The sequence below is a fragment of the Capra hircus genome, chromosome 7 (genome assembly GCF_001704415.2).
Source record: "Capra hircus breed San Clemente chromosome 7, ASM170441v1, whole genome shotgun sequence".
Taxonomy (NCBI): Eukaryota; Metazoa; Chordata; class Mammalia; order Artiodactyla; family Bovidae; genus Capra; species Capra hircus.
Genome location: NC_030814.1, coordinates 47,922,013 through 47,990,137, shown reverse-complemented (window position 1 = coordinate 47,990,137; position 68,125 = coordinate 47,922,013). Strand labels below are relative to the sequence as shown.

The window sequence follows — 68,125 nt, the reverse complement described above, 5'->3', positions numbered from 1 at the left end:
TGACAGAATAACCTCTGTTCGTTTTCAAGGCAAACCATTCAATATCACAGCAATCCAAGTCTCTGCCCTGACCAGTAACACTGAAGAAGCTGAAGCTGAATGGTTCTATGAAGACCTACAAGACCTTTTCAAACTAACATCCCCAAAAGATGTCCTTTTCATTATAGGGGACTGGAATGCAAAAGTAGGAAGTCAAGAAACACCTGGAGTAACAGGCAAATTTGGCCTTGGAGTACAGAATGAAGCAGGGCAAAGGCTAATAGAGTTTTGCCAAGAAAATGCACTGGTCATAGCAAACACCCTCTTCCAACAACACAAGAGAAGGCTCTACACATGGACATCACCAGATGGTCAACACCAAAATCAGATTGATTATATTCTTTGCAGCCAAAGATGGAGAAGCTCTATACAGTCAGCAAAAACAAAACTGGCAGCTGACTGCGGCTCAGATCATGAACTCCTTACTGCCAAATTCAGACTAAGAAAGTAGGGGAAATGACTATACCATTCAGGTATGACCTAAATCAAATCCCTTACAGTTATACAGTGGAAGTGAGAAATAGATTTAAGGGACTAGATCTGATAGACAGAGTGCCTGAAGAACTATGGATGGAGGTTCATGACATTGTACAGGAGACAGGTATCAAGACTATCCCTAAGAAAAAGAAATGCGAAAAAGCAAAATGGCTGTCTGAGGAGGACTTCCAAATATCTGTGAAAAGAAGAGAAGCAAAAAGCAAAGGATAAAAGGAAAGATATGAATGCAGAGTTTGAAAGAATAGCAAAGAGAGATAAGAAAGCCTTCCACAGTGATCAGTGCAAAGAAATAAAGCAAAACAATAGAATGGGAAAGACTAGAGAACTCTTCAAAAAAATAGAGATACTGAGGGAACGTTTCATGCAAAGATGGGCTCAATAAAGGACAGAAATGGTATGGACCTAAATGAAGCAGAAGATATTAAGAAAAGGTGGCAAGAATACACAGAAGAACTACAAAAAAGATCTTCACGATCTAGATAATCACGATAGTGTGATCACTCACCTAGAGCCAGACATCCTGGAATGTGAAGTCAAGTGGGCCTTAGGAAGCATCACTACGAACAAAGCTAGGGGAGAGGATGGCATTCCAGTTGCGCTATTTCAAATCTTGAAAGATGATGCTGTGAAAGTGCTGCACTCAATATGCCAACAAATTTGGAAAACTCAGCAGTGGCCACAGGACTGGAAAAGGTCAGTTTTCATTCCAATCCCAAAGAAAGGCAATGCCAAAGAATGCTCAAACTACCACACAATTGTACTCATCTCACACACTAGTAAAGTAATGCTCAAAATTCTCCAAGCCAGGCTTCAGCAATACATGAACAGTGAACTTCCAGATGTTCAAGCTGGTTTTAGAAAAGGCAGAGGAACCAGAGATCAAATTGCCAACATCTGCTGGATCATGGAAAAAGCAAGAGAGTTCCAGAAAAACATCTATTTCTGCCTTATTGACTATGCCAAAGCCTTTGACTGTGTGGATCACAATAAACTGTGGAAAATTCTGAAAGAGATGGGAATACCAGACCACCTGACCTGCCTCTTGAGAAATGTATATGCAGTTCAGGAAGCAACAGTCAGAACTGGACATGGAACAACAGACTGGTTCCAAATAGGAAAAGGAGTACATCAAAGCTGTATATTGTCATGAGAAGTGCTGGGCTGGATGAAGCACAAGCTGGAGTCAAGATTTCTGGGAGAAATATCAATAACCTCAGATATGCAGATGACACCATGCTTATGGTAGAAAGTGAAGAAGAACTAAAGAGCCTCTTGATGAAAGGTGTAAGAGGAGAGTGGAAAAGTTGGCTTAAAGCTCAGCATTCAGAAAACTAAGGTCATGGCATCTGGTCCCATAGCTTCATGGCAAATAGATGGGGAAACAGTGGCAGACTTTTTGGTCTCCAAAATCATGGCAGATGGTGATTTCAGCCATGAAATTAAAAGATGCTTACTCCTTGGAAGGAAAGTTATGACCAACTTAGACAGCATTATTAAAAAGCAGAGACATTACCTTGCCAACAAAGGTCCATCTAGTCAAGGCTATGGTTTTTTCCGGTAGTCACCTATGAATGTGAGAGTTTAACTATAAAGAAAGCTGAGCCCCGAACTGATGCTTTTGAACTGTGGTGTTGGAGAAGACTTTTGAGAGTCCCTGGGACTGCAAGGAGACCCAATCAGTCTATCCTAAAAGAAATCAGTCCTGAATATTCATTGGAAGGACTGAGGCTGAAGCTGAAACTCCAATACTTTGGCCACCTGATACGAAGAACTGACTCATTTGAAAAGACCCTGATGCTGGGAAAGATTGAAGGAGGAAGGAGAAGGGGGTGACAGAGGATGAGATGGTTGGATGGCATCACCGACTCAATGGGCGTGAGTTTGAGTAAACTCTGGGAGTTGGTGATGGAGAGCGAGGCCTGGCATGCTGCAGTTCATGGGGTTGCAAAAAGTTGGACACGACTGAGTGAGTGAACTGAACTGAGCTATGTGCCACACACAGACTTTTCTTTGCAAAAAAAGTGTAACATATTGAAAATATTATTATTTTTTAATAAGTTGATTTTTATTTTTTTCACAAATAAATTGTTTTTAAAAGTCATATTTATTTATTTATTTATTTTTGACTGTGTCATGAAGCCTGTGGGGTCCTATTTCACTGACCAGGGATTGAACCCGAACACTCTGCAAAGTCTTAATTGGTGGACCACCAGGGAAGTCTCTCAAATATTACTTTATCCTCCATAAATCTTTATTTAAACATTTTTTCATGTGATTGAATATTGTTATTCAAAACATTTAAGTAGCTGAATCAAATTCCTTTCCATGATAATAGTATAATTTACTTATATTTGCCTAATGTTGAATGTTTAGGTTGATTCGGTTTTTTTCAGCACACTTTTGAGATTATTTTCTAAAACTTGAATTCCAAATAAAAAGAGTAGTGAATATTTTTTGAGGCTTCTGATAAATATTACCAAGTTAGCCTCCATTTAGAGGTAATCAGTGTACATTGTCAAAGAGAAACCTCTGGACTGTAGAATCATTACCTGTATTTCATACATCAAGAAACACGTTGGCCTCCATTATCTCAGCACAGCTGAGGCAGACGGAGCTGGCGCTATAATCCCATCTAAAGGACATGGAACTTGAGACCCCAGGAAGCTCCGTGACTTAGTCACATAGCACAGCTAGTTGGTGCCCAAGCTGACTCGAACTCAGGTTCTCTCACGGTGTCTCTTGTCTCAGAAACAAACTCACTTCTTTCAGGTTTGACACCACATCTAGGTCTTCAGTTTCCATCCCATTTGCCATGAAGTGATGGGTCCGGATGCCATGATGTTCATTTTTTGAATGCTGTGTTTTCAGCCAGCTTTTTTAAAGCCAGCTTTTCAACCAAGTGCCTGAACAACAACAACAACTCTGTCTTCAGAAGGCTTCTTCGACTGGAGAGTGTACTGTGGACCCTCCAGACAGCTCATCACCCCACAGCAAAGCTGAACTAAGAGATTCCCTTAACCCCTAGGGAGAAAGCCACAGCAAAGCTGGGGTCATGGTGAAAGGGCAGGCTTGAAAGCCACCGTAATTAGAAAAGGAGGCATAGTACAGTGCTTTAGAGCAGTCTTTTTTTTTTTTTAAGTTGCCCTTAGGCATGTGAGACCTTAGTTCCCCAACCAGGGATCGAACCCTTGTCCCCTGCATTGGAAGGCAGATTTTTAACCACTGGATAACCAGGGAAGTCTCTAGAGCATAGTCTTTAAATTAAAAGGCAAATAACCATCAAAGCTGTAAGGGTCTGGTTCCACCACATCTAGCAGAGCAACTGTGAACCCTTTATTTTTCTGTTTTTTCAGTTACAATACATGGATAGTATAAAAGTATCTACCTTGAAAGTTTGCTGTTGGAATTTACTGATATAATGATATAAATCCCTTAGCAGCAATTAGCACTTAGTAGAGATCAATTTAAGCATCATTATAGCTCAGTCAGTAAAGAATCTGCCTGCAATGCAGGAGACCCGGGTTCGATTCCTGGGTAGGGAAGATCCCTTGGAGAAGGGAATGGCCATCCATTCCAGTGTTCTTGCCTGGAAAATCCCATGGATAGAGGAACCTGGCAGGCTATATTCCATGGGGTCACAAGAGTAGGACTTGACTTACCAACCAAGCCACCACCACCATTATTATTATTTATTAAATGGATATTGTCCTGGTCTGTAAATAGTAAGAGGCAAGAGCTACTCTGGCTGGATCATATGACCTTGCAGTGTAGTTTTTGTTTTGTTACTATCTGTACACTAGTAGAGAGGAGGGGATGGGAAAAAAATGATCTCTTAAGATTGCCTTTCTTCTTGTCTGTGAAGATTCTTCAGTTCAGTTCAGTTCAATCGCTCAGTCGTGTCCGACTCTTTGAGACCCCATGAATCACAGCACGCCAGGCCTCCCTGTCCATCACCATCTCCCAGAATTCACTCAGACTCACGTCCATCGAGTCCGTGATGCCATCCAGCCATCTCATCCTCTGTTGTCCCCTTCTCCTCCTGCACCCAATCCCTCCCAGCATCAGAGTCTTTTCCAGTGAGTCAACTCTTCTCATGAGGTGGCCAAATACTGGAGCCTCAGCTTCAGCATCATTCCTTCCAAAGAAATCCCAGGGCTGATCTCCTTCAGAATGGACTGGTTGGATCTCCTTGCAGTCCAAGGGACTCTCAAGAGTCTTCTCCAACACCACAGTTCAAAAGCATCAATTCTTCGGCGCTCAGCCTTCTTCACAGTCCAACTCTCACATCCATACATGACCACAGGAAAAACCATAGCCTTGACTAGACGGACCTTAGTCGGCAAAGTAATGTCTCTGCTTTTGAATATGCTCTCTAGGTTGGTCATAACTTTTCTTCCAAGGAGTAAGCATCTTTTAATTTCATGGCTGCAGTCACCATCTGCGGTGATTTTGGAGCCCCCCCAAATAAAGTCTGACACTGTTTCCACTGTTTCCCCATCTATTTGCCATGAAGTGATGGGGTCGGATGCCATGATCTTAGTTTTCTGAATGTTGAGCTTTAAGCCAACTTTTTCACTCTCCTCTTTCACTTTCATCAAGAGGCTTTTTAGTTCCTCTTCACTTTCTGCCATAAGGGTGGTGTCATCTGCATATCTGAGGTTATTGATCTTTCTCCCGGCAATCTTGATTCCAGCTTGTGTTTCTTCCAGTCCAGCATTTCTCATGATGTACTCTGCATAGAAGTTATATAAGCAGGGTGACAATATACAGCCTTGACGTACTCCTTTTCCTATTTGGAACCAGTCTGTTGTTCCATGTCCAGTTCTAACTGTTGCTTCCTGACCTGCATACAGATTTCTCAAGAGGCAGGTCAGGTGGTCTGGTATTCCCATCTCTTTCAGAATTTTCCACAGCAAAGGAGCAAAAGAAAGATATAAGCATCTAAATGCAGAGTTCCAAAGAATAGCAAGAAGAGATGAGAAAGCCTTCTTCAGGGATCAATGCAAAGAAATAGAGGAAAACAACAGAATGGGAAAGACTAGAGATCTCTTCAAGAAAATTAGAGATACCAAGGGAACATTTCATGCAAAGATGGGCTGGATAAAGGACAAAAATGGTATGGACCTAACTGAAGCAGAAGATATTAAGAAGAGGTGGCAAGAATACACAGAAGAACGGTACAAAAAAGATCTTCACGAACCAGATAATCATGATGATGTGATCACTAATCTAGAGCTAGACATCTTGGAAAGTGAAGTCAAGTGGGCCTTAGAAAGCATCGCTATGAACAAAGCTAGTGGGGGTGATGGAATTCCAGTTGAGCTGTTTCAAATCCTGAAAGATGATGCTGTGAAAGTGCTGCACTCAATATGCCAACAAATTTGGAAAACTCAGCAGTGGCCACAGGACTGGAAAAGGTCAGTTTTCATTCTAGTCCCAAAGAAAGGCAATGCCAAAGAATGCTCAAACTACCACACAATTGTACTCATCTCACACGCTAGTAAAGTAATGCTCAAAATTCTCCAAGCCAGGCTTCAGCAATACATGAACAGTGAACTTCCAGATGTTCAAGCTGGTTTTAGAAAAGGCAGAGGAACCAGAGATCAAATTGCCAACATCCGCTGGATCATGGAAAAAGCAAGAGAGTTCCAGAAAAATATCTATTTCTGCCTTATTGACTATGCCAAAGCCTTTGACTGTGTGGATCACAATAAACTGTGAAGATTTTTAGTCTGTAACATTCTAAGACTCCATTTGCTGTTGAGGAATCTGTGTGATCAAGATTCTGTGAGATTAAGGCTCTGTAACTTTAAGGTTATCTTTCTGGGATTCTGAAATCCCATGCCTCACTCAAAATTCTATTGAAAGAGTCTGTCTGCAGGGAATGAGAGCTTTCCTGCAAAGCTTGCCTGACTAGCTCCTACTCTTCTTGTGGGTTTCTTCTTAAACAGCACTTCTTCAGAAATTCCTTTCGGTCCTTCCTCCAGTGCACTTTATGCACCCTTCTCCATTGCCTCTCATGGAATCCTATCCTTTTTCATCACAACTTGGGGCCCAGTTGGTATTTATACATTTATTTGTGTGTTTGGTTAATGCCTGTCTTCATGTCTCCATGGATGGCAGATTTTCAATAAATATTTGATGAATGAAAAATAAATTGGTAACGCAGTGGTTAGGGGTCCACCTGCCAATGCAGGGGACCTGGATTCGATTTCTGGTCTGGGAAGACTCGACACGCCAAGCTGAAGCTAGGCCCCTGTGTCACGAGTTCTGAGCCTGCGTGCTGCAGGTACTGAAGCCTGCGCACCTACCTGCGCTCTTCAAAAAGAGAAGCCACCAAAATGAGAAGCCTGCACACCACGCCGGAAGAGCGGCTCCTGCTCGATGCAGCTAGAGAAAGTCCACACAAAGCAACAAATACTCAGTGCAGCCATAAATGAATAGATTCCACAATCTTAAGATTCCATGAGTGTTTAGTCCCACTCTTACCCCATCTGAGGGCTGACAGGAAGGCAGTGACCTTTCCAATTCCATGATGTTTCCTTGACCATTTATGTCCTGCCCCCCTCTATTCCCCACCTTTCTGTTACTTGCCTTTTTGGGAGCCCTCGGATTAGAGAAGAGGCTGGGCTATGTCTCTCTGTTGAAACCAGCCTGGAGCAGTTCATTCATTCATTCAGCAAATGTTTGTCTAGTGCCCACAAAGTGCCAGGCAGTGTGCAGGAGGCTGGAACGAAGCGGGAGCCAAGCAGACCTGGTCCCAGCTTCAGAGCTCACACCCTAGAGCACTGGAGGTGAACAATCACAAATGATCATAAAATTACAAACTGAGTTAGATGCTGTGGGACAAAGAGGGACGGGGGTCTCTAAGATTGTGTAATGACCTGTGGTCTAGACCCAGAACCTTGAGTGGCTCTCCCACGCTCATTATCTGGGATGCATGGCTGCTCTCCTGCTGAAATTGCTCCCCTAGGGAATGGTCAACAAAAGCTTGAGTATGAAGTGGTGACTTGCCCAGCATCCAGCACCTCCATTAAAAGCACTGTGCCCATGAAACTGGGAGTTAAACCGGGAGCTCTAGGTGTCTGTCGCCTTCTTGGAACTGATGGGGAAACTGAGGCCCAAAGGGAAGAAGAGGCTCCTCAAGGTCACACAGGAAATGGTAAAGTGAGAACCAGACCCCAAGCCCCTCAGGCCCCCCATGCTCTGCTGCCTCCTGCCACTACACACTACTTCCCTCCTTCTAAGAATGACTGTTAAATATATATACATGGGGAGTCTTGTCTCAACAAAGAGACAGGAGGCTTTCTACTAGCTCACAAACCACAGTTAGAATGTTGACCAAACTTTGCAGGAGAGCAAGGGCCCCACCAAGCTCTGTTTAGAAAGACTTGCATGGCTGTGTTCACGTAGGTCACAAACATGTGAATGAAAACCCATCCATGACATGCCTGTGTTGAATATATCATTTTCCTTTAACAAACATTTTCTTGGAGTAAATGTAGCTATGTGAGCCTTGAAATGCTAGTTCCTGCTCACTGTAGCATGGTTTCCTGTAGCAAAAAAATGGAAACAACTGCTACTGAAACAGCCTAATTAACATCCCTTGCTAAAGCAACAGATGGATGGTGGTGGAACCAAGGCATCGGACACTCTGTGGCACTTTAAAAATACAGCAGTAGGTCTATACAGGGGGCTACTGCTCATTGTTGAGTTAAAAAAAAAAAGAAAAAGCAAGTTTAAGAAAAATATCTACAGTGTAAAACCACATACAGAAAACAAAAGAACTCATGAAACAATCCTGTATCTTTCTGTGGATACACATGTGCTTATATAAATGCAGAAATAAAATCTGGAAAAACACACACCAAGTTAATAAATACCCTCAGAGGCAAGGGGAAGGGGCCATGTACTGGGGAAGAGGTTATGTATTGGGGGAGGGACTGGTCAAATGGAATCTCATCAGCGAAAGAGACACAGATGTATAGTCTTTTGGACTCTGTGGGAGAAGGTGAGGGAGGGATGATTTGGGAGAACGACATCGAACCATGTATATTATAATATGTGAAACGAATCACAAGTTTGATGCATGAGACAGGGTGCTCGGGGCTGGTGCACTGGATGACCCAGAGGGATGGGATGGGGAGGGATGTAGGAGGGGGGTTCAGGATGGGGAACACATGTACACCCGTGGCGGATTCATGTCAATGTATGGCAAAACCACTACAACATTGTAATTAGCCTCCAATTAAAATAAATAAATTTATTTTAAAAAATGAATAGACAAGAAAAAAAGAATAAATTTTATTTACTTAAACTATTTTAAATTATTTATCTATTTATCAATATTTATTTTTTGGCCATGATGTGTGGCATATGGGATCTTAGTTCCCCAACAAGGGATCAAAGCTATGTCCCCTGCAATGGAAATGCAGAGTCTTAACCACTGGACTACCAGGGAAGTCCCAAGTTACGCTAGTTTAGAGAAATACTATACTTTTTTTTTTATATTGGAATATAGTTGATTTACAATGTTGTATAGTTTCAGATGTACAGCAAAGTGATTCAGTTATACATATTCATATACTATTCTTTTACAGATTTTTTTCCCATATAGGTTATTACAAAATATTATATATTGAGTAGAATCCCCTGTGCTATGGGCTTCCCCGGGGATCAAATGGTAACAAATTTGCCTGCCAATGCAGGAGCTGCAGGAGGCACGGATTTGATCCCTGGATCGGGGAGTCCCCTGCAGGAGGCAATGGCAACCTACTCCAATATTCTTGCTGGGAAATCCCGTGGACAGAGAAGGAGCCTGGTGGGCTACAGTCCAGGAGTCAGAGAGTCACACATGACTGAGCAACTGAGCATATATGTACCCTGTGCTAAACAGTAGGTTCTTGATGGCTATCTATTTTATGGACAGTACACTGTGGTGTGTATATGCTAATCCCAAACTCCAATTTATCTCTGCCCCACCTTTGCCCTTTGGGAACCATAAATTTATTTTCTAAGTCTGTGAGTCTGTTTCTGCTTTGTCAATAAATTCATTTGTATTGTGGTTTTCTTTTTTTTTTAGATTTCACATATAAGTGATATCATACGATATTTGTCTTTCTCTGTCTGACTTCACTTAGGATGATAATCTCTAGCTCCATCCATGTTGCTGCAAATGGCATGAAAAATACCTTTAGAGCGAGGGCTGGCAAAGTTTTCCTGTCCATGAGGTGAAGTGAAGTCTCTCAGTCGTGTCTGACTCATTGCAACCCAGGGACTGTAGCCTGTCAGGCTCCCCTGTCCATGGAATTCTCCAGGTAAGAATACTGGAGTGGGTTCCCTTCTCCGGGGGATCTTCCCAACCCAGGGATCAAACCCAGGTCTCCCGCGTTGCAGGTGGATTCTCTTACTGTTGGAGCTACCAGAGAAGCCCAGAGGGAGCAGTAAATACTTTAAGCCCGGTGGGCTCTAGTCTGCTGCTGTAAGTGCAAGTGCAGCTCTGGACAGTACGTACAAGAATGAGTGTGGCCGTTTTAAAATATGACTTTACTTATGGACACTAAAATTTGAATTTCACATATTTTCATATGTCATCAAATATTTTCTCTAACCATTTAAAACTGTTAAGAGTATTCTCAGGTCACTGGCTCTCTCGAAGCAGGTAACAGGAGATCTGGCCCCACGGCAGTAGCCAGACGTTGCTCTCAGTCCAGGCAAACCCCTCCCTGCCAAACACATTTTTTTTTTTTTTTGTCCTCGAGTATTCCTGCCCTTCAGGCCCCCTCATGGCCCTCTAGTGACCTGCAGTGGCCCCTCCAGCTGCCTCCTAGGTTCGCTTGTCTGCGCTTGGGGACCCACCCTGCAGAGCCGCAGGGCTGTTTTTCACTGAGCTAGGCTCCGAATGGCTCCATTCACCTTAGCAGGGGGATCACAGAGAAAATAATTGTGTGTGGAGCCTACTGGAGGAACCAGAGCTTTGATTTGCCTTTGAAATTAGCCCTCTCCTCCCCTGCTGTTCCCAGGGATCCCTCCCACTTCCCTAATCACACCTTGCTGGTGCCATCTCTCCCCTGCAGGCCCACGGCTGCATCAGTTCCAGGCGGCTCCACCATGGCCCGCAGAGCCTCTTGCTTCCTGTCCTGGTGTCTGCTCATCGGAGTCATGGCAGGTATGGACGACTTCTTCCATCTCAGCAGATCGTTTTCCTCCCCAGTCCTCTTGAGGACTCCCTGCCTGCCCCAACCTTGCCTCTTCTTTCCCAGGAGTGTCTGTTGACAGCACTGGAGTGATGCTGGAACACAGCACTCAGCCCAGCTCCTCCCTCACTGTCTGTGGCCCACTCTCTGTGCTGGGTCCTGTCACCTCTTTGAGCTCAGCTTCCTTATTTCATAGTGACAGAGATGGACTGTGTGCATTATCTCCATGTCTCTTCCAGACCCAACAAGCCTATCTGATCCGAAAGTCAGAAACTATAAAGTCTAGGAATCTGGGGTTCACCCGTGGTTCAGTGTGTGGAACTCTGAAATCTGACAGAATAAAACCTGGCTCCTAGGATCACTGGTAAGATTTAACAAAACCAAGGCTCAGTTTATTTGTGAGTAGAGTGGGGATAACAGTTAATCATAAAATTAGAGAGTAGTTTCAATGATTAATTTATATAATGTATATAAGCATCTTTCTTTAGCGCTCAGCTTTCTTTATAGTCCAACTCTCACATCCATACATGACTTCTAGAAAAACCAAAGCTTTGACTGGACAGACCTTTGCTGGTAAAGAAATGTCTCTGCTTTTAAATATACTGTCTAGGTTGGTCATATAAAGGAAGCTGAGCACCGAAGAATTGATGGTTTTGAACTGTGGCATTGGAGAAGACTTGAGAGTCCCTTGGACAGCAAGGAGATCCAACTAGTCCCTCCTAAAGGAAATAAGTCCTGAATATTCATTGGAAGGACTGATGCTGAAGCTGAAACTCCAATACCTTGGCCATCTGATGTGAAGAACCGACTCATTGGAAAAGACCCTGATGCTGGGAGTGATTGAAGGCAGGAGGAGAAGGGGAGGACAGAGGATGAGATGGTTGGATGGCATCACTGACTCAATGGATATGAGCTTGAGTAAGCTCCGGGAGTTGGTGATGGACAGGGAAGCATCCATCTGTCCATCTGGCCTGGAGCCTAATACACAAACACTCAATAAGCGGTAGCACTATTAATTAATTAATTAATTTTTTAAAATATTTATTTATTTATTTATTTAACTTTATTTTATTTTACAATACTGTATTGGCTTTGCCATACATTGACATGAATCCACCACGGGTGTACATGCGCTCCCAAACATGAACCCCCCTCCCACCAACACTATTAATTTAAAGGAACCTGGTTATTCTTGATCACACCAAGATTATGTAATTCTAAGAGTCTAGAAGTGTTTATTTCTAGATAAACACGTGTTTATTTCTAGATTCTCTGACTCTGTTAGTTGCTCAGTCATGTCCAGCTCTTTGTGACCCCATGGACTATAGCCTGCCAGGCTCCTCTGTCCATGGGATTCTCCAGGCAAGAACACTGGAGTGGATAGCCATTCCCTTCTCCAGGGGATCTTCCAACCCAGAGGTTGAACCTGGGTCTCCTTCATTGCAGGCAGATTCTTTACCCTCTGAGCCACCAAGGAAGCCCCTCTCTAAGAATCTCTGATTTTTCTCACAAAGATCAACAGTTGTAGAGCTCCATCAGGGGTACAGCCCGAAGGATTTCTGACAGTCAGTAAATGCTCAGGGGAGACTGAGACCCCAGGGAGATGTTCTTCTATCTCTCTGCTTCCAACCATCCCAGGAAGAGGCTGGGGCCATAACAATCTCTGTGAGAGAATAGCTGTGGCTGAAATAGGATTTAGAGAGCTGGCATCACCCCAGATGTCCTCTCCCAGATCTGTCTGGTCATTGGCACTAGGTATTCCCATGTGGTGCTATCAGATGCTCTTTAGAGAGCCTCAGATGGAAGGGAAGGGCAGGACCCTGTTGATAATAAGGCAGCAGTTTAAGAAAGGGTTAATTGTTGAGCCTGGAGGGTTTATTTGAAGGAGAAGGAGTTGGAGGATGGGGATACTGCAGGTGATGTGGTCATGCATTTAGAGCATGGGCACTGAGAATGATCCTTGAGAGCTCATCCAGACCAGAAATTTATAAAAATGATGCCGGAAGGAATTCATTCTATTGCCTTACTGCCTACTTTGGGGTCAGGACAAGAGATGAGGAGAGTAGTGTTTGAAAAGCTGGTTGGGTAAGTCTACAGCCCCCTCAATTCTTCAACCAGAAGACTTCCCCCCCCCCTTTTTCCCTCAACATATCTAGAGAGGGTTCTGTTATCTAGAGTGTGTCTATTCATTGGTTTGTTTTTTAAACTTGAAAATCTTGGTTTTCCAACCTCTTCATTTTATAAGTACAAAAACGGAGGTCCAGAGACAGCAAGATGAGGAATAAACAGGTAGCATCTAAGAATCTCCATCCTGGGAGGTGGGGCCTCTGCTAGGGAAGTGTTTGCAGCTGCCCTGTAATCAGGGCTTGCTCTGGGTCCTGGCTGAATCCAGCCAGGACAAGCCCAGCACTAGGAGCTGCTCTATCCCAGTCAGTGGTCAGATTTCAACTCCAGACCAAATAGGGTTTCAGACCCAAGTTCCAGAGATACCCCCAGCTTGTTGCTCTGATACAATCTTCTCAATTCGGGCAATCAAAGAACCAGCTAGTATTCCTGGCCCCTCTTTTATCCTGCCCACTGATTGGTTGCTTCACTGAAGGCTCCTAACCATAGAGGTTTGGCTATTAAAACTTTAACTTTAGTTTTAAAAAATATACTATGGCTTCCCAAAGATGTCCACATCTTCATCCCTAGAACCTTATATAGCAGAGGCATTAAGCTCACAGATGGAGTTAAGGTTGCCGATCGACTGACTTAAAATAAGGATGGTATGCTAGGTTATTCATTCAGGTGGGCCCAGTGTAATAACAAGGATCCTTAAACATGGAAGAAATGAAACTTTGGGTTAAATCTGGTTCACTTACCTTCACTAATCCAGGTCATTTTAAAACTTGTATGTCCCCCAAGCATCATGGAGCCTAAAGGATAAGATGTTTGCTCAAGTTATTTTCTAGGACTTGGAATCAGCCATGTCTAGTTTGATCTGAGCTGGTGAAGATTGGGTGGACCACAGACCTTTTAACTGAGCAATCACTAGTGACCTTTGGACATCAGAGGGTGGAAAACGCCATGTTCAGAACATGTGGCCTAGTTACGCCTGCACAGAATAATACTTACTGAACCTTTTCTGAATCACCTTTCCCCATGCCTCAGACCAAGCTGCTTCTTTTTTTTTTCATCCTGTAGACACTCCGAGCCCCTTGCCTTTGGGATGTGGATTTGAGACTTGATCTTCCTGTTCTCAAACTCCAGTGGTGTCAGTGTTTTGACTGTCTATTCACTGAAAAAAACAAACCAGAGAGGTGGCACCATGATGAAGACTTGGTCCAATGAGGCTGGCTTTGAAGACAGAGAAAAGGCAAACGTAAGCCAAGGAATATGGGCAGCCTCTAGAAATTGGAGAAGACAAGGAAACATCTTCCACGAGGCCCTGCTGACACCTGAGTTTTAGCCCCATGAGAACCATTTCAGGCTTTTGACCTCCAGAACTATAAGATAATAAATTTATGTCATTCTAAGCCACTGAGTTTGTTATAGCACCAGTAGGAAATGAATAAATTATTCATGATAACTGTTTATTGAACTTCTATCATATTTCAGGCACTGTGTTAAGTGCTTCACATTTATTATTTTTATTTTTTTTATTATTTTTATTTTTTTTAAGCCAAAGGGAACATATTATTTAATAGGGAATATATAGGGTTTCAGAATCATTTAACATGGTGATAATAATAACTCACATTTATTACTTAATACATATAATAGGTCTATAAAGCAGGGGTTCTTGTTCCCATTTTCTAAATTTAGAAAATGAGGCTCAGGGAAATTTGGTGACTTGGCCAAGGTCACCCAGCTAGTGTGTAGCAGAGCAAAGATTCAAAGTCCAGCACCTCTAGCTCTAAAGGCCACGTACCATCAGCTTGTCCAGGCTCACCTCTGCTTATCTGGAGTGGCTTAGAGAATAACTCCGCAGGGAATCTGTTTTCAGATGCCAGACCTCGGTGTTCTAGGCCAGGGGTCCCCACCCTCCGGGCTGTGGACCAGTATTTCCTGTCAGATCAGTAACGGCCTTAGATGAAAGTGCACTATAAACGTAATGTGCTTGAATCACCCTGAAACCATCCCCCACCACTTCCCAGTCTGTGAAAAAATTGTCTTCCACGAAATCGCCAAAAGGCCAAAAAGGTTGGGGACCACTGTTCCAGGCCGCCTCTTCAGTATTTTGAGTCCAGCTGTTCTCTCAGAGGCTTAGTTTCTTGTGGAAAGAGGGTCATAATGCTCATTGGGTGCTCTTTTGGGCTATGGCGAGATTTAAACCAGAATGAGGGTGGTAAAATTCTCTGAACTGTTAAGTGTTCTCCATGTAAGTAATTCAGAATAAACCTCTTCAAACTACCAAGACTTCCCCAAACCTTGCAACATCCTTTCCCTGCAAGGCTAGGAGCAGCTTCCAGGATACTTAACCCCACCAGGGACACCAGAGAGACCTTTTATACTGTAGTGAAATAACAGAAAAAAATATACATTGGTCCTCAGTTCCTGACACCAGTTCCTAAAAACCCTTGGAATTTCCCAAGTGATAGGTGCACTAGAAGCATCTTAAAATCTTTGGTCTTTGACCCCAGTTCCCAACACAGAGTTCCTAGAGCTCTTTGGATTTCCCAGGTGACAGGAGTGTTTCTTGTTCTAATGAGGTGACTCTTGTGGGCTCCTGGATGAGGGCTGGTCACCAGAAAGAGCAAACCACGGTTAGAAGCTTGAAAATTTCAGCTCTATCTGTGTCCTCTGGGAAGGAGAGAGGGGCTGGAGACTGAGTTGAGGGAGGATGTCTACGTGAAGAAGGCTCCATAAAAATTTTTAAATTGAAGTAGAGTTGATTTACAATGCTGTGTTAGTTTCAGGTGTACAGCAAAGTGAATCTGTTATACAAATACACATAGCCACTCTTTTCCAGACTCTTTCCCCATACAGGCCATCCCAGAGTATTAAGTAGAGTTCCTCGTGCTGTAAGTAGGTCCTCAATAGTTATCTGTTTTTATCTAGTAGTGTGTATGTGTCAATCCCAATCTTCCAATCTATCCTCCCCAACCTCCAGTAACAAGAAGTTTATTTTCTGTATCTGTAACTTTATCTCGGTTTTACAGATAAGTTCTTTTGTAGCCTTCATTTTAGATTCCACATATAAGCAATATCATATGATACTCGTCTTTATCTGACTTACTTCACCTAGTGTGATAATCTCCAGATCCATCCATGTTGTACAAATGGCATTATTTCATTCCTTTTATTGACTGAGTAATATTCCACTGCCTCTCACACCTTCTTTATCCATTGCTCTGTCCATGGCCACTTAGGTGCTTCCACGTCTTGGCTATTGAAATATTGCTGCTAAGAATGTTGAGGGTCCATGTATCTTTTTGGATTAGAATTTTGCCTAAATGTATGCTCAACAGTGGGATTGCTGGATCATATGGTAGCTCTATTTTTAGTGTTTTTTTAAGGAACCTCCATACTGTTTTCCATAGTGACTGCACCAGTTTGCCGTCCCACCAACACTGTAGAAGGGTTCTCTTTTCTCCATACCCTCTCCAGCATTTGTTTGTAGATTTTTTGATGATGGCCATTCTGACTGGTGTGAGGTGATTTCTCATCATAGGTTTGATTTGCATTTCGCTAATAATTAGCGATGTTGAGCACCTTTTCCTGTGCTCTTTGGCCATTTATATGTCTTCTTTAGAGAAATGTCTGTGTACATCTTCTGCCCATTTTTTGATTTTTTAAAAAATATTTAATTGTAACATTACTGAGCTTCATGAGCTGTTTGTAAATTTTGGAGATTAATCCCTTGTTTGTCCCATCGTTTGCAAATATTTTCTCCCATCTGTGGGTTGTCTTTGCATTTTGTTTATGGTTGCCTTTGCTGTGCAAAAGCTTTTGAGTTTAATTAGGTCCCATTTGTTTGTTTTTGTTTTACTGTTACTCTAGGAGACAGATCAAAAAAGATCTTGCTGTGATTTATCTCCAAGAGTGCTCTGCTTATGTTTTCCTCTGAGTTTTTTTTATAGTTTTGGTCTTATATTTAGGTCTTTAATCCATTTGAGTTTATTTTTGTGTATGGTGTTAGAGAATGTCCTAATTTCATCCTTTTACACGTAGCTGTCCAGTGCAACCAGCAGCACTTACTGAAGTGACTATCTTTTCTTCATTGTATAATCCTTCCTCCTTTGCCATGGATTAACTGACCAGAGGTGCGTGGGCTTCTTTTGGGGCTTTATACCCTGCAAGGGCTCTTTCTAGTTCCAGAAAGCTGGGGCTACACTCTGGTTTCTGTGTGCACATGGTAATTCCACCAGCAGCCTATCTGCTGGAGGCAGCAAATACTGCCTGTAGGGAGAAATGTGGCAGTGGAAAGGCCAAGAAGAATGACCTGTCGGTGCTTGGATGTCAGGCTGGAGACCTCCTTCTGTCAAGGGCTCCATCACAGGGGAGACAGGAATAAAGGCAAAACTGGTCCCACAGCGTTGCCCCTTTGAGTCCAGGAGAAAACTGGGCAGAGGCTAGGATATAAAAACTGAGTTCAGATTTGTCCTCTCTCAATTGAGTCTCTTAAAATAAGATTTCCTGGGACTCTGCCTCTTTTGGCAGATGGAGGTATCCAGAGGGCATTTGCTGGCCTGAACAAAGGGACACGAGCAAGAAGCCAAGAAGGGCAAAAGGGTTTGTAAGATTCCGTTTGCAAAGTGTGGGCAAGGTCAGTGATGGTGGTGGGGAGGGGAGTGGTAGATGGACCAATTAGAAGCTGCACTTGAGGCCAGTGGGATAGGAGAGCTGGTCAGACTGTGGGTGGGGAGAATTCCCTGGCCGTCCAGTGGTTAGGACACCGTGCGTGTTGGGTTCAATCTCTGGCCAGGAAATTAAGATCTTGCAAGTCATGGTGGGTAGGCCAGAGACCCATACAAATCCTGACAGCTTGATTGGGGATGAGGGGAAGACTGGGTGGGTGGAGAAATAAAAGCTGGAGAAGGAGACTGTCAGCTGAACGAATGCTGCTCACTAGGCGTCTCAGCTCTTGCCCATCTCCTGCCCACCCGAGCTGGCACCCCAGAATGAAGCCAGCACAGTCAGTTCAGCTGAGAGACTCCGTGGGTGCAGACACAGGGAAATACAGCTGCTGGGCTCAGCATTGCCAGGACAGCATGAGTGCATTAGGAGAGGACCACCAGGGAAAGACCCGTATCTTCACAGATGCGATGGAGTCAGGGTCTCCAAGAACCTCAACTCAGAAAGTCCTTCACACCTGCCTTAAGTATCTCTTCTTAGACCCACCTGTAAAATGAGGGAATGCACTAGTGGTTCTCTAAGGTCCTTCTTGTGACATTCTGGGATTTTATGGCTAGTTCTACGCAGAATGGGGGAGTCAGAGTCCACCTTGGTCCAACAGAGGAAAGAGATGACTCTTCTAGACTCAGCGGTGTCTCTCCCTTACTCAGTTCCAACTGCAGCAGTAACGAAGATCCACTTTAGAAGGTCTTGGCCATGACTATCAGCATCACTTGGGAGGCTGTTAAAAACAGGTTCTTAGAGCCCCGTGCCAGTAAGTCTGGACAGATTCTAGAAGCCTAACAAGTCCTATAGGTGATTTCAATCTTCAGGAAGATTTGATAAGCAGTGTGTCTCAACTATAGCTGCACATTAGGGTCACTTGGGGAGTTTTTTAAAAAATATTTTTCATCGATTTATTTATTTTGCTGTGCCAGGTCCTAGTTGCGGCACACAGGACCTTCTATCTTCATTGCTGCATGTGAACTCTTAGTTGCAGCATGCGGGACCTAGTTCCCTGAACAGAGATTGAGCCGGGACTCCTGCATTGGGAGCATGGAGTCTTAGCCACTGGACCACTAGGGAAGTCCGCAGCTGGGGAAGTTTAAAACTACTGGCACTAAATCCTCACCTCAAGCCATGTTCCAATGGGTTTGGTCTGGGGGTGGGGCCCAGGAATTGGTTATCTTACAAGCACCTCAGTGACTCTACTGTGTAGCCAAAGTTAAGAAATCTATGCATTTGTCTACCTCCGAGCTGCTTCACCCAATACAGAAGGCTTTTAACAGATGTGGCTATTTAAATCTAAATTAACTAAAAGCTTAAAATTCTGTTCTCAGGTTGCACTAGCTACATTTGAAGAGCCCTATAGCTACATGTGACTAGTGGTTACATATTCAGCAACACAGATGCCAGTACAGAAAGTTCTATTGGTAGCTGCTGCTCCAGAAAACTGGTCCCCAGATATTCATAATTCCTACTCACTGCACCATGATGCCTGGAGAGTCCCACGGACAGGGGAGCCTGGTGGGCTGCCGCCTATGGGGTCGCAAGAAGTCTTACACGACTGAAGTGACTTAGCAGCAGCACCATGATGTACCGAAGAATCTGATTTGAGATTGTGTTGCTCAAAGTAACATGAAAGAGTTTGATGAATGTTTGCCTCCCACAGGCCTGGCATCTCATATCCAGTATCTCATTTGCTTCTTATCAGCTCTGCAAAATAGGCCAGAGTAGGATTATTGCTTCCACTTGATAAACAACCAAGGCTCACAGGAAGAAAGGGATTTAAGGTCCCACAGCTAGCGGGTGGCAAGGTTAGGAATCAAATCAGAAACCTGGACTTCTAGTTCAGTACTTCCAGTGATGTTTTTCACAAGGGCCCTTTAGAGACCAACTGGTGTGAACACCCTCATTGTACAAATGAAGACACTAAGATCAGAAAGGGAGGGAGACTGCAGGTGCACAGCAAACTGATGACAAACTGAAACTAGTAAACTGGTTTTTAGTCTTCAGTGCAGGACCCCGTATAAGCGAGCAAGGAGCATGGAAAATGGGGGTGGGGAGAAAATGTGGGATTTTAAGTCCCCACCAGGGACCTCCCGCTTGTAGGTAGTGGTAGAACATCAGGAAGCTAGAAGTCAGGCAAGCTCATTCTCTCCTTCCAGACCCAGAGGAGCTCTTCTTTGTCCTCAGGGAGGATTATATGAGATGGTACAGCTGTGCAGCTATCGGCCAGTTCTGGTTCCCTGTCAGGTGACCAACCCCCTGGCCTAGGGGACACTGCATTGGGAGCTCCCCACCGAAGAGGTTCCAGTGGATGGGATCAACCTCTCCCTCTTTTAAAGTTTCATTTTCATAATTATTTTTAATTGAAGTATAGTTAGTATACGATATGTTAAAAGTGTACAACATAGTGAATCAAAACTTTTCCGTATTATACTCCATTTATAGCCATTATAAAATACCATGTGGTGCTGTTAGAGCAGGTGCCACCAAAGGCCACTGCTGCCCCACCTGGACACACACACTGCAGGCCCCGGGTCACCTCTGCATCCCTAGACGCTCTGTTCCCAGGTCCTGCTGTCCTAGACCCAGTGCCAGGCGGTGGTGTGGACTGAGCGGGGCCGGGCGTTCACTCAGATCGGCCAGGGCAGACCTCTCTGCCCTGTCTGTTGACAGGCCAGCACTGTGTACTCCTCATGAGTGGAGTCTAGGCTCTGCCAGCATTTCTGTAGGTCCCACTGGTTCTCCAGGCAGCCACAAGGGCTCGTCCCTTCTGTGTGGGACCCCGGGACTGGGGCGTCCAGTCTGTGGCTCCACCCGCTCACTCCCCGGGATGAGCGTCCACTCGTGTGATCAGATTTCCTTCTCAGCCCCCTCCCAAGGTCGCAGGTGCTCACCCAGTGCTTTCCTTCTCGCCCTACCTGATTCTGTGGGAATCTTTTCGTAGCCTTGGTTACACAGGAACTCTTCCATTTTCCAGATAGTATTCTGAGAGGCTTATTGCACACGTAGATGTGTTTTTGGTGTGTTTGTAGGGGGAGGTGAGCTCTACGTCCTCATACTCAGCCATTTTCTTCAGGCTTCAACTCAGATCTTTGTTCCAACCATTCTAACAATCAGCTCAACATGTGTGTACCCATATCTCTCCCCTTCTCTCCATGGCAGACCCTTCTTTCTCCCCTAAACCCGCCATCCAAGCTTCAGCGACCTTGGTACAGAAGAATGCGACAAAACCCATTCCAGGAAGTACAGAGTTACCTTATGCCTCTCCTCCAGTGGGGAGGAGCCCTCAGCTTCTCTCCAGGGACCTGAACAGCTTATCTTTGTCCACAAATACCTGGCCTTTCAGGTGCTCTGGTACTGACGTGTGACCGTGGCCAAGTCGCTCTTCTTTCACTGCGCCTCTTACCTGCCCACCATGCTCCATTCACAGATAGCACCTGGGGCAGCTGATAGACAGTAAAATTTTGTCCCTGCAGCTGGGCCCACCCCCTGATGTCAGCACCAGGCCCACAGCGATACACGATGTGCTAGGAAAGCCAGGTGGGATGCAGGGAACACCCTCTGTGTGGAAAAGACCTAGTCCAGGGATGCTGTCATTGACACCTGCCAGGCCAGGAACCTTCAGGGTATGGGGACAGCTACCACCCATGTCCTTGTGTCCCCCTGCACCCTGACCCCTGGCATCCAGGTGTAGAGCAGCGGGTAGAAGCAGGGGTAGGTAAATGTGTGAACCTTGGTGGTTTTGATGCCAAGGAGGTGCCCCCTAAAAAGCAGAAAGAACCTTCACCGTCACCAGTACACTCTGCCAGCCCATCAGTGCTTTCACGTCTATTTTCAGCCTCAGGGCCTCACTCCAAGCGTTCGCCTATTCTGACAGGCAGCATTTGAGCCAGCCTTTACTCCAGCCTCAGCCCCCACACCAACCCTGGGTAAGGCCAGGGCCCATGCCAGTTCCTGAGAAGTCCAGAACTGCTGGTGAGTCCCTCAGCTCCCAGGACTTACTCCGCAAGGAACCCTGCCCCCAGCAGAGGCCTTGTGTAAAGACCCACTTCCTCTCTCTCCCAGGAAAGCGAGGCCAGATGAATGCAGTATCACGTGTTCTTTTTATTTTCCATAGCTTGCCTCCCCCAGGGTGAAAGTATGACCACAGTTCACCACTTCACAGCCACCACGGGCTACACGAGGGAAACCCCACCTCCCTCAACCTGCCCCATCTCCAGCCCTGCCCGCACTTTACAATTAGAACAATGTTTTCTAATTTGCATTCTGCAGCCTGAAGTGCTCAGGTTGGGGTAGAAACTTGGTTAAAGATGTTTAAGAGACACTGGATTCTTGGCTCCTTCTTTGTGAGTTTGCAATGCACGTTAGCATATTAAAGGCTCTGAACAGTCCTGCAGTTTGCTGAGCTGGGTAACTTGAGTGAACCTATGTGGTTAGTTGCTCAGTCACGTCTGACTCTTTGCGACCCCATGGACTCTAGCCTGCCAGGCTCCTCTCTATGGGATTCTCCAGGCAAGAATACTGGAGTGGGTTGCCATGCCCTCCCCCAGGGGATCTTCCCAGCCCAAGGATTGAACCCAGGTCTCCTGCATTGTGGGTGGATTCTTTGCCATCTGAGCCAACAGCAGAGCTGTGTAACTTGAGTGAACTTAGTGTTTCCCAAATTACTTGGCCACCCCTTCTTTTCTCGGTTGTGACCATTCACATCCAGAGCTGCCCCCAAGGCCCCTGGATAATGTGTTTGCACAGGTTTGGAGAAGCAGAGTCACATCTGAATACCTAGAAGGAGAAATGGTTGAAGCCCAGATCGAGGGGAATGAAGAAAGTGGTCTGGGTTGATGGAGGAAACCTCTGTTCCCATGACTTGACCTTTCCTACATGCTAGCCCCTGGGAGCTGGGGGACCTCAGGCAAGGCCCACTGGATCCTGTGATCTCAGTGTGCTCTCTGCTAAAGCTTGGAAAGAAGCTGCTTTGAGGATCTTTCACAGATGGGGAGTGAGGTGCATGTGCAGGCATTTAATCAAAATGCTTATACAGAGACGGGATTGTTACTGTCTCCAGATGACCCAGTGCTTCCTGAGAAGAATCTTGAATCCACAGATGGTCAGGCCTGGACAGGCCTGCCGAGGTTAGTTACTCCAGCCACCCCTCTGCACTGATGGGGAGGCTGAGGGCCAGGATCTACAGGCCTGGGGTCGGGGTGCTAGAAAGGACTGAGTGGAGAGCAGGACAGAGAGACTGGACAGGGTGGGGCAAACAGAGCAGGGAGAAAGACCACATCTCATACACGGCCTCCTAGACTTCAGGGAGGAAGACGAGGTACGCTCAGATGACAGATGAGCCCCAGTCCTGGCTCTGGGTCCCTCTCCCCGCCTCGGTTTCCTCATCTGCACGGGGATGAGGTTCCAGCTCTGGCTGTTGAGGGTACCTAGATCCACCAGGGGGCACCCGAGTCCTGACGGTGCTGAGGCTGTGGGAGCAGGAGGGTGGCAAGTGAGCCATGCCTGGTCCAGGAGGAGCAGCTCTGGCCTTAGCCCTTGGATGGACCAGACTCTGGGCCTGGGGCCGATGGTGTGCCCAGTGGGCAAGGGACTCCAGTGCCTCCCCACTTTAATTCACAGCGTGCGGTCCCCTTCCTCCCCTGCTGACCTCCAGCCCCTATTCTGACCTTCAGACAAGTCTAGAATGGAACAGTGAGTGACTCAAGGGCGGTCTGTTCAATTGCCCTAACTGGTTTAGAGGCTGAGGAAAGGTCAGGTGGGGTGAGGTGGCTGGGGCAAGTTAGGTCACTGAGGAGCCGGCAGCAAAGCTGACAAGTTAGGACCAGGGGCGTGTTCCCTCTTGGTTGGATGCCCAGTGTGGCATGGTAGCCCCTGGGGAAAGCCTCAGTGCTCCCTGACCTGAACAGAGAGAAGGGTTGGGGGAGCGGGGAACAAAAGGGTTCCTGTCGCTTGTCCCCTGCACGGGCTCGAGGGAGCGCGCTGCTTGGGGCCCAGGTGATTCTGTGTGGCCCAAGCCCCCAGGGCCCGCTGGGCACACACCCTGGCTCCCAGTCTCACTCCCGCCCTGATCCCCTCCTGGGAAAAGGACAAGAGGCCCCTGCTGCCTTCTCTACCAGGTCCTGGAGAGGAAGCTGTGACCGCAGGCGTCCTGGAGGCGCAGGCCCTATGTGGCCAGGAAGGAGACCTCAGTGGGGGTGACAGAGGCCAGCGGGAAGGCAGGGGCGGCGTCAGCCCCGAGGACCCGGTACAGCAGCTCCTCCTTCTCCTGCTGGAGCTGCCGCCGTGATTGTGACTCCTTCTCCAGGGCCTCACGGGCAAGAAGCAGGTCCTCCGAGAGCTGCCTGTGGACACAGAGCCAGCGCTGCCTGAGGGAACCACCTCTTGGGGCCTCCAGCAACTGCGAAGACCAGCCTATTCCTCCAGGAAGCCTGCCCAGTGGCCCCACTTGAAAAGGCAACTCCAGCTGTTGACCAAGGTGGCCCTCAGCTTTGGGTTCAGATCTGCTCCACTACTAAGAAGCATAATTCTTCCCAGGTATTCACTCTGGGAAAATCTGCAAAATGGGAATGCCAACAGGACTGGCTCTTAGAGTCATTATAATGATTAGGATTAGATGAGATAATATGTTGTCAACAAATTACATCTGACACATGATCTCATCTGTCATTGACTGACCCCTTACCACTGATTCAGTCATTCTTTTGGCCTCTTGAGCCCTAAGCTTCCTGTTCCTTCTTCCTGAACTGGGCTTTCCCATGGAGCCCACTCAGCTGGGATGGGGACAAACAGATATTAATCAGTCCTGCAACTTCTGTTTCCGGGCAGAGCTGGTCCCTTGGGATTCCTGACCCCCAAGCAAAGAGGAACCAGCATCCTCCCCCAGACAGGCTTGGGCCTCCTGGAGACTCTCCCAACTGAAGATTCACAAAAAATAAGCGGTGGGGATGGGAGGAGCAGGGTGTGGGAGCAACTACCTTGACACAGCCATCTGGTTGCGGCCTCTGGCGTGGAGGTCCTCGTTCTCCTGCTGCAGGGTGGTGATCTTCTCCTCCAACAGCAGATTTTTTTCTTTCTGTAACAAATCAGAGTGAGCTCAGAAAGCCTCCGGTACAACGTGTGCCATCACCTCCCTCTTATCCGTGGCCACCAAAAACACTGATTCACTTTAGACCAAATGTTACATTTCATGAGGCACTAAGATTACTTGGAACAATGCAACTAAGGCGTGAACACAGGACTGCCAACTTTTCACTTCGTCAGATGAGTATTAAAAAAAGAAGACAGCCACTACCATCTAAATCTCCATCAGTTCCCAAGAGAAAAAAAATAGTTTGGTTCTCCAAAAGACATAATTAAATACTGCATATAAATGTAAGTGTATCTGTTACGCTATTCCACAAAAAATGGTTGAACAAAATGGATAAGGGTCCACTGAAATGGTCTAACTTTAGGTCGTGTGGCACACAAGAGGCCAGGGAACTTCTTCCAGGACAATGCAACATAATCTATTTGGATGCAGTCCTAAGTCCCCCAAGGCCTTCCTTCTGGAGACAAAGTCATGGTGTCCCTAACGCCCACCACTGCCCAGGCCCGTCCTTGCTGACTCTGATTTCCCGTATCTGTCTGATTTTTTTTTTTTCCCGGTGTTGACTCCTTCCTCAACCCTTGCCAGACCTGTGACATCTGCCAGCCCCTTCTGGTTAGCCAGGCTACTTGCCCTGGTGTCACACAAGTGATAGCAACACTAATGGTCAAAAAGTACAAGACCAGGATGAGAAGGAGCCACTGCTGGGCCCAGACCAGCCCCAGTGACTCAAGGGCCAGCATGGGCAGGAGGTCAAAGCTGGTGCGGACCAGGCTAGGCCTTCCTCAGAGTATAATCAGTACCTACCCCCTGCACACATGACTGAGGAAACGCCCAGAAAGTGGAAGCACAAGGCTGCCTCCCCCAGCCCCCTTCCCCATCCCTCCATTCCAGCCACTGCCAGCCACGGACCACTGTCTCCATGAGGATCAGCCGCTTGTCCAGCTCATGGATTCGCTCGTTCTTCATCTCGATGACAAAGTGTAAGCTCTCCAGCTCCTGCTCCCAGAACTGGCTGAGGCTCCCGTGCTCCTAGACAGGAACACAGGGTGACCTTAGACCAGCCAGCATGGGGAGGGGCAGGGGAGTGGGGAGAGTGGGCTACCTCCCTCCTCCCCATTCTGCCCCCAACTGCGTTTGACAAGTCACCTCCCCCTCTTGGCCTGTGGCAAGCGCTTAACGTGCTGTATCTTACTCTATTCCAACAGTGCTTGCTGCGCTCGCACCATCACAGACAAGGAAACAGTGGTTCACGAGGTTAAGTTGCTTCTGCTAAGTGGTAGGTCTGCTCTTGGCACTTCACTCTGAGTCCAGAGCGTGAGCACTTGACCACCCACATGCCTCTCTCTGATCTTTACGTTCCCCCTCAGTGACACGGGGACACTGTTTCTTCCAGACCCTCATTAAGGTAAGAGCATCTGTTCTAGCCCCAACCTTGAAGAGGGACTGGCCTTTCCTGCTGCCCAGACCTGGACCTCTCTGGAGACTGAAGGAGGACAGGCTGTGGGGACCGCCACCTACCTGGATGTGCTTCTTGTAGTCTCGGCTCAGGATGGACTCCTCTGCCCTCTTCATCTTGGCCTGGAAGGCCTCCAGCTGTGCAGTCAGTCTGTCAATGGTCTCCTGGAGGGGGGAGCAGGCAGGAGATGATGCAAGCCTGGCTCATAAGGCTGGAGGTGGACTTCTCCACCCCTTGGGGAAGGGTCAGTGTTGGCTTCTTCAGTCTGTCTTTGCTCTACCAGCACTGCAGGCTTAAGCACAGCCCCAGCTCTCCATACCCTTGGGGACGATGTCAGGGTATTCAAGGCAGACTGGCATTCAAAGTGCATGCAAGCTGGGCTCAGCGTCCTTGCTCTGTCTCTTGTCTCACTGCTCCCTCTACATGCCTTCTCCTGCAGCCAACATCACATCACTCTTGCAGCTGCCAGGTACATGCCTGCCTCCATACTGCTCCCCTGTCAAGGATTTTCCTCCACTTAAACTTTGTCCATCGCCTCTAGGATACGGTACCCCCTTACTAGGGCTCACAGACACCCATAGTTTGGTCCCTGCTCTCTGGCCTCCACTGTTTTCCCCTCATGCTCTATACCCAGGCCTCCTGGACTTGTTTCAGTTCCACAGGTACTCTGTATTTTTTCCCCTTTCCTCCATGCATTTAAACACGTGTTTTTTGTTTGTTTGTTTTCTGCCAAGGCACTCTCCCTACCCTTCTTCATCTGAAAAATTCCAACCCACCCTCAGATTCCAGCTTAGACCTCACCCTCTCTAGAAAATCCCTGACCAGTCAATCTGGGTCAGAGGCCTTCCTTCATGCTTCCACGGCTCACTGCGCAGCCACCCACGGCTCTAATCACACCATTGCCCCAGGCCCACAGTGTCTCCAAGATGCTCCCAACCATCCCTGAAAAAGACTCCAACCCTCATCTCAGACCAAGATCTCCTGAGCTGACAGCCGGGTCGCCACATCACAGAGACTCACACGGCCCAACCCTTCTCACCTGCAGCGCCGCCTTGGCCTCCTGGAAGGAGTGGGTAAGGGCTTCTTTGTCCTGCTCATAGGAGGCCTGGAGGACTGGAGGGAAAGGAGGCGCAGTAAGCTCAGACCCCTGACACTTCACCCCACAGGGCCAGAGAACCCAGGTGACCGCTTGGGACCATAGGGGTCAGGAATCTGAGAATGCTTTTATTCATCTTTCTATCTCATGGGCTTGGGGCTGAACTAGAATTATAGTAGATATTTAATAGAAGCTCGTGGAAAGGGAAACAAATGAGATCCTGGGAAGATCTTGCATCCTGCCTCCTCTACAAAGTTCCTTTCGGAAAATTCCAACCTTGTCTCAATTGAAAGAAGACAAGAGGGAAATGACCAGTCACTGGGTGGGATGGGAAACAGGACAGAGGACAGGAAAGTGTAATATAGCCGAAAGCCCAGGGATGCAAGGGGCCTGTGTCACAGGGGCGGTGACACAAGAAAAAGAATGCTCAGTCACATAAAGGTGATAGAGCTATCAAAACTGATAAGGTCAGCTCTATAAAAACTATATAAATTGTTATAAAAACTAATTTTAAACTTTTTGATAAATTATGGGACAGGTAATTTACCAAGACAGGTTTGGTTCCAAGTAAGACGAAGGAAGCACATGCGATCCAGTCTCCTGAATTTAGCTATAAAACCAGGACAGAATGAATGGCACAACTATTTTCAGACTCTGAACAGGAAATGGTGGCAGGCAGACTGGGCAAGAAGATCAGAATTCAAAGCATTGCTCAACCAATGTATTTATTTAATTTAAACAAGACCCAGAATCTGATGTATTCAAATATTCAGAATGTTCAGAATGCAACACAAAATTGCTCAGCATACAGATCCAAAATTCCTCAGGTGACAAGTCTAAATATTCAGTATATACAAAGTGGGAAAATCTCATCTCTCCTGAGAAAAGACATTGAGCAGATGCCAACACTGAGGTGCCACAGATTTCATCCTCCTGGGGATCTCCCTGACCCAGGAATCAAACCCAGGTCTTCTGCATTGCAGGCAGATTCTTTACTGACTGAGCTACAAGGGAAGCCCGTTGGAATTATGAAGGGACCGTAAGGAAGCCACTGTATATATAAGGAAGCTCTGAAATAAAGGTTAATACTCTTCCAAAGAATGAAAAATCAGAAAGTGTAACCAAACATTAAAACCAGGAGGGAATTTTAGAACAACAGCAACAAAAAATGAAGTGAAAACTCACTTGGTGGGCTCAATAGAGGAACAGAGATGACATAAAAAAGAGTCTGTTGGTGATGAGTTCTTTTAGTGTTTCCTCATCTAGAATGTCTCTATTTCACCTTCTTTCCTGAAGAACATTTTTTTCTGAAGATAGGATTCTTGATTTACAGTTCTTTTATTTTAGCAGTTTTAAAATGTTCTTATTCCTTGTAACCTCCAAGCTTTCTAAAGAGAAATCCACAATTCATTCAAACATATTTCCTCTATGTAATGCACCATTTTTCTTTGGTTCTGTTCCAGATTTTTTTGTCATTAGTTTGAAAAAAAAAAAAGAGATATGTTTGAGTGTGGATTTTGTTGGGCTTGCTTTGGGGTTTAATACACATCTTTCACCTGTAGGATTATTTTTTTTGCCAAATTTGGGAAGCATCCAATCATTCCTTCTTCAAATAGTTTTTCTGCACTGTATCCTTTCTGAGTCTTTGACACAAATGTCAGACATCTTAGGATTATCTTATGGATACCTGAGGCTCTGTTCATTTTTTTCCAATATTTTTTTGGCTTTTGTTCAGATTTATGGTGATTTCTATGGATAGAAGATACCTACATTAAATATGTCACAGGTAGGTTAAAAGTAAAAGAATGAAAGAGCTACATTTAAGAATAAGGAAGATTCTCAGGGATGAAGGAGTACATTACATCATGATAAAGGGGTCTGTTCTCCAGGAAGACATAACAACCTCCAATATCTATACAAGTATAGTCATTCTTCAAATTACATGAAGCAAAAACTGACAGAACTGAAAGGAGAAACAGACAAATACACAATTACAGTTGAAGACTTAAACATTCCTCAATACTCGATAGAAAACATAGGCAGACAATCAGTAAGAATATAGACCTGAACAATACTGCCAACTTGTTTTAACTGATTGATTTATAAAGCACTCAACAGCAGAATACACATTCTTTCTGAGGGCACATGAAGCATTCACAAGATAGACCACATCTTGAATCATAAAAAAGCTGTAACAAGTTAAAGAAGGAATAAACTATAAACTATGTTCTCTGACTGCAAAGGAATCAAACTGGATACCGGTAACAAAAAGAGAACTGGAAAATATCCAAACACTTAGAAGGAAATACCCTTCTAAATTGTCAATGAGCTAAAGAGGAAGTCTTGAGGGAGATTAAAAGAAATTTTGAACTGAACAAAAAATATAAAACATCAGTTTCTAGGATGCAGATAATGCAGTGCTTAGGGGGGAATTTTTAGCATTAAGGGCTTATGTTAGAAAAGTGAAAGTCGCTCAATCATGTCCAACTCTTTGTGGTTCCATGGACTATACAATCCATGGAATTCTCCAGGCCAGAATACTGGAGTGGATAGCCTTTCCATCCTCCAGGGGATCTTCCCAACCCAAGGATAGAACACAGGTCTCCCGGATTGCAGGCAGATTCTTTACCAGCTGACCCACCAGGGAAGCCCATTGAAGTTTGTGCTTAAATACTGCCTAGAAAAGAAATGGCCAAGCATGTCTTTTCTTGTGTTTATCTGGTGTCTGTGTATCCTCCATGGTCAAATATCTGTTTAGATCTTTAGGTTTCTCTGAAAAGTTCTACTGAATATTTTAAAATGATATAGTGCAACTCTCTACAATCTCTTTCAGAGACAGAAGAGGAAGGGACATTTCCCAGCTCATTCCATGAGGCAAGCTTTGCCCTGATACTACAACCAGACAGATGGTACAAGAAAACTATAGACCTGCTGCTGCTGCTGAGTCGCTTCAGTCGTGTCCGACTCTGTGTGACCCCATAGACGGCAGCCCACCAGGCTCCCCTGTCCCTGGGATTCTCCAGGCAAGAACACCGGAGTGGGTTGCCATTTCCTTCTCCAATGCATGAAAGTGAAAAGTCAAAGTGAAGTCGCTCAGTCGTGTCTTCGCAACCTCATGGACTGCAGCCCACCAGGCTCCTCCATCTGTGGGATTTTCCAGGCAAGAATACTGGAGTGGGGTGCCATCACCATAAACGCAGATAAAAATCTTCAATAAAATATTAGCAAATCAAGTTCAGCAACATGTAAAAAGACCAAGAGAGGTTTTGTTAATGCAAGTTGAAAAATTGAAAGCTCAAATTAATATAATCTACCATGTTAACAGTATAAAAAAGAAAAATCACATGATTATATGGATCATGGATCTAAATGTAAAACTTACAGCCATATAATTTTTGGAAGAAAAGAGAGAATATCTTTGTTACCTAGAGTTCAGCAAAGAGTTCTTAGACATGACACCAACAGCATAATTGATAAAAGAAAAAATGGCCTAGAATTTATTAAAATTAAAAGCTTTGCTTTGTGAAAACCATTAATGAGAAAATGAAAAAACAAACAAATAAATCTTAAACACACACACATGGACTAGGAGAAAATATTTGTAAATACAAAGGACCTGTATCCAAAATACATAAAGATCTCTCAAAACTCAACAGTAAGAACAAAACAAGCTAATTAGATACATAGGACTTGAACAGACATTCTGCCAAAGAGGTTATACAGACAGCAAATAAACCCAAGAAAAGATGTTCAACATGATTAATCATTATTGAGATATAAATTATACCCACCATGAGATATCACTACCTATTTATTAGAGCAGCAAAAAAATTAAGTCTTGAGAAGTGTTAGTGAAAAGGAACAGTGGAACTCACCCATCACTGATGGGAATGTAAAATGATGGTCCCTCAGGAAAGCAGTTTAGTCAATTGTCACAAAGCTGAATATACATATACCACGTGACCTATCCATCCCACTCCTAGATATTCACCCAAGAAACTTAAGAACACACAGAAACCTTACACAAGTGTTGAGGAGAGCACTATTCATAATTACCTCCAGTTGGAAATGACCTGTCCCCATTTGGACAAGGGGATGAGTGAGCAATGGATCACAATTCAGCCTTGAAATAGGAGGCACTCCTGATACACCCAGTCACTTAGAAGACTCTCAAATGCACCACGATGAGGGAAAGAAGCCAGTGTTAAATATTATATTGCATTGTTTTGTTTCTGCAGTAATCTTAAAAAGACAAAACCATGTGTGGAGAACAGATCAGTGTTTCCCAGGGGTTAGGGTGGGAGAGGATGTGAATACAAATGGGCAGCCTGAGAGAGTGTTTTGTGGGTGATGGGACTGTTTTATATTGGATTATAGTGGTGGCTGCATGAATCTATACATGTGTTAAAGTTTATGAAACTACATCAGAAAGCCCATTTTAATGTATAACAATTAAAAACAAAAATAGAAAATAAAAGACAATAAAGTGTTTACAAGTGTAAAAATAAACCACCACTAGTCTTTCCCAGTTACACTTCCCCCATGGTATGTTTCTCATCATTTATTCAATGTTCACTTTGTTTTTGTCATTTAGTCACTAAGTTGTGTCTGACTCTTTTGCAACCCCGTGGACTATAGCCCACCAGGCTCCTGTGTCTGTGGGATTTCCCAGGCAAGAATATTAGAGTGGGCTGCCATCTCTTTCTCCAGGGGACTCCTCCTAGCCCAGGGATTGAACCGAGTCTCCTGCATTGGCAGGTGAATTCTCTACCACTGAGCCAAGAGGCAAGCCTTAAGCAGCACCTGACAGGTGCCAAGCAACCGAAAAATAACTATGAAAGAATTCTGACTGTTGGGAAGAACTCAAGACAGGCAGTCCCTTCCCCTCTGGGTTTTCACAATAGGAAAATTGTCTTATTAATATCTTTATAACACTAAAACCAGTATCAAATCAATGCTCTGCTTGGAGAAGAAAGCTGTTTTCCCATAATAGCTCTGAGAAGGAGGGAAGGACTTAAGAGATATAGATACTGAAGTGATATTCAAGGTTAAGTTTCAGAGATACTGTAGAAAGTGAACTGAGGTCAACTGACAGGCCCAGTTTCACAGGGTACATTAGTACCCTTCAAATTCCCAGGGCAAAGGTTTCAGTTCCATTTCGAAACATTTTATGCTAATGTTGCAATATGTTTCAAGATTCTTAAAACTGTTCAGACCTCTGTTCTAGTTATTCCATTTCTGGAAATCTAAGGATATAATGTAAAATATGAGCACATCTTTAGGCAAAACACATTTAGTGCAGTATTACTTAAACAGTAGTTAAAATCTTTATGTCTAGACTCACAGGAAATAAGGAAAACCATGTGTGCAGTGGTCTAGACTTTACAAACATTTTAGCAGCAGACGAATTACTTGCAAATATGTTTGACACAATGTTAAATAAAAAGAACTGTGTATAAAATTTTACATATAAAATAATCTTAACTGTGTTTTTAAAAGACAAAACATTCTGGGGGAAAGTAATGAAAATACTGATGATGAAAAAAAATTGGTATCACTTTTTTGAGGTCAATTTCAACAGCATCAAAAATCTAGATAACCTTCCCCAAAGAAGCTATACAAATAATCAACATGCACATGAAAAGATGCTCAGCAAAATCAGTCATTAGGGAAATACAAGTCAAAACCACAGGGAGATACCACTTCGCACTCACTGGGATGACGATAGTAAGAACAACAGTGACAGAAACTGACAAGTATCGGCAAGGATGTGGTGCAACTGGGACTCTCGTGCACTCCTGTTGGAGCTGAAAACCGGTACCGCTACTATGGAAAACCGTTTGGTGGATTCTCAAAAGGTTAAGCACAGAATTACCAAGTGACCCAGCAGTTCTGCTCCTGGGGGTACAGCCAGGGGAACTCAAAGCAGGTGATCAACCAGGGGCTTGTACTGAAGGCACTTGTTCACAGCCCATCCATGAGCAGATGAATGGATAAAAGAGAGTGTGGGGTGCCTAGGCAATGGGATATTATATGCCACAGAAAGGAAGGGAAAATTTTTTAAATGGTGTTGGGGAAAGGAATGGATGCAGCGTGGATGAGCTTTATTCTGGGTGAAGGAAGCCAGCTGCAGGGGTTGTGGGATTCCATACACATGAGTGTCTGGAGTGGGCAAAGTCATCAGACTCAGAGCAGATTGGTAGTTGCTGGGGGGCTGGAAGGGTGAGTGTGGGGTTGGGGCGTGACTGCTTAGTGGGTATGGAGTTTGCTTTTAGGATGAGAGAGTTCTGGAAGGGTACAGTGGTGATGGTTTCAGGGGACTGTGACTAGACAAAATGTCACTAATGGTAAATTTCATGTTTATTTTACCAAAATAAAAGATATATGTACATAAACTTTGTCATACCGACCCTACTAGAATGTTTTTCTAATGATAAAATCATGAATGTGGCAAAGATTTTACCAAATGGGGTTCACTGTGTATCATTGATGTTATAAACAATGGTAAAAGTTTGAACGCTGAAATGCCTAACCCAAGGGGCTAGTTAAAAGAACAAGGGAACACAGTGGAATGCTATGCAGTTACTAAAAGTTGTGCTACAGGAGTTTAATGACAAGATGTTAATACAGTGCATAGTGAAAAATCAATTTATCTCCTCCCCCCAAAGTAGATGTGTGTATAGATGTATATTCTAGGTAAATACACACTAAAGAAGTACAAGGGATCTATATCAAAGGGGTAACAGTGACTAGTTCTGGGTGGAATTATACACAATTTTAATTTTCTCAGTAATAAAATAATAAATGCTAATAAATACTTGCTAAGTATCTTGCAAAATATCAGGGACTGTTCTAGATTCTTTCATCTGTCTGCTTGTCTTTCTGTCTATCTATCTATCCATCTGTAAATTAAATTGTTTGACTCTCTAAAAGACCCTATGAATAAGAGTTAACTGACTTCTTCAAGGTTACACAGGTGATAAGTGGTGAAGCTGGGATTCAAACCCTGAGACCATGGCTGCAGAGCCTGAGCTCCAGCCATTACAAGATCATTTTTTTAATCCATACATTCTAAATTTTCTATGATAAGCATTATCACATATAAAAGAAAGAAAGGTATTTGAAAAAAATAATCAACCTAAGCATATGCCAAAGCCTTTGACTGTGTGGATCACAATAAACTGTGGAAAATTCTGAAAGAGATGGGAATACCAGACCACCTGACCTGCCTCTTGAGAAACCTATATGCAGGTCAGGAAGCAACAGTTAGAACTGGACATGGAACAACAGACTGGTTCCAAATAGGAAAAGGAGTACATCAAGGCTGTATATTGTCACCCAGCTTATTTAACTTATATGCAGAGTACATCATGAGAAACGCTGGGCTGGAAGAAGCACAAGCTGGAATCAAGGTTGCTGGGAGAAACATCAATAACCTCAGATATGCAGATGACACCACCCTTACAGCAGAAAGTGAAGATCGACTAAAAGGCCTCTTGATGAAAGTAAAAGACAAGAGTGAACAAGTTGGCTTAAAGCTCAACATTCAGAAAACTAAGATCATGGCATCTGGTCCCATCACTTCATGGGGAAATAGATGGGGAAACAGTGGAAACAATAGAAACAGTGTCAAACTATTTTTTTGGGCTCCAAAATCACTGCAGATGTGACTGCAACCATGAAATTAAAAGACACTTACTCCTTGGAAGGAAGGTTATGACCAACCTAGATAGCATAGTCAAAAGCAGAGATATTACTTTGCCAAAAAAGGTCCATCTAGTCAAGGCCATGGTTTTTCCCGTAGTCATGTATGGATGTGAGAGTTGGACTGTGAAGAAAGCTGAGCGCCAAAGAATTGATGCTTTTGAACTACGGTGCTGGAGAAGACTCTTGAGAGTCCCTTGGACTGCTGGTTGGAGATCCAACCAGTCCATCCTAAAGGAGACCAGCCTGGGTGTTCATTGGAAGGACTGATGCTGAAGCTGAAACTCCAGTACTTTGGCCACCTCATGAGAAGAGTTGACTCACTGGAAAAGACTCTGATGCTGGGAGGGATTGGGGGCAGGAGAAGGGGATGACAGAGGATGAGATGGCTGGATGGCATCACTGACTCGATGCACGCGAGTTTGGGTGAACTCCGGGAGTTGGGGATGGACAGGGAGGCCTGGCGTGCTGCGATTCATGGGTTGCAAAGAGTTGGACATGACTGAGTGACTGAAATGAACTGAACTGAACTGAAGCATAGAGCTGTCGTCATTGTGGGAAGGAAACATGGGTATTTAAATATTCTCCTATTTGTCTAGGTTTTCCAAATTTCCTATAATGAATGCAGATTGTTTTTTAAAATGGAAAGGAAAAACATCTCTCAACTAAGGAAATACAAAGCATGGGGTCAAATATTATAAGCCCAAAAGGACAAGTCTTAGGACCCTGCAGACTCCAGTCCTGAAGTGACAGTTGTTTAGGGACCAGAGGTGGGTGGGAGGGGAAAATGGGAGTCCCATGTGAGCTCGGCAGGTGGAACTGAGGAGTCTGGTCCACAGCCTTCCAAATGCATCTTTTCCTTACCTCGCAGGGCCTCCGCATGTTCTCCCTCTAGGATTTTTCGCTGTTCATTCAGTTTCTCTCCAAGTTCTAGCTCCCTCTCCTTCTCCACCTGGGGGCAGAGGGTTCCGAGCAGAATGAGATTCAGTAGGTTCAGGGCAGCCTCACTTATCCACTCACCAACCCTGGAGTCTTTTGGAGGCTGGTGATCAGAGTCCCCCCCGCTGATCTGAGTGACGGAAATGACGCGTACATTCCCATGAGGGTGCAGAGAGGGTGCAAAGCCTCCAAGACATAGCTGATGTGACTGACTTCACCCTCTTTAGGGCTTAAGAGCAGGCTTCCAGAGATTTGCCACGTGGAGAGAGATTTTGGAGCCTTCTAATCCTGATGCCAATGAAGGCAGAAAGCCCTTTGCTATGTTGGTGGTTCCCCACTTTTACTGAATAGAATAAATAAAACAAATTATATGCCCACAGTTACAAATATTTGTTCAACAGATACAGGACTCTTTTCTGGGCAAAAGGAGTAAGAGATACTTGCAACAACGATAAAACCAAAAGTTGGCCTTGCTCTGGAATTTAATGAGGTTAGTGGAGCAGGAGGAAAAGAAAGGGGTTGGGACTCACCTGCTGCGCCCATTTCTTCTTGTCCTCTTCATGTTGCTGGAGGATTCTGGTGATAGCCTTTTGGTGCTGCTCAGCCTCCTCAGGTGCACATACATGGTCGGTTGTGGCTATAGGTGAGGGAGGAAAAAATCACAGAGTGGAGGCTGGGTCCAGGCCCAATGGAGAGGGTGTGGGAGGCAGGAGCTACAGCGTGGGGAGCCTGGTCTCCCCCTCAAAAATGTTTCAGTTGGAGGATCAACTTCCAGAGGCAGCTCCTTAAATCCCCCTGTCTTTGGAGACCCTCCTTCATGAAGCGGAGGAGCCAGAGGCCTCATCTTGCCCCTAAGATCTACAGGAGAGCAAGTGACTCACAGAACACATTCAGCCTATAAAGGTGCTGTTTGCTTCATCCAGTGTCTAAATTAAAGAAACAGTGGCTGACTTATTAACTGGGCAGCTTTTACTTAATCCTACAGATTTCCAACTCTTTTTAAAAGTCCTGATTTAAGCTTTTATTTATTTGTTTATTGTCTTTGTTCCGGTGTGGGCTTTCTCTAGTTACAGCGCGTAGGGGCTGACGCCTAGTTGCGGTGCATGGGCCCCTCATTGTGGTGGCTTCTCTTGTTGTGGAGCCGGGGCTTTAGGGCACACGGCTTTCAGCACTCGTGGCAAGAGGGATCTTAGTTCCCAGACCAGGGATCAAACCCGTGTCCCCTATATTGGCAGCTTGATTATTAACCCCTGGACCAACAGGGAAGTCCTCCAACTCTTCTTGAAGAAGCCGAAGAAGTAGCAGTGTGATTCAGTGTCCAGCAGGAGCTGGCCTGAGGAACAGCGGCCTCCCCTCCATCCAGGATGTGGTTCTGCCATTCACCACCGTCCTCACCTCGCCTCTCCTCACTAAGGGGCTAGTTGGTCACACGCTTTATCTGCTGGGCTCTGTGTCTGAGTGCGACACCTCACAGTGCAGAAAGGCTGCTGTGAGCAGGAAGGAGACCTTGAAACCAGGAAATCTAGCCATTGATGAGGGAAACTGCAAAACAGGCCTGGTGATGTCACTCTGGTGAGTCCAACAGGCTCTGGGTCTCACCTAAAGCAGGGATCCACCCTCTCTGGGCCTCTGTTACCTAATACGTTAAATCAGGATAATAATAATACCTGCCTCATAGGGCTATTGAGATGATTAAGTCAGGAAACAACGGCAATGAAAATAACAACAGCATGTAAAGAATATGGAGACTAAACAACAACAAAGGATGCCAAGAGCTACTATGCTCAGAAACATGCCCAGCTCTGCCCCAAGTGTCTCACAGGCGTTACTCACTGAATCCTCAGAGCTACCCAGAGTGGTGGGTACCACGATTATTCCCATTTCACAGTCGAGGAAGCGGAGGGCAGAGAAATTATGCAACCTGTCCAAGATCACCCAGTTCCCAACTGGGGTAAGTTGCTGTGAACCTACACAAGTTGATTCCACAGCAAACACTCTGAACTACCATGTTGTTCTTTCTGTCTGCTCACACACCAAAGCAGTGAGTGTACCAACACAGGGAAGCAGCCTAGGTGTCTTTTAACATATGAGTGAATAAATAGGATGCACAACAACAAAAGTCTACACATACAAAGGAGCATTACTCAGCCACAGAAAAGAATTAGACTCTGCTGTTTGCAACAACATGGATGGACCTAGAGGGTATTATGCTTAGCACACTAAGTCAGAGAAAGACTAATACTGTGGGTAATTACCTATTTGTAGAATCTAAACACTACAACAAACAAATGAGGAAAAAACAAAAGCAGTAGGTGTAGCGCCAGGCATTTGGAGGGGCTCAGTAAGTGCTCTTTAGGATTTCCCTGGAGGTCCAGTGGTTAAGCTTTCATACTTCTACTGCAGGGGGCACAGGTTTGATCCCTAGTAGGGGAACTACTGCATATTATGTGATGTGGCAAAAAAATGCTCTTCACTGTTCACTAAATGTTTCTCAGGGCTCATGACAGCATTGGAGGCTTATATTAGCATTGTTATAAATGCTAACAATATTATTATTATTAACTATATTATATAATTATTAATATTAATGTTATATTAATTATAGTATATTATATATTTATGATATATAGTATATAATATATAATATTAATATATAATTTTATATATTATATACAACATTTATATTATATTATATATAATACATATAATATATTAATATACATTAATATTATATATTAATGATATATAATACATAATATTAATATATAATATAATATTAAATATATATATTATATATTAAAGCTAGTAATAATATTATTGCAGAATTTCATAGGCCAGGTTGGTTACAAGGTATAACGAGAAGTGTGAAGAGAGAGGCTGTGGTCAGTCCATCAGATAGGAGCCCTGGGTCTGGGGGAGGGGGTGTGAGAGGAGGCAGAGGTCATGATCTTGTAGTTCCAGGCTCTCATAAACCATTTGGCTCAAGATCTCAAATGCTGGTCAGCAGTACCAAACTAGTCCCAATTTGTGTGTGGGGGTGCTATTTATTACAGGGACTTACCATCACTAACAATGCAGACTGTGGCTCAGATCATGAACTCCTTATTGCCAAATTCAGAAAGAAATTGAATAAAGTAAGGAAAACCAGTAGACCATTCAGGTATGACCCGTATCAAATCCCTTATGATTAGACAGTGGAAATGAGAAATAGATTTAAGGGACTAGATCTGATAGACAGAGTGCCTGATGAACTATGGACGGAGGTTTGTGACATTGTACAGGAGACAGGGATCAAGACCACCCCCAAGAAAAAGAACTGCAAAAAAGCAAAATGGCTGTCTGAGGAGGCTTTACAAATAAAATAGCTGTGAGAAGAAGAGAAGTGAAAAGCAAAGGAGAAATAGAAAGATATACCCATTTGAATGCAGGGTTCCAAAGAATAGCAGGGAGAGATAGGAAAGCCTTCCTCAGTGATCAGCGCAAAGAAATAGAAGAAAACAATAGAACGGGAAAGACTAGAGATCTCTTCAAGAAAATTAGAGATACCAAGGGAACATTTCACATAAAGATGGGCTCGATAAAGGACAGAAATGGTATGGACCTAACAGAAGCAGAAGATATTAAGAAGAAGTGGCAAAAATACACAGAAGAACTATACAAAAAATATCTTCATGAACCAGATAATCACGATAGTGTGATCACTCACCTAGAGCGAGACATCCTGGAATGTGAAGTCAAGTGGGCCTTAGGAAGCATCACTACGAACAAAGCTAGGGGAAGGGATGGAATTCGAGTTGAGCTATTTCAAATCCTAAAAGATGATGCTGTGAAAGTGCTGCACTCAATATGCCAGCAAATTTGGAAAACTCAGTAGTGGCCACAGGACTGGAAAAGGTCAGTTTTCATTCCAATCCCAAAGGAACGCAATGGCAAAGAATGCTCAAACTACCGCACGATTGCACTCATCTCACACGCTAGTAAAGTAATGCTCAAAATTCTCCAAGCCAGGCTTCAGCAATACGTGAACGTGAACCAGATGTTCAAGCTGGATTTAGAAAAGGCAGAGGAACCAGAGATCAAATCACCAATGTCTGTTGGATCATCGAAAAGCCAAGAGAGTTCCAGAAAAACATCTATTTCTGCTTTATTGACTATGCCAAAGCCTTTGACTGTGTGGATCACAATAAACTGTGGAAAATTCTGAAAGAGATGGAATACCAGACCACCTAACCTGCCTCTTGAGAAATCTGTATGCAGGCCAGGAAGCAACAGTTAGAACTGGACATGGAACAACAGACTGGTTCCAAGTAGGAAAAGGAGTACGTCAAGGCTGTGTATTGTCACTCTGCTTATTTAACTTATATGCAGAGTACATCATGAAAAATGCTGGGCTGGAAGAAGCACAAGCTGGAATCAAGATTGCCGGGAGAAACATCAATAACCTCAGATATGCAGATGACACCACACCTATGGCAGAAAGTGAAGAAGAACTCAAGAGCCTCTTGATGAAAGTGAAAGAGGAGAGTGAAAAAGTTGGCTTAAAGCTCACCATTCAGAGAACTAAGATCATGACATCTGGTTCCATCGCTTCATGGCAAATAGATGGGGAAACAGTGGCAGAATTTACTTTGGGGGACTTCAAAATCACCGCAGATGGTGATTCCAGCCATGAAATTAAAAGATGTTTACTCCTTGGAAGGAAAGTTATGACCAACCTAGACAGCATATTAAAAAGCAGAGACATTACTTTGCCAACAAAGTCCATCTAGTCAAGGCTAATGTTTTCCCAGTAGTCATGTATGGATGTGAGAGTTGGACTATAAAGAGCTGAGTGCTGAAGAATTTATGCTTTTGAACTGTGGTATTGGAGAAGACTCTTGAGAGTCCCTTGGACAGCAAGGAGATCCAACCAGTCCATCCTAAAGGAAATCAGTCCTAAATATTCATTGGAAATATTGATGTTGAGGCTGAAACCACAATACTTCGGCAATCTGATGAAAGAATTGACTTATTGGAAAATACCCTGATGTTGGGAAAGATTGAAGGCAGGAGGAGAAGGGGACAACAGAGGATGAGATGGTTGGATGGCATTACCGACGTGATGGACATGAGTTTAAGTAAGCTCCAGGACTTTGTGATGGGCAGGGAAGTCTGGCATGCTGCAGTCCATGGGCTCACAAAGAATTGGACATGACTGAGTGACTGAACTAGCTATCTAACTAACAATGCGTAGTCTTCAGCCCCACTCCTAGAGATCCTAATTTAGTTGGCCTGTGGCCTCAGAATTGGTATTTTTGAAAATCCACCCCAGGTAATTCTTACGTATAGTCAGATTGGAAAACATCTAAATTCTGACCCAGTTGCTTATCTGGTACTTTAACTTCGTCCACAATATCCTGATAGTCTCCAGGTGGTAATTAAACACTTTCAGAGATGGAGAGCTCATTCTATCAGTAGCTCTGATGATTTTAAACCATCAACCAGACAAAGAAAATTCCTTTGAGAGTGAACTGAATTCTGCCAGTGTGTTTTGGCTACGTTCAGGCCCTGGTACTGATCTCTGGGTCACACTGAACAAGGCTCATCTTTCTTCTCTGTGAGGGCACTTCAGTCACTTGGAGAGAACTGTTGTATTTTATCACAACATCTTCTGTTTCTTTACCTGTTCCGTAAAGGACATGACTTCCAGATTCCTCATCAGCCTGATTCTTCTCCACTGTACTCTCTCCATTTTTTTCCAGATTTCTCTGAAAATGTGCTTTTCAGAAATAAACTCAGCACTCCAGATGTGGTAGCAATAGCCAGGATCAGGGAAGAACTATCACCTCCCTGATTTTAGAAATGATACTCCTGTTAAAGTAACCTAACTAAAATCTCAGGAGATAATTAAATAGCCATATCTTGTTTGTTGATTATAAAATAGGAAGCCTCACAGATGTCAGAGAGGGCATTTATAGGGCGGACTACTCACCTGTGTCACCATTGAGGGGACCCAGTTCCTGAGGCTCTGGTTTGGGAGGCTGATCTGGTCTTTGGCGCCTCTGGAAGAAATGAGATAACAGTGAGGATGAAGGTAGGAGGTTAATGTGAGGGTAGATGCTATGGTAATTCTTCCAAAGGCAAGATAGGAATTCCAGTTGTGCCAACCCTTGCACTATGCCCAGTTCCCTTAGGCTTTATTCCTCATAGTCCCAAGGCAGCATCCGCTCTGTGGGGAAGGGGTTCTGAGATAGGATTTCATCTTGGCCAGGGAAACCCTCAGCGGGGAGTTTGATGCTGGTTGACGTCTCCTTAGATTCTTGTACTTTGGCTCGGCTACCAACCATGGGCCCCTCCCTGCCCTTATCTTCCTTCTCCATGGACTTGGCCAGACCTTATGCTATTCTCCTCATCCCAGTTACGGCCTTTAAGTGTCTTAAAACTTCCCAACCCCCAGTTTAGAGACAATTCCCCTTCCTCCTCTGGGCCCTTGGCTACCACAACTTTCAGCAAGTTCCCTGTATTGAAGGCAGGGCATCAAACTTCAAGCCATGGTTTTACTGTTTCTTCTCTGCTAGAAGGGCTGTTTCTCCAACTATATGGAGGTGGCAGTATATAACGTGACAGTTGGAGGTGAAATACTGCAGCCAGGTCATACCAGGCACTATCTCAGCTAATCTTCAGAAGAGCCCGGGAAATATGTATATCCCCCAACTTAAAAATGAGAAGGCTGAGGCAAAAGAGGATTCCATCAAGGCAGATCAGGGGACATCTGGCAGAGTCAAGTATTTGACCCATACCTAGTAAGCACTTTAACTAACCTTGGTCAGTGGAGGTTGAATCAGAGGAGAGAACTGATGCAAAAGGGCTTTCTACAATAACTTGTAGAAATATTTGTTTATTTATTTACTTGACTGTGCTGGGTCTTAGTTATAGCACACAGGATCTTTAATTGTGGCATGTGAACTCTCAGCTGTGGCATGTGGGATCTAGCTCTCTGACCAGCGATCAAACCTGGGCCCCCTGCACTGGGAATGCAGAGTCTTAGCCACTGGCCACCCGGGAAGTCCCAGAAGGGTTTTCTATACCACAAAACAGTGTCAATGGCTCTAAGATTTCGGTTTTCATAAATAATATTTTCAAATAGGAGATTTGGTATGGGTTGACAAGCAAGAATGCTGAAAAAAAAATAATTTGCAGACTACCACTATCATTTCATAAAATAGAAGAAATTTTAACCTTGCAAAATATACTAAGGCAAGCTCGAGATAGTTCTTTCAGGAAAGGAGAAATAATATCTTACTCAAAGTTACACACAATGAATATCTTTAATTTTCTCATTTCACCCCAATAAGGTGAAAAGTTGGTCAAAGTCTAGCACTGGTCACTGGACCAAGATGTGGGGTAGAAAAAATTTTAAGCCATTTTGTATACTTTTCAAAATGTTCTAAAATGTTAGCTAGACTTACTGTGATCATTTCACAATGTGCACAAATATTGAATCATTCAGTTGTACATCTGAAATAGTATGTTATTTTTCAACTGTACCTCAAAAAAGTTTTCTTATTTTAAAAAAAGATAGTCTAAGCCTCATTTTCAGTTCAGTTCAGTTCAGTTGCTCGGTAGTGTCTGACTCTTTGCAACCCCATGAATCGCAGCATGCTAGGCCGCCCTGTCCATCACCAACTCCCAGAGTTCACTCAGACTCACGTCCATCGAGTCAGTGACACCATCCAGCCATCTCATCCTCTGTCATCCCCTTCTCCTCCTGCCCCCTATCCCTCCCAGCATCAGAGTCTTTTCCAATGAGTCAACTCTTTGCATGAGGTGGCCAAAGTACTGGAGTTTCAGCTTTAGCATCATTCCTTCCAAAGAAATCCCAGGGCTGATCTTCTTCAGAATGGACTGGTTGGATCTCTTTGCAGTCCAAGGGACTCTCAAGAGTCTTCTCCAACACCACCCAAGCCTCATTTTAGAAAACACTTAAATAAGTCAGCTCATGAAAAACCCATGAAAGTGTTCAATTGTGAATTACCACTGTAAAAGAAAACCTTTACTTTTTACTGAGATAATAGATTAAGTGATTAATAGAATAAAAATTATTAACAATTTCCTGAAGTCGAGAATGAATGAAATGCTGCTGGAAAGCATAGTTCTGGTTAGGGATAGATGAGAGGGGAAGGCTTCTAGAACCTTCTGCTCCTGCCCCACAGTTTCCACCACAGAGCCTGGTGCAAACTGAGCCTGGCACACTGAGCAAGAAACAGTGTCTCCCCCAGGTCCTGGTCCCCAGGATCTGCTCAGTGGCTGGCAATCCAGCCATCCTCCTCCACCCACCCTGTGAAGTCTCGTCCCTTCCCACGCAGGGGAGAGGGGGCGCCTGGCCCAGGAACAAGCTGTCAACACAGGACTCTGGGGTAATGACAGGAGCCAGCCTCTCCCCCTGGGCTGGAGGAAGGAGGCAGACAAACACCAACGGTGGATTGTCTTGTCCCTGTTGCCACTCCTGGTTACACTTAATCTGGTCAATGTTTTAATGGGAGTGAGATTTCCAGAATTCCAGTTCCAGCTCTTCTACAAACTTGGACAAATCTCTACCCTCCTCTGGGCTCCCGCTTTCTCCTTTGTGGAAGAAGTGGAGGTGTGAGGCGTTCTTACTTTCACTCAACAATGCCAATGATGTTCATACCTCGAGTGTCTGATCTCAGCTCTTTTCAACTGCACTGAGAGATAAGGGTTATTACGAAGGAGGACACTGGAGCTCAGGGAGGTAAGACACAGTCCTATGCGGCCTGGGTGTCAAAATCAACATGAGAACCAGGTCTCAGAAGAGTAGAGACCAGAACAGTATTGTTAAGAACTCAGGGATTCTAGGGACTTCCCTGGCTGTCCAGTGGTTAAGACTCCATGCTTCCAATGCAGGTGGCATGGGTTTCATCCCTTGTTGGAGAACTAAGATCCCACATGCCACACAACACAGCAAAGGAAAAGAAAAAGAAACAACTCTTGGATTCTAAAATCACCCAGATCTGGATTCAAACCCTAAATTTAACACTGTGTGACCACATTGCCTCTCCAAGCCTTGATTTCCTCACAAGGTTATTTTAAGGATTAGCTGAGATAAAGCACCTATAACTCCATAATTCTAACAGCTCAAACACGGCATGATGATTTTTACCACTTTATATCTGAAAAAGCGTGGCAGGATAAAGACTACAGTGCTGTGTTAGGCCGCTTAGGCTGTCATTGGCCTCAGGTTGCCTGAAATGAGATCATAAAGCTCATGAGAAACTTCTCCCAAACAACCACCATGGAAGGTGAAAAACTCTTCTCCACTAACAGCTTCCAGACCTTAGGCAAGACATAACCTTGGGCTTGAGTCTCCAGATCCTGACAGCACCTCTGCCCCCAGGATAACCACCCAGAATCAAGGCACTCAAGACTCATCTTAGGACATCCGTGGGGGTCCAGGTCCCTGCAATATGAGGGATGTGGGACACCCCAGCTGGAGAGCTCAAGCCTCACAGTGATTCCACAGGCCACACCTAGGGCCCAACTCCACTGAATAAATAACTATTTGAAAAATAAAATAAGTATTTTTAAAATAATTTTTAAAAAAAAGACTCTTTATAATAGTCCTCATGCTACTGTTCTCTCTATTAACATTTAAATATTGGTAAACATCTTTTTCCAAATATAGTGGTAATAAAGAATACACATTTATTCACTTTTGGAATTTATATATATTCCCTTACATCTCATTTTTTCAAATAGAAGCACTTACTACATGGCATTAAATATTTTGTAATTAATTTTAATGACTTCAGTATGATATCTTATAGATGAACTTAATCATTGAATCAATAATCCACTGTTGAATGGACTTCCCTGGTGGCTCAGACGATAAAGAATCTGTCTGCAATGTAGGAGACCTGGGTTTGATCCCTGAGTAGGGAAGATCCCCTGGAGAAGGGCATGGCAACCCAATCCAGTATTCTTGCCTGGAGAATCTCATGGACAGAGGAGCCTGTGGAGTCTGTGGGGTTGCAAAGAGTTGGACACGACTGAGTGACTTATACTTTCACTTTCCACTGTTGAATATTTACATTATTTTCATTTTTAAATTTTCAAATCATACCTTAGGGAACATAATGATTGTAAGACTTTTACACATCTAAAGTTATTGTCTCTACACTTCAGAAAGGCTCTACCAATTAACTAGCCCACTAGTAGCATACAGAAGGCCAGTTTTACTGCACCTCTGCCAACATGGACTAGTGCCTTTTTTTTTTTTTTTTTAATGTTGATCAATTTGCTAGGCCAAAACCAAACCAAAAACAACCTACTGTACTCCTGGCCCCAACACGCACACCATGAGTTCAACACCATCCCAAGTTGCTCAAGACCATCCCAGCATGACATATGGTCGATAATTTCTCAGGCTTCCAGGCCCAGCTCATATATAATTTCTACTTGGTCTCTCCCCAGGGCTGAGTTAGTTCCTATCAGCAGCCTGTTCAAACGCCCATGCGATTAGTTCCCCAGTTACCCGTGCTTCTCCTGTTAATCCAAGGGGGCTCCTTGAGGACAGGACCAATTTTAAAATTGACTTTGGATTTGATGCCTGCTGTGATGCCCAGACAGTATTTCTAGGGATTTTGAGGCCTAATAGAAGGTCTCCTGTTTCAGGACCACCTGAAGCACTTGCTTAACATAGCTCCCAGGCCCAGTTCTGGACCTACAGAATCTGAGGGTGTATGTGTGGTCTGGGAAGCTCCGATCTACCACTGCATCCAGGTGATCCGGAGGCTCCTGAAGGCACATAGCCCAGAACTGAGCAGGAATCAATAAGCAACTACTGCCTGGGAAATTCCCATGGCGGGGCCTGGGCTGCTTTCTCCTCAGAGGTCAGGAGCAGAGTTCACTCTACAGTGGGCGAGGACGGCAGCTGGGAGGGGGCCACAGGAATTTCCCCGTCCAAAAGCAGAGTGGGGCAGGCCTCAGGCTGGGAGGGTCATCCAGCTGAGCTCTGGAAGAGGGCTGGAGGCTTCCTGTGTCAATGGAAACTTGGGAGAAGAACACTATGAGGCGGTTGCCTGGAGCACAGAATGGACCTGGGAGGAGGGGGAAGGCCAGCACACCCAAGTCTCAGCTTCACTGTGTGAATTTAGGGAAGTGCTGTCCCCTCTCTGGACCCTCTTTGATGGGTCAGGGTTGGAACAGAGGTTCTCCTCACTCCTTATGGGCTCCAGGGCAGCCCTTTGACCAGGAGGGCTGGAAACAGGGCCTCTCCATCCTGGGACCGTGCACAGTTCTGGGGCCCAGCTCCTTGCTCTCAAGCAGACCAGAGCCCTGTTCTGGGGTCAACCGGAGGTAATTCTGGTCTGTGGCAGAACACGGTTTCAAACACAGAGTCCAGGCAGAGCAAAAGGACAGCAGAGTGGCGGGGAGAGCAGCAAGCTTGGACTGGTCCTGGCAAGACCCCCTCAAATTTGCTTGCATTTTGGAGGGTAAATTAACAGGAGGGACTAGTAATGGTTGATCAGCCTTGAAAAGTAAAAAATGTGAAAAACAAAGACTCTGGACTCTGGCTTCATATCTCTGCAGAACCACCATGATGTGAAGGCTGCTAGTGTGTGGTCCACAACCTCAGAGGACAGGATGGTGACCAAGGACTAGACGTTTCAAGAAGTTTTAGTGCAACTTGAAGGATCTCAGAATGGTCCCAGAGATAGGCTGCTGTCTTGGAGGGTGGAGTGGGCTGGCAGTAGTGAGCTCTCCATCACTGGTAGCATGCAAGAAGCAAACTTCATTTCGCAGGTTGGACTGACTGATCTCAGAGGCCCCTAAACTCTAACAATCAACTCCAACAATCCAATTCTGTAAGATATCCTTGACATTTAAGAAGTAAATATCTCTGTTAAACAAAGTGTTAACTAGTGCAGGTGGTATGAAAAACCCACCAATAGTAACAGCGTCTCAGTGGGCTCTGTTGAGTATTATTCAAGTTGAACTCAGGGTGAATTTTCATAGTCTTATCCTAAGCGTCAGGGATAGACTCCTCAACTTCCCTCAAACTTGAGCTGGGAATTTCTTTCACCATGAAAGACTGAGGAAGGCAGAAGCAACTTGGATAGAAGCTGCCCAGCTATTCTCTACCTCCGGGATTCTACCAGGATGGAAGTCGAACCCTGAGGATGGCACAGCCTTTCCTGAAGACACTGCATCTCACCTTGCTTTAGGAACCATCATGCCATCCTTTCCATGGCCCTTCAAGCATTGTGTGTTTCTGATTGAGTGGTGTGATTTATGGTCTCATTATCCCTGACTAGCTTAGAGAATTTCATAATCAAAGGACCCTTGAGAGTTCACCAAGCTCCTCCACTGTCCCCATAAACTGCAGACCTGGATTCCCTTGGCCGTGTAGTTCTGTCACACCCTCCTTGGCTGTGGAAGGCTTACTGGGACCCAGAAGATAGGGTTGGAAGGGACCCTGGAAACAGCTTATCCAATCCCCACCTTCTATTTCCAGATGGAAAAACTGAGGCCCAGAGGTGGAGTGGGCAGGGCCTGTCAGAGGGGCCACAAAGCAGGATCAGAGCCTCCTGGGAATCCAGACTCAAGGCAGAGCCCTTCCCCTTCCTTCGTGCATACGCCAGATTGATCCAAGCAGTCCAACATTTAGGGAATTCTGAGCCTCAAGGACTCAGATCACACTCCTTTGCAACATCAGAGCTGCCTTTCCGGTGTCAGGACTCAGGCATGGGTGGGGCCCTGGCACAACTGGTTTCGGATCTGAACAACCACAGGCAGAGCCCATTGGCTGAGGGTAGAGGCAGGAAGGAGGTGGGGCGGAGACCCAAGGGGCTCCCTCCAGGGCCTGGGGTGGAGGAAAGGCGGGGCCTAAATGTTCAGAGCTGTTGAGAAATGCTAGCCTTCACACCCAGACTACAGAGGCTCAGAGGTAAGAATACCACAATCACTGGCCTCAGCTTCCGCATCTCTAAGATGGGCAGAAGTATTTTATCAAGCAATGCCTGAACGTGATTTCATTTTCACGCAGCCAAGACAACTAAAGATTGACTTTGACTCGTTCATCTTATACATTACAGTGTCAAGCATTACCCAGTACCTGCTTGGGGACACACCAACGTGACCACACAGCCCAGTGAAAGGCAGGAGCAACCGCAGGTTCTTCCCGGCTGTGTCAGGAGGCCCTGCTTATTCTCCGAACACCTGCAAAGCCTCCAGAACACCCCGAGTCAGGGGCGGATGTGGTCTCTATCCCTCCTATTTGACCAGGTGATGAAAGGTCTCAGGGGAGGACAGAACCACTTCCCCCCAAGCACCTGCTGAGACCGCCCACGCCAGAGAGTGAGCACAGGGCCCAGCCCCTCCTGCACGGATGAGAGGCTGAGGCCTAGGGAAGGGTTTCCGATACACCATAGCCCTTCCTTCCTCCCTACAGCCCACCTTCTCCTGTCCTGTATCAGCCTCGCATGGGTCTGCCTGCTCTGATCTCCTGAGAGGGGCCAGAGCTGGCAGAAGCACTCAGGAGCATTTCTGGCATTTGGGTCAGCCGATGAGGGAGAAGGACCCTGAAGGAGCAGGACAGAAAGTGGTGTTAGTAGCCACCATGGGAGAAGAGACAGGCTGAGGACGCAGACACATGGCCGGATATCCGCCTGTCTCGCCAACCCAGTGGCAAACCCCGCAGTGCGAGTCCAGAGTCAGGGCCCTGACTTGCTACTTGCTTGCTGTGTGACCTTCCGGGAGCACTCGCCCCTCTCTGGGCTTCTGTGTCTTCCTCTCTCTGGCATGGAGTTGGGCAATGGGATACATTGTGGCCCTTCTGGATGCAAGAGAAGCGGCAGAGTGAGGTCATTCTGACACCTCACCCTCTATCAGTACTGTCACACTTGCTGGTTCCCAGCACAGCAGGGCTGGTGGCTGCACACACTCAGCGGCCAGCCCCCTCATGCAGAGGGCTTCTCTGCAGGACAAGGCAGGAGGGGTACTTGCTCAGGAGGGCCCGCGGGGGGAATGCCTTGAACCCTTCAGACCACCCTCTGTTCTTGAGCAGCCCCCGTGGGGAAGCTGTAAAAGGGGGGACTGGAGTGCCTAGAGAAGAGGAGGACATAGCCCAGCAGCCACCATGCAAAGTACAGGCAGCAAGCGCCCTGCCTCAGAACTGCCAGCAGAGAGAGAGGCACCCATTAGTGAGGACGATGGCCCCTGCAGGGTGATTGGGGCAGGGCCACTTAGAACAGGGAAACACTGGAAACCAGCCTCACATCTACAACGGGGCATTGGCTCCACACACTAACGTATCAATACATGACACTATGCAAGGCCACTCATCTGTTTAAAAAAGCAAAGTAGGTATTTACCAACAAAGGTGGAAAGTCATTTGGTAGAATATCAATAGCAAAATAAATGATTTCTATTGTACAAACATGCACAGGAAAAACTACCTAGAAAAGCACACACCAGGGGCAGTCAGTCATCATCTCTGGAGAAAAGACTATAATTCTTGTGCTCAAGGAGGGGGAGCTGCAGTTTTGCCTAAGTTCTTAGAATTTTTAAAACAATGGTGTATTCAAGTTTGACTCGTGTACAAAGAAATGAACAGCAGACAGAATCAATACCTCTCCTGGAACCTAAAAGCAGCCAAGGGGGTCATTTTACAGGCAGGGAGGTCAAGGCCTGGGTAGCGATCACACAGCAAGTTAGTGAACCAGGAAGGACGAGGACCCACTCTTGAACCCCGGCCCAGTATTCTTTCCTCTGCAGATGCTGCAGCTGGTCTGAAAGCACTGGGGCTGTGCCCAAGCACCTCCTTGTGTGCCATGCTCCCTACTTTGCTGCCAAAGAAGAGGCGCTGGCTCCCCCCTGCCCATTTCAACTGATGGCCAGGTCACGGGGGGGTGGTGAGAGAGGGTGGGGAATCAATAAAACATATACATCTAGGGCTGCTGTAACATATTACCAAGCAGATGGTGACTTGAAACAACAGAAATTTCTTCTCTTCCAGTTCTGGAGGCGAGACGTCCAGAGTCAAGGTGTCAGGTGGATTGGGTCAGTCTGGAGGCTCTGAGGGAATTTCTGCTCCATCCGTCCTTCCTAGCTTCTGGTGGTCGCAGCAACCCTTGGCGTTCCCTGGCTTGCAGACGTATCACTACCATCTCTGCTTCTGTCAGCACGTGGCCTTCTCCCCGTGCTTCTCTGTCCACATTCCCTTCCTCTCACAAGGACATCAGCCCTTGGACTGAAGCCCACCATCCCCCAGATGTAATCTTAATGGATTATATCTGCAAAAGCCCTGTTTCTAATAAGGTCATACTCACAGGTCCTGGGTGTACATGAGTTTGAGGGGGGACACTATTTAGCCCATTACAGGTAACTTTTCTGATGTCACAGCTGTTTCCTCAAGGAGGGGGCAGAGGGTAGAGTTGCACAGGACGGAGGAGGAATGACAAAGTTCGTTGTACACTCTGAAAAAGAACTTCACTCCTGGGGAGGAAGGAGAATTGGAAGTAGGTCAGTCTGTACATTGCTTATCTGGGGAGAAAGCATGGGACGTGGGATGTGTGGGATGGATGTATTATGAGGCGTTTGGCCTAGATGTTCTGGAAGATTCAGTCTTGAAAATAAAGTGACACAAGATAAATGATTTTTAGGGATCCACATTTACCTGGTGAGAGAAGTCAGATGGCTTGTCTGCAGGTGATGGATAGATTTATATCTATCTATGCTAAAGATGGATGGATTTTCTCATTTTCTCTTGCTCTTTTTCTCTGCCTTCAGTGGAGTCCTGGTTGGTCCTTCTGTCAGACCTATATGTGTCATAATACATATGTATGGAAGCTTGTATTGGCTTTAACCGGGATGAGAGGACATTATATTGCGGGTTGGGCAAAAACCAGAGCTTCCCTGGTGGCTCAGCTGGTAAAGAATCTGCCTAAAATGAGGGAGACCTGGGTTCAATTCCTGGGCTGGGAAGATCCGCTGGAGAAGGGAAAGTCTACCCACTCCAGTATTCCAGCCTGGAGAATTCCACGGACTGTATAGCCCATCGGGTAGCAAAGAGTTGGACACGACTGAGTGACTTTCACTTCACTTCATACCTACATAAAGGTCTAAATTACTGAAGCTACATAAAAGATCATGGCATCTGGTCCCATCACTTCTAAGCAAATAGATAGGGAAACAGTGGAAGCAGTGACAGACTCTATTTTTGAGGGCTCCAAAGTCACTGCAGATGGTGACTGCAACCATGAAATTGAAAGACGCTTGCTCCTTGGAAGAAAAGCTATAACCAACCTAGACAGCATATTACAAAGCGGAGACATTACTTTGCCAACAAAGGTCCATCTAGTCAAAGCTATGATTTTTCCAGTAGTCATGTATGGATGTGAGAGTTGGACTATAAAGAAAGCTGAGCACCGAAGAGTCGATGCTTCTGAACTGTGGTGTTGGAGAAGACTCTTGAGAGTCCCTTGGACTGCAAGGAGATCCAATCAGTCCATCCTAAGGGAGATCAGTCCTGAATATTCATTGGAAGGACTGATGCTGAAGCTGAAACTGCAATACTTTGGCCACCTGATGCAAAGAGCTGACTCACTGGAAAAGACCCTGATGCTGGGAAAGATTGAAGGTGAGAGAAGAAGGGGGTGACAGAGGATGAGATGGTTGGATGGCATCACCAACTCAATGGACGTGAGTTTGAGTAAGCTCCAGGAGTTGGTGATGGACAGGGAGGCCTGGCATGCTGCAGTCCATGGGGTCGCAAAGAGTCGGACACGACTGAGCAACTGAACTGTGCTGGGCAAAACCCATTAGCTCAGAAGCCACATACACACCAGTGTCCCCACAGTGTTTGGGACAGGGGGCTCAGTGCCTGGCAAAGGCCATTTCCTTTCACAGACCCTCTGTCCAAAATGAGTTAAAAAGTCCAGTTTGCCCTACTCCTATGGATCAAGTGTCAGGGACCCTGCATTTTCTGTACCCTACTCACCCTGACACAAGTGTTTGGCCCCCACCCACCTTCAGAACCCAGCCAAGATGCCATCTCTTCTCTGGAGGCCTTCCCTCCCCCCACCTCTTCCCTCCAACAAAAAGGCACACTCTCCCAGGATTAGGATGAAAACACAAGGATGCTCATGAATAACAAGGGTAGGAGTGGAGAGTGTAAATAACCAAGTGTCCAAACTGGTTAAAAAAGCCACAGAACATCCACAGAACCTTAGATGGCCATTAAAAATCACATTTCCACAGACTTTTAACATGCGAGACTGCCCCCAGCAAAATATTAAGTATAGGGTTGGTCAAAAAGTTTGTTCAGGTTTCTCTGTAAGATGTTACAAACTTTTTAGTCTCCCCAATAACTGTTAATAGAATATAATCATTTAAAATATATCCTAATTCTGCAAAAATAGTCACAGTCACATATAGCATACTAGGGAGGAAAACAGAAGAAAAATGACACTGAAGTGTACACAGAGGTGATCTCTTCATGGTGGGATTAAAAGCTATTTTAAAAGTTCTTTATATTTTACCAAATTTTAAATTTTGCCTCAAACATTATGAATAATCACAGTAATTAGGTGTCGAGTGGAATCTTAGTATTTCCTAGTCCGAGGTTTGCAACACCTCTTCTATTCCTCCCCCCTTCTATTTCTGTCACAATCACATCTGACCTCTGCTTGAACTCCTCCAGGATGGGGAACTCACTACCCTTCTTCCTGGTGAGAAGTAGATTCTGGCTCCCCTTAGCTTCCCCTCACTGGCCACAATCTGCATTCTGGGGCCAACAGAGAACCAGGTTGCACTCCATGCTGCTTGACAACACTTCAGAGGCTGGAAGGCAGTGGCCAGGCTCCAAACTTTATCTTTGCAACCCCAAACGGCCTTCCAAGTACATTCATGGCCCCCTTCTCCCGCATCCCTGTTTGCTTTCCTTGGGTGCAGTCCAGGTGGTGATGTCCCTCACCTACATCCCTGCTAACCAGTCAGTGTATCAGGGACTCTATCACACGCATTCTTTCACCTAATCTCAGAACCCTATGACTCAGGAGCTACATCACGTCTATTTTACAGATGAGGAAATTGAGGCATGGAAAACCCAAATTCCTTCCAGGGTCACTTAATGGTCCACGATGGCGCCAGAACTGAAGCGGCACCTGGCCCAGAGTCTGGAGAGCAGAGTTAATAAATGAATGTGCTCAGTCGCTCAGTTGTGTCCAACTCTTGGCAATCCTATGGACCGTAGCCCCCCAGGCTCCTCTGTCCATGGGATTTTTCAGGCAAGAATACTGGAGCGGGTTGCCATTTCCTCCTCCAGGGGATCTTCCTGACCCAGGGATTGCACCTGCTTTTCCTGCGCTGGCAGGCATTCTTTACCACTGAGCCACCAGGGATGTCCAATAAATGAATATGTGGACTCAGTTCTAAGGCCCCAGCCCTTAGTGTCTATGGTTTTGGTTTAGAATTAGTTGTGCCCATGCCAAACTTCCATGTCTTTCGCTTTGTATCTCTGCCTCTTTCACCTGGCCTGCTACCTGGAAGCACTCATGAAGAGATACTGACCCCAGAGAACCTGTTGCCAGAGGCCCCGCTCTGGAGCAGTACTGAGCCCAGGTCTTAGGTGTGGTGCTCAGGGCTGTGGCATGGGGGCCAGAGCCAAAGCTCTGAACCCTGGGTCACATGAGCACACTCAGAGGGTTGACCATGAGGCACTAGGGTTCCCTCCCCACCTGGGCCCAGATGGGGCTGGTAACTTTTTGGGGATGGAAGGGCCCTAAAAACCCCCATGTCATCCTATAGGCAAGTCCACGGAGGGCTTGTTTCCTTGGCCCCGCCCCTTCTGCCTGGCCTTCTCCTACATCCTCCTGATGTGGCCGCAACAGCCATAGTCTTTGTCAAAAGGGTTTAGGAAGGACCACATTATGCAGATGATTCTTCAGTATCTACACCCAGCCTGCTAGGGATCTCCACTCATTTTTTCACCAGGATTTCAACTTGTCACCAAAAGTCCCAGTAACACTTGCCCCCAGGTCAGGCCTCTCAGTGGGGGCTAGGACAGCTGGTCAGCTAAGGCTACTGCCACTGCCAGCCACACGACTCAGCAAACCCTTAGGGCCTGGCCCCTGGGAGGGACCTTGAAAAGTCCTAGTGGTCAAGCCCCTATCCCTAGCCAGGGGAAGTCCCCCCTGAAAGCCCTGGCCTCATTCCTCACGGCTGGCCATTCCCACTCTCTGCAACCAGCACCATCACTCTGCTTCTTTGGCTCAGCCTCCACTCAGGCTGTCCTCTCTGCCTCAACTGGGTCATTCCTACCAAACCTTCATCACCCAGCCAAGGCATGCCCAGCCCTCACCCAAGAAGCCGTCCTGTGTCTCTCAAGGCTAGATGAGATACTACTGCTGCACTCTGGGTTAACTTCTAGTCCAGCTCTGATGTGGCCCTCATTCACACTCAAATATTTAGGAGGCACCAGCTCTGGGCTCTGTGGAAGGCAGTAAGTACCAACGGGGTGAGGGGGTGGGGGGCAGGCAGAAAAACCAGGCTCCACTGCATGGTTTGGCCACCAACCTACTGAATGACATCACTCCTCCCTGACCCTCAGTCTCCTCATTTATAAAGTGGAGAAGACCCCACAGCTCAGCCTGGGCTTTAGTGAGGTCGGCAGGATGTGAAAGTACTCTGTAAACTGCCACTCAGAGTGAGTCATTGTCATCGTGACCTGAGCCTCCTGGGGTCTGAGCTCAGTTTTGTACATCCCATCCTCAGAGGTTCCCTCTCTCCTAGGGGGCTGACAACCTGCTGGGGGTGAGCTTGGACGTTCAGGCCTTTTAGGGATTGGCACCTGGATAAGAAACCAGGCAGGGGCAGAGCACAGAGGGATGGAAACTAGCATGAACTTTAAACAAAATCAGCTTAAAATCCTGCCACTCAGGGGCATGAGCCTGACACTGCCAGGGCAGAAAGGCAACCCAGGCAGCTCTGAGGCAACAGGGCAAAGGCTTTATTGCCAAAGGGCTTTGGAATCAATAAGAAGCCACTGGAAGCACTGAGTAGGGGCAGAGACAAAGGACACTGGGCTTGGGGACTGGGAATTTGGGTTCTGCTCTAAGCTGTTCTCTGACCTCAGTCAAGACCCTTCACTCTCCAGGCTTTAACCTCCCAGCTGCATGTTGCGTGCATCAGCACAGGTGGTACCCAAGGTCCTTTCCCACTGGGCTAGTCTCTGCTGACTGTACTTGCCCTTCCTTCACAGTTTGGGACAGGAGGTCCAATTCAGGCTGTGCCAGGGATGGACAGGGACAGCTGGCAAGGCTCTCAGACAGGCAGGGGAATCCTTGCTCACTGTGGGCTCCCTTCCCAGACTACGGAAGAGTCAAGGCCTGGAACAGGGCTACTCCAGTCTCTTCCCGCCACCAAGTAGATGGAATTCACCCTTGGTGGACTTTGCAAGCTGAGTGGTTAACACAGGTGCAGAGAACACAGGCTCTCTGACTCTTAGAAATCATCCTGCTCAAAGCCCTCCCTGTCCATATAGAGGGAGAAACTGAGGCACAGAGAGCACTACGGGCATGTTTGTGGCAGAGCCAGGATTAACACTGAGAATCGATCACCAGCTTTGTTATAAGTCTCAGGCAGGTCTCAGGTTTATCTGTTCATCATCCCATCAGCCAGACTTCAGCTTCCACGGATGGAGGCAATCCTCAGTTTCCCTCTTGGAGCCAGGAAGACAGGAGGGCTTCTGGGTCAGAGCTCCATGAGGTATTTTGAACTGGGAATTAAGGAGGAGCAAGGATAAGGGGGAAGGCGCTGTACTTGGGACAACAGTCCTTTTCCCTGGACTAGGCACAGAGCAGAAATAGACTCATTCAGGTTCGGGACAGTACTGCATGCTCAACAGGCAGGAAAGCTTGGGCTCAGGCGCAAGCAAAGCAGCAGAGGCTCAAGTTCTGTGAAAAATGACTGACTAGCCTCCCGGGGCCTCAGGGGACTGATCATCAAGTTCCTAGGACCACCTCTTCCTACCTGACTGGAGGGTAGGCAGTAGTAGGAAGAAGGCTCAGGACTCTACTTGAGGGTCTGCCCTTCCCTCTCTCTGCCTCAGGTTGTCCTCTGGCTCCAGGCTCTGACCTTCTGGGCTTGTCAGAACCCAAAGGGCAGCTGGTCCCACTGCCAGAAACCCGAGGAGTGTCTCCTGGGCCCTAACCCAGCTCGGAGGCCCCTTGGGGGAGCGACAGGAAGGGAGGGAAGGGCAGCAGAAGGCCGCAAATCTCCTCCCTGGTTGGCCCCTCCCAGCTCCCCTGAGGACAGCCCACATGCACCGGCTCTAGGGCCTGAAGAGGCTCTAGGCCAGCGCTTCTCAAACTTTAAAGCATATTGTAGTCACCTGGGCATCTTATTAAAAGACAAGTTCTATTTTAGCACGTCGGGAACACAGCCCGAGATTCTGCAAGTCCTAGGTGATGCCGATGATGTAAATCTGTGGGCCATTCTGCCGCGCAAGTAGCGGCCCTAGAGAGAATCTGCCTCTTAAGGGTAGGAATGCCAAAGGCCCAGAGAGGTCAAGTCACTCGTCCATGGCAACACAGCGAGCAGCGCCTGACCAGCGGAAAAGGGCACCCGCTGCAGCCGTTGCTAGACAGTCCCACCTCCGCCAGCTGGGATCAGGTGCCTGTCCCGGCCCTGGGGCTGTGTTTGTAAACTCGGCTGCCCCGCGTGGCTCAGCCCTGGGTCGGGGAGAGAGAGCCGCCCGGCCGAGCCTTACTCGCCTCCCTGCCTGCCGGCCTCTAAGTGTTCACGGCCCGGCATCCCCAGTACCCCCGGGGCGCCCTGGGTCCCCAGCGGCGGAGCGGCTCCGCACCCGCCTTCCTTTCCGAAGGCAAACTTCTCCGCCGGCGCCCTTTACCTTTTTGGGGGGTTTGCAGCAGCTCAGTCTGCTGTGTCCGCAGCCCATCCTCCGCCGGGGGCTCCCGGACTCCGCCTCCCAACTCTGGGGCCCCCAGAGAACCCTGCCGTCCAAGCCCTGCTGCCCGCTTGGCGCCCGCCGGCCGGGGCAGCCGGCGAGACCCTGAAACTGAACCTGGAAGAGCAGACTTGAGCCGGAGCTGCGGCGGCCGTGTGCCGTAAATACCCGAAAAGCAGGGCCTCAGGGAAGCCCGTGGGGCTCGCTGCGCTGCCGCCGGAGACAGGTGATCAGAAGCTTAGTAAATGACAGAAAACTCGGGTCAGGGCCGAAAAGGTCCCAATGAACAATGGATTTCTTTCCAGACTCGCAGCAGAGAAAAGGCTAGGAAAAAAATTAAAGCAACTATTTAGTAAACACAACAGCTATCGTTTATCAAAAGTTGTTTCTGTCCTGGCTTCCTTGCACATATTATTTCTATTTCTTGCCATCTCCTTGCCACAGAGGTATTATTAGCTCCTCCTCTTTACACGTGAGGAAAACGAGGCTCAGCTATGTGATCTGCTTACACTCACCTAGCTAGTCAGAACCAAAGCCCAGATAAAAACCAGTTCTAACTCCAGAACCTAAGCTTTCAGCCATTTCCCTACAAATACATAATAATGTGAAAATTAATTGTAATGATCTTTCACTCTGGGTCCATAACTCTTTCCAGCTCACACTCATCTGTAATATTCTACTGTATCCATTTTGAATAGAGGTTACCAATCACAACAACTCTGTGAGGTAGATAGGCAGATGCAGGGAGAATAAGGGACATACAATGTCAGAAACTAGGAAAAAGAACTTTTGTTTACCTTTGCTTTGTTATTAGCTGAGGTTTCTGGGAGTGGCAATGCAGGGCAACTTTGAAAGTCAGTGTGAGTGTGTATGTTAGAAAATGATACACAGCCCAGAGACACTTGGAAAGATGTATTGATGAAAGGGACTTATGGTCAGGAATGAAAAAAGAACGTGAGACCCCAAAAGAACTTCCCCTCCAGAGTAGACCAATCACAGTAGGTTCCAAGAAAGGAAACTGAGGACACAGGTTATATCAGGTCCTTGGAAAGAAGAATAATGGAAGACGGTGATTCACAAAGTGTGGCCCCCAAGTCGACAGCATCAGCACTACCAGAGATCTGGTGAGAAACACAAGTGCTCGGGACTTCCCAGTGGTCCAGTGGCTAAGACTCCACGCTCCCAATGCAGGGGGCTCTGGTTTGATCCCTGTTCAGGGAACTAGATCCCACAATGCCAAAACTAAGAGTTCGCATGCTGCGACTAAAGATCCTGTGTGCTGCAGCTGACTGCAGCTAAATAAATAAATAGAAATAAATATTTACAAAAAGAAATACAAAAGCTCAGACCCCACCCAGACCTACATATCCTGAACTCGAGATGGGGCTCAGCAACCTCTAGGTTCCCAGGCCCTCGCGGTGATTCTGAGCCATGCTCCTGTGAGAACCACTGCTGCACAACATGCTGAACAAGTAATGAGGAAAGAGTGTCTACTTAAATTATCAGTGACGGTGAAGCAATGCTCAAGATTTACTAAAAATCCAAACCAACAAACAAGCAAAAGACTAGAACAATCTAAATATCCAAGAGAAGGAGCTTGGTTAATAAATTATGATATATCCATGAAGATAGAATATCATGTAACCTGCTAGCATTCTGATAAGGATAAAGTTTTAAAATGTCATACAATGTAAAAAATTCACTCTTATTTTTTAAAAAAAGTTGGACTTCTGTGGTGGTCTAGTGTCAATGCAGGGGACACGCTTCAATTCCTGGTCAAAGATTCCACATGTCAGAGGCAACTAAGCTGGCGAGTTGAGACTATTGAGCCCACACACAGCAACCACTGAACACTGCAAGCCCTAAAGCCCCACTCTGCAACAAGAGAATCCACCGCAAAGAGAAGCCCGTGCACCGCAACTAGAGAAAGCCCGTGGGCAGCAACTAAGACCCAGCGCAGCCAAAAATAAATAAATACATTTATATATATATATATATTAAAAAGTGTTAATAGTGGTTACCTCTAGATGAGGGTGAGATTCTGATTACTCATTTTCTTACATTTAAAAAAATGAGTACGCACTTACTATAATGAAAACGTTTATTGTGATAAGAAAAAGTTTTCTAAAAACTATGTTTTTGAACCCAGGCATGAGATTGAGACTAGTTTTCCACCAGCAAGTGGTAAGTATAAATATGTGAAATACCAAAGAAATAGACAATGATTGTGAATGAACTAGGTAGAAAAACCATGTAAAGGGCCAACAGGGCCAAAAATGTGTAGGGACATCATAACTAGCAATGCCCTGTGTGGTCCTGAGCCTCTTGCTTCTCCTTTGGGAGAGTTTCCCATCTGAACATCAAACAATTGAGCTTTCTAAAATGGATCTCCAATTTTAATATCAGGAGTTGAAATCAATAACTTGGGCTGGGGGGAGGGGGGGGTTAGGAACCAGAAGGCAAATTCTCCTTCTGAAGCCTCTGTTCTCAGGAGCTCTTGCCTCCAGCTTCTTTAAACTGCTTGGGAGACCAGGTTCAGATTTCCCACTTTCACACAACCAGCTTTTTGGCTACATGCTTTGAAGTTTTCGCTTGAGAAAGAAGCCCTAAGTATTTTTTTTTTTTCCTTTAGGAATTTGAGTTTGAATAAGCTGCGAATGAGATTTTTAGAAGTTGTTGAGCCAGTCAGGTTAGGTTTAGGTTTTGCTGCCGTGATGAAAAACATACAAGTTTCAGCAACTTATCATGCATGAAGTGAAGCTTTGCTCATACCATGTGAAGCCAGTATGCGGAGGCTGAGGGCTCTGCTTCACAGAGACATTCGACAGCATCCCAAGATGCAGCCATCCCAACACCATGGCTGCATGGTTTTCCAGAAGGCAGTATATGGAGAGTGGTGCCTGGGGCCTGAAATCTTTCCACTCAGGAGCGACACACATTAAGTCCACTCACATTTTATTGGCTAAAGCAAGTCACACGGCCATGGGTAACTTCAAGGGGATGGAAACGTGTAATGTGTGCCCCGAGGGAGAGGAGAACCAGAAATACTGGTGAACAGCAGAGATGTCTGTCATAGACAGCAATCAACAAGCAAATACTATGATGTGCCCATTTCTTGGGCAAGTAGGGTGACGAACTCATCTTGGTCTGCTCAGGATTTCCCACTTGTAGCACTCCGAGTCCCACTACCCAGGGGACTCCTCACTACTAGGTACCCTGGAATGGTCGGTCACCCCATGGCAAGGCATAGAGAAGACTCAGGTTTTGTCTTGAATTAGTTATAACCTATTTTCTTGATATTAGACCTATACATAGTAAAAGATGGAAAATATAAAAACAGGTTATAAAGCAAAAGTAAAGTTGCATAATCCACGTGGGCAGAGTTAGAATTAAAAGGAGATAAGAGACCGTGGTGGATGGGGATGGGGAAGGAGGATTTCCTGGAGAAACACAAAAGCCAAAGGGCATTCGTGGCAAAAAGAATCCTAGAGTCTCAGGTTGAGATGGAATTTGATGCTTTGCTTTCGTTGTTTGCAACTCAGATAAATCTTTTTTAATAATTTCTCTTCTATAATTACCCTTCTGACTGTGTCTGTGAAGTCTATGCTAAAATACTTCCAGTGATTACTTATTTTCCATATCTAGGGGGAAGAGGAGAAGCAAGAAGGAGTAATTACAAGATGGAGGATAGTCTTTAGGAACATGAATAGAATTTGTATCCTACCATTGTGTGAAAAGTGTATAATTCTTAATTATGATGAATTGGTTCATAGTGCTTTTCAGGTCTACTATATCCTTCTACTTTTCTGTATATTCATTCTATTAATTTTTGGGAGTTTGATATCGAAACTCTAACTAAAAATCTGAATTTATTTGCTTAAAAATAACTGTAATATACAGTGGAACTATAAATAACTCTGTTCTGTATTTTCCATATCTCCTGTAAATGTGTTGTCATACTTCCATAATTTAAAAAATAAAAAAGAGAGAGGAAGAAAGGGGGAGGATCAAGAGCATGGGTCAAGTCAGGATAAATGTGGAGGCCGGGGAGCTGGGGAAGGTGGAATGTGTTGGTGACTAAGTTGGTATAAAGGAACAAAAGCTGAGAATGGGGTGAACAATTTTGGGGAAAGACTGGAAAGACCGATATGGGAATTATCTTGAACATTTTTCATATGAAAATTACAATATGCTCACACATAAAAAGTTTTGCCTAGAATTTCAGGAAGCTCGGGGCTCCCTGCAGCCCACACACAGTGCGGCTGTGTGTGGATACTGGGTTAAGCACCTCTCAATGCAGTGATCGCTAGCCACATTCTAGCCCTGAAAGTTTTCTCTGTGTGGGTTCTGACTGGGCCCGGTAGTTTCCCAAACATGTTGTCTGCTGGGAGTGACTTTCTTCACCATCTGTCTGTGTGGTTATCATTCTACCTGCACATCAGAAAGCAGCTCAAATCCCCTCTTCTTCCCAAAGCCCTACAGCTCCTGTCCTTCAACTCTCCTGTTTGTGTGCTTTGTGAATCCTGGCTAATGGACTACAGGTTACGCAGCTCTGCCTCCTCCCTCCTCACACTCCCTGGTCCTTAGTAGGTCGTGGCAGAGACTTCTAATCACCTTACTCAACTTCCATTCTTCCTCCTTCCTTAGTGACGGAATCCTGATATTCTCTGGGTCAGCGGTATGCTGGGAAAACACGCTACTTACTCAGCTAGCCAGTGATACGTAAGAGGACACTACTGGTTGGAGCTTCCGGGAAAACGTGTAACAGAAGAATGACTCAGCTGGGAGCAGGACTCCCCTTTCCTCACCCCTGCTTTTCCTGCTTGGAATACAGACATGATGGCTGAATTACAGAAGCCATTTTATAACCCTGAGCAAAAAGGTGGAAGGAGCCTTGATCTCTGAATTGATGCAGCCTCAAGACCAGCTTTGATCAGCCCCTTCCTAATATTATCACATAATAGAATAAATAGAATATTTGTTTAAGCTACTGCCACTGAGATTCTGCAGTAGAATGCCATTTCTAATCAGTTCATAAATCACTAATTAAAGTTTGTTATATTTAATTTAATTAGGATAATTTACTCTTGGAGATACTGCATGTACCCCAGCTTCAGTTTGAGGGGCAGAACAGGAGGACCTGCTGAAAAGGTATCCTGGATTTGCCAGACTCTTGACAGAAATGTTAGTTTTGACAGTTTCCTCTTGGAAATATATGTAAGAGAAATAAATGAGAGGGGTCCTAAAATTATTGAATTCTTAGGCTTCCATTGGAGTGTTTCTCAAGGCGTGGGCAGATTCGTGTGCTACAGAATCATCTGGATTCTTTTGCCATCTATTCAGTCAGGCCCTGCAGGGCTGAGTCAGGAATTTTCACACTAAAATTTGAACCTGATTGCTCCAGTGGTTGTGGTGGGTCATCTCTCTGGGGAATCAAATTGCTACATTAATCATATTGAGTTGGGTTGAACTGAATTAATGGGGAGGTCCTTGGAAAGGAGAAGTGAGCCTGAGTAATGATAATTAGCAAGAAGCCATCCCTGCCTATTTTCCCAGAAGACCAGTGGTTTGGGACTTGGGGCTGCCTTGGGAGAGGCAACAAGATTCACTTTACCACTTCCTTTAAACCAAGAATGATTTCACGCCACAGTCATTGTTCAGGGGCTTCCTTGGTGGTTCAGTGGTAAAGAATCTGCCTGCCAATGCAAGAGAAGCAAGTTCGACCCCTGGGATGGGAGGATAGCTTGGAGAAGGAAATGGCAACCCATTCCAGTATTCTTGCCTGGGAAATCCTATGGGCAAAGGAGCCTAAAGGGCTACAGTCCACGGGGTTGCAAATGATTGGACATGACTTTGTAACTAAACAGCAGCAATCATCATTGCTTACTGCTTTCTCTGTTTAATGAAGTTTGGATGGAGTTCCGCAAGGGACCTCAAGGGGCTTCTTTGGTGATGCAGAGTAGGAGGGTATAGAGCGTCGCCAAGGGAGTCCAGGGAAAATTATTAATATGCATCACCTCTTTAAGTGGTTTCTAGGGTCTGCAGGCTGCTAGTAATGAACAGTAGCAAACCCTTCTCTTTTTTTTTTAACATCAATGGTTCTCAAATGTGATCTGGGGATCAGAAGCATCAGCCTTTCTTGGGAAATGGTTAGAAATGCAAATTTTGGAGCTCTGACCCAGACCAGCTGCCTCAGAAATTCTGGGTAGGGGACCCAGGAATCTGTGTTTTATGAATCCTCCAGATAACTCTGATGTGTGCTTACATTTGAACTGCTTTCAACCTTGTCTTCCTGACATCCATTTTTTAATGGGCACAGAGATGAGAGATTGAGTGGGGTCCAGGGCTGAGTCCATGAGTAGTGCCCCGTTTTCCATAATTTCTCATCTATGTCACCTGCTATGCAATCAAGATTTAAGCAACCCTTTTCTAACAGATAACTTGCCCTAAATCCCTCCTTCCTGGAAAATCTGGTGTTTCCTGCCCTTGATGCCTCCTTCCTTGCTCAACTCCAATGGGAGCATCTTCCCCACAGGGAACTAACAGGAGCGAGAATTAGAAGATGGTGAAGCAGGGACTGTTTTCTAAGTAAAAAATTGGAACACAGGATTTAGCAAAGGAATTTGTGACATGTACATTTTTTATTTACCTGATTCTATTCCCTTACTCTTTGCCAGCATACTGGAATTTCTAGGGCATCCAAATGGTTTATGGGGACAAGGAGGCAGAATATTTTGCAAACAGGAGTAACCCAGAACATATGAGAGATATGATCCGGCTCTAAGGCTTAAAACCTGTCTATGAGACTGGGAAGGTACGTAAATGAGGAGAGGCATAAGACAGGGATGGGGTATAAACCAGGGACCACATACCCCTCTAAAAGAAGCACAAGTGGATATGTTAGGGTGGATGGTGTTAGAAGGAAATGAAACCCCAAGCTGGCCTGACCTTCCAACTTTTCAGGAGAAACTAGAAATCTTGGGGGATTTTTAAAATCTGGTTTTTCTTTCCTCTCTCTCTCACACAAACCATCATGCAAACTAAAGAAAATATTTTCAGGCAGTTACATCTCTTCTAGTCTAGGTAGGCAGATAACGTAACAAGGGGTATGGAAAAATACCAGGGAAGCAAAAGGAGTAACCAACACTATCTGGGAGGAAAAGGAAGGGCAGGCTTCCCCAGGGATGTCACATTTGACCTGAGCTACGTAGACTAAGCAGGGATTCTTCTTATCAAGAAAGTGGGGAAGTATAGCTCTGTGAGGAGATGGCTGCATTAACTGACCTTCTTGCAATCTGTACATGTATAAAATGAAAAGAAAGTGGGGAGAACACGCCTGCCCAGTGCACAGTGCTGGGTGGGTTTTCAGAGGGGCCCAGCTGCTTTGCGTGTGTTCGGCGAGAGCAAGGAGTGTGGGGGACGGAAAGAGACCAGAGGACATTGAAATCTTGGCCAAGACGTTCTTACTTAATCATGTGGACAGTGGGAGTGGCACAATCGGATTGGGGTTATTATTCACGGTCCCTCTCGGGGCTCAGGTGGAGAGCTGACAGAAAGTGCTCTTCCGAAGCTCTCAAACATCTCCCGAAACTGTTCAGGAGGGAACGGGGGGGGGCGCTTCCCAAAGGCACTAGGGTCCAGAAGGCCTTCAGCCCCCCGGATTCGGCTCAGGCCCCGACCCCGCTGAGCTTGCAGCCAGAGATAATGTGGTAGGGAGGCGGGAGCTGCACAGAGGCTGAGCATGAGTGTCTGTCCGGGAGTAGGCGGGTAGGCGGGGAGCAGTTTCCTCTCTCTCGCCTAGGAGGCGGCTGTAGCAGCCGGCAGTGTTGTGGTTACCAGGGCCTTGGGTTACGGCACTTTTTTTTTTTTTTTTTAAACCGTTGCAATACCTTTTAAATCAGGGCCCTGGACAGGATCCAAGGACAGTAGCAGGACCAGTTCCTAAGATGCTTCTTAAAGAAGCAGCTGCAGAGGGAGGGATCTGGAACCTGGACTGCTGGGGGAGCCCGAGGTCAGGATGGCCTTGGAAGTTGGGCAAGGTGGGAAGGAGATCAGATCTTCAGCTCACCCCACTGCCCTGTGCCTTTTTCAGGGCACTTTTGCATCTCAAGCACTTGAAGATAATCAGTGTTCCTGGAAAACTAGATGCAGTGGGTAGAGCAATCAGGGATTGTTGGGGCTCCACCTCCTTGGGAGGAAAGACCTTCCAGCTGGTCCAAGATTCAGGGGTCCAGCTTGGCAGTGAGGTCCCCATTGAGGGAGGCTAACACTGGGAGGTAAAGCATGTTGGAAAAAGCACGCAGGGGCCTGCTGGGGTAGGGGTCCGGAGGGAATGGATGTCCAGATCCATTGTGATTGTGACTTGAAGAAGTCTTCGTTGTGGTCCCCTTTCAGACATGGGGACACCATCTGATGGCTCAGAGGGTTAAGAATCTATCAGCCTGCAATGCAGGAGACCTACGTTCGATCCCTGGGTTGGGAAGATTCCCTGGAGAAGGGAATGGTTAACCTACTCCAGTATTCTTGCCTGAAGAATTCCATGGACAGAGGAGCCTGATGGGCTACAAGTCCATGCGGTTGCAAAAAGTCAGACAAGACTGAGTGACTAATTTTTTTTTTTTCCAGACACAGAATTTCTTCCTCAAAGAAATCAAGATTGGCACCCAGGACACTTGCATTCTGGTACATGTTGGTGGGAATATAAAATGGTATAGTCGCTATGAAAAGCAGCAGGGAGGGTTCTCAAAAAATTAAAAAGTACAGAACTATAATCCAGCAATCTCACTTCTGGGTATATTTTCAAAAGAATTGAAATCAGGATGGTGAAGAGTTATTTGTACTCCTAATGTCCACTGTAACGTTAACAAAAGCCAAGATCTGGAATCAGCCAAAGGTCCAATGACAGATAAATGATTGTATGCATACAATCAAAGTTTAGTTAGCCTTTAAAAAGAAATTCTGCCACTTGGGACAACATGGCTGAACCTGGAAAATATTGTGCTAAGCAAAAAGAACCAGTTACAGAAGGACAAATACTGCATGAATCCACTCACATGAGGGATCTCAAAGAACGTCTTGGAAGCAGAGAGGAGTTCGGTGGTTCCAGAGATTCTGTGGAACAACACAGTGTCTGGAGTTAAGAGTAATATTGTGCACTTGGACATTGTTAAGAAGGTGGATCTCATGGTAAGTGTTCTTTCCACAAAAACAAAACAAACAAAGCCAAAAAACAAAGGGGAGCAAGGAAAATTTTGGAAGTGATGGAAATGTCTATTACCTTGATTGTGGCAATGGTTTCAGGGGTGCATGCTTATGACCAGACTCATTCAGTCATATAGGTTACATATGTACAATTTGTGTGTGTGTGTGTATACATTATACCTTAAGAAAGTTCCTTCAAAAAAGAGAGAGACTTTCATTCTAATCTTTAACTTGCTATTGGTTTCCATTTTTAACCCTGGATAATTCACATACATTCCCTTCTCAGGCCTCACATCCCCCCACCCCACACTTTACCCAGTGCCAGGCATGGAGTAAATTCTAGCAAAATCTGTTGAACAAATGAATGAATAGCTGAATTAGCTGAATTGGGTCCGAAGTTGGACTGGGATCAGCAGGCTTCAGGGGCTACCTGAACATCTTGAAATTACATTCACAACTGTACATGTATGAGCAATTCTGTTTTTTCTGGATAGGTCTGTAGCTTTAATCACTCTTGCCATAATTTACTGAGGATTTGTTATGGCAGGCTAAGGTCTGTACGTATTTTATCACATTTAATCTTCAGGAACCGTAATGGAAGTTGTGGACAGGGGTGGGAGGGGGTTACTATTTCTACTTTACTGAAGTGGAAACTCAGGTTTGGGGAGTGTAAGATCTTGCTTAGGGTCGTGTGCTGGAGTTGAACTCAGGTCCATCACACTTCACAGCGTAAGCTCTAAACCACCGTAGTAAATTACTACAGCTTCTCAAAGGGATCTGTGAGCCCAGAAGATGAAGAAAAAACATTCCAGGATCCTGGAGTTCTATTTCTCTGTGGGACTGTGGGGAATGGGAAGAAGGGTGGAGGTGGAGGAGGAAGCCAGCCAGCCAGCCAGAGCAGGACAGCACCCACGCCAGCAAGGGCTGCTATTTAGAGCAGCCCCAGAGCCCCCAGAAAGGATGATAAGGGGCAGGGCAGGGAAGAGCAGTTGTAAGAGGAGCGCAGGGAGGGGGGCTCTCTCCTCCCCCGTCCCTGCTGCCTCCAGCTCACTCTGTCGCCTGATGTCTAAATAAGGCTTAGAGGCACATTCTAGGCAGCTAAAAATAAACTCCG

The 68,125-nt window shown here is 45.7% G+C and overlaps 1 protein-coding gene across 1 annotated transcript; it reads right to left on the bottom strand.

Moving 5' to 3' along the window:
• On the bottom strand, positions 21,646–57,945 carry CCDC69 (coiled-coil domain containing 69). The gene is made up of 9 exons (XM_005683187.2): positions 57,754–57,945; positions 41,818–41,887; positions 36,377–36,483; positions 35,772–35,859; positions 27,147–27,220; positions 26,170–26,271; positions 25,561–25,680; positions 24,539–24,636; positions 21,646–23,905 (listed from the first exon to the last, which is right to left on the bottom strand). The coding sequence occupies exons 1-9, from the start codon at positions 57,799–57,801 to the stop codon at positions 23,728–23,730; spliced, it is 885 nt and encodes a 294-aa protein (XP_005683244.2). The 5' UTR covers positions 57,802–57,945; the 3' UTR covers positions 21,646–23,727.

What these genes read in the sequence shown, in the direction of transcription:
- CCDC69 (XM_005683187.2), bottom strand. Translation starts at nt 57,801, where the DNA reads ATGGGCTGCGGACACAGCAGACTGAGCTGCTGCAAACCCCCCAAAAAG. An exon ending in GCTGCAAACCCCCCAAAAAG is followed by an intron (nt 41,888 to 57,753) that starts GTAAAGGGCGCC and finishes CATTTCTTCCAG; the next exon opens with AGGCGCCAAAGACCAGATCA. An exon ending in TGATCCTCATGGAGACAGTG is followed by an intron (nt 24,637 to 25,560) that starts GTCCGTGGCTGG and finishes GATTTGTTACAG; the next exon opens with AAAGAAAAAAATCTGCTGTT.